Source organism: Humulus lupulus, chromosome 8 (assembly GCF_963169125.1).
Source record: "Humulus lupulus chromosome 8, drHumLupu1.1, whole genome shotgun sequence".
NCBI lineage: Eukaryota > Viridiplantae > Streptophyta > Magnoliopsida > Rosales > Cannabaceae > Humulus > Humulus lupulus.
The window spans coordinates 68,369,180-68,441,268 of record NC_084800.1 but is presented as its reverse complement, the minus strand read 5'-3'; the positions used below and the strand labels follow the sequence as shown (position 1 = coordinate 68,441,268).

Below are 72,089 nucleotides of genomic sequence, written 5' to 3'. Positions count from 1 at the left end.
TTTGCACTCGGCATGGCATCACCAAAAGTTTCTCCTCGGTTGCCCATCCTCAAGCCAATGGGCAGGTTGAAGCGGTGAACAAAACGCTGAAGGACACTTTAAAGAAGCGCCTGGAGCAAGCTAAAGGTGCTTGGGCAGAAGAGTTACCAGAGGTCCTTTGGTCATATAGGACTACCACTCGGACGGCAACTGGTCATACCCCATTCTCTTTGGCATATGGGTATGAAGCCATGTTACCTGTGGAGATAGACCCACCATCCCATAGAAGGACCGTGTATAACCAAGAGGAGAACCATCAGTTGTTGGCAGAATCATTGGACTTCCTCGAAGAGAGAAGAGAGGAGGCAAGCCTCAGAGTAGCAGCTCATCAGCAAAAAGTGGCACGCTACTTCAATTCCAGAGTGCGAGATCGAAAGTTCCAGGTCAGAGATTTGGTCCTCAGGAAGGTGTTTGTTAGAGACCCAGCAGCTGGTGTGCTAGGACCAAACTGGGAAGGACCGTATCAAATTGAGCAAGTCTTACCACCCGGAACCTACAAGCTTGCTCGGTTGAATGGGGAGCTGATCAGGAACTACTGGAATGGCGAGCACTTGAGAAAATATTATCAATAAATACTGCTTGCAGAGTAGTAACTTTGTATCAAGTGCTTAACTTGTTATTTAAGTTTTTGTTTGTGAACTGGTTATTTGCTACCCAGTCACACTATTTTGAACAATGTTATTTTTTTTGGAACTCGTTGTTAGACACGTTTTGTCATTTTTTATTACGAGTAATAAAAGGGACCACGCGCAGCGTGGTTGCATCTTGCTACTATTTTGCATATGTGTTGATTATTTTTGCTTGGCAGTGTTCAACTGGTCGGTATCATGGTATGAAGGACCAACGTTTAAATAATATTTTTTGTAGTGATCAACTACTGAGATATTTTCGTATATTTTATGTGTTTCACGAGTAGTAACTACTCGAACAAATTCGATCAAGTTGCAAGTGATCAAGAATTTATCAACCCTCAATCACTTGGGGGGCACATAGGGTATACTGATATGTATTTCAACACAAGCAATAAGAACACGAGCAAATATATTTGTTTGGGCTGACTTGTAAGCTTAGAAGTCTAAAAAAGCCATTAAGCTAACTTGTTTTACAAAGCTTAAGTAAGTAACTTAGAATTTTTCAAATTTTAAGTTAGAAAAAATATTCGTGTAATATAAAATTTATGCTCATGAAATGTTAGAGCAATAAGAGCATGAGGAAGTATATTTAGTATGGACTTATGAAATGGTAAAAAATTTCTAAGTTAAAAAACTATATACTCATGTGAAACTAAAGGCATCTAAGAACTTTGCTATGTACAATAAAAACTTAAAAGTTTAAAGTTGTAAACAAAGAAAGAGTAAAGTGCTTGAGTGTCAAAATAGCTCACTAGTTCGAGCAGCAAAATACAAAGTAAAGTAAACTATGATGAACTACGAAAAGGGAGTCACTGGTGTGCTCCTCTAGTGGGTTGATCGACTCCCTCCTCGGCATCGGCTGCCCCTCTCGCTCGGAATGATAAAGCAGAGGAGGCGGGGGTGAGTGCAGGAGGATTGGCAGCTTCTTCAGCGACCCTTGCTTCACATCTGGCAAGCTCCTCTGCCTGAGCCTCCTTGGAGAAACAATCAAGATTAAGAGGCTTGTTCAGCTTCCAGACCTTATAAAAGCAGTCGAAACTGGCCTCCTCAAAGCGAATCAAGTCAAGCTCCTTTTCTTGTTTCAGCTCTTCGTTCTCGCTGATTAACCTCTCATTGTCTCGAACTAACTCATTAATCTCGAGGGATTGTTTCTCCAATTGAGTTGTCAAGGAAGCGTTGTTTTGAGCCTGTTTCTGGTTCTCGTCAGAAAGCTTCTTGAGAGACTCGTCCCGTTCAGCTACAGTTCTCTCTGCTTGCTCCAGCTTGGATCTGGCCTCCACCAGTTGATCGTTCTGCACCTTGATCAACTCCTTGTAGTCTACGGCTCGGAGCTGAGCGTGACCAATGGTGACAAGTGACTGCATGGAAGACAAAAGGTTATTACAAGTAAAAATACTAATAACAAATTGTCTCAAGAAAAAATGCTTACCTTCATCAATTGAGCGAGTTCTCTCTTCAAGACAACTTCGACACTAAGTCGAGGGTAGGAGTCTAGGATTTGAAGCGTCAATGCATCATGGCCAATATCCTCAAGAAGTCCCTTGCCCAGGTCGCTAACAGCACGAAAAAGCTCGCTCGAACTACCCTGGTGAGTAGGAGTTAGGCTCGCAGAATGAGGAAGGGAAGAGGGAGTCAATGGCGGAAGTGTAGTCGGTCCCTCAATTTGCCTCCCTTGACTGGACGGTGCTATCTTCTGAATCTTCTGTGGAGGCATAGAGCCACTCCCGTCAGCAGTTTTCCTCTTTGAAGCAACGCACTCTCTGAACATGTCTGAATCTGCAAAGGGTGAAAAAACAAGGTTGTTAGAGAAATAAACATAATGAGACGTGTACAAGTGTATGCTACAATTTTGTTACTCTCTAATTACCGAGTTATCAAAAATATTCCTGTTTTCACTAGACATGTGTTACCTGCGTTGAGGATCTGATCAAGGAACTCATCCTCGTCGTCCGAGGATGAGCTAAGTTCCCCATCAACCTGGATAGCTTTTCCTTTCCCAGGCTGAGCGGGAACAGTAGATCTGCGCTGAGGATCGGGTTCTCTAATGACTAAGTCGCCAGGTCTACGAGAAAGCGGAGAAGGTCCAGGAGAAAGCTGATCAGTCACTGGCTCCGTCCCCGCGTTGGACTGATCGGTATTGTCGTCCTCCCCGGTGGTACTTTCCACCGCCAAATCTTGCTCGTACGGCACCAGGCCCACCATCTGAAGGAAGTCCAAGGTGACCAGTCTTTTACATCCTTCTCTTTAAGACTCATGTCAGCCAACTTTTGGGCCCGCTTGAACATCCCTTTAGTAGGCGAAGGTCGCTCGAATGGACCCGAGCGTGTAAAGACCAAATTGTTGGCCTCAATGTCCAGTGTAAGGAAGTATTCTTTATGATACTTCCCGGGATTCGATTTATGAGAAATACCGTTGAGATATGTAGTCCCCCTCTGCCTATGATAAAAATGGAAGAAGCCTGAGTTGTTGTGGGAAGGATCAGTCCTAAGATCAAACATGTAATGCACCTCGTGAGCGGTGGGCTCGTCCCAACCATTCAGGAAGTAAAGGATGTACAACGCCGAGAGTGCCTGGATCCCATTCGGTGCGATCTGGAATGGGGAGACGTTGAAGTAATCTGCTACAGATCGGAAATAGATGTGTAGCGGGAGTGTTGCTCCAGCATGCACATGATGCATGGACCAGGCGCAGTATCTTTTACCGGGCCTATTAGCTCTTTGATGCGGGCCCGGGCATATCACGTTTGCCCCGCTCAAGCCTAAAGCTTCAATGTGTTTTTGAAACAGCGCGGGATTAAGTTTTGAAGCATCAGCGATGAACCAGGAGGGTTCTTCTTCCCCCCTCATTACGTGGCTTCTGGACAGCCAAATCCTGGATCGCCGTAGCAAATTCCTGAGAAGGTTTTCCTGAAGCTGTGGTAGTGCGGGTTTGGTTGCGCTTTACCACCTTCTGCACCGCTCTGCGAGCAACCTGTGGATCACGTTCCTGAGGTAGTCTGTTGGATTGCTTCACCCTCATCGTCGACTGAGAAGTTTGTCGAAGGAACTGTTCCTCGTGAAGAAGATATAAGGCTGAGCGGGGGAGGATCTGCTTGAAACGGCGAAGACGGTCTTCTGGAGTGCAACCAGTAGACGAGTCTGGTGAGGAATCGCTATTTAAGGGAGTCTCGATTGTTTGCGGGGCGGATGATTCGGAGTCCGTATGATTGTCACCTCCCCTATAGTCAGAGCGATTCATCTACAAAAATGAATAAAAAATGGGGAGGTGAGAAACCATACAGAAAAAATTCATCAAAAATAAGAATTATTTTTATACTTGGAAAATTTTGTCTAAGTTACAAAAATATAACGCATATGGAAAAAATAATTTTAATGCTCAAAAGTGCCTAAAATGTACTTAAAGTGTTGAACTTATTAAAGTTTATAGAAGGAGGCATTTTTGGGGTTTTCCTATAAGGCTAAGTTCCTTATGTGTGTAAGTAACACAAGAGGTTGGTTATGCATTTGGAAGGAAAGAGGCCAAGGCCTAAGGAATTAGGTGTGGGCCGATCGGACCACATTTTAGGCTCAAAGGAATGGTTTTATACCTCCGATCGGATGCATAGACCCACTAAGTGAGCATGACCACAAAGGTGTATAAACCAAGGAAAATTGAAGACGGTCCGATCGGACCGTGTGCTTACTCTAGGGGATAACTGAGCGTATTGCATTCGATCGAATGCCAAAATGTGTTGGATACTCATGACCAAAGGGGCGTTCAGAGCTAATGGGAGGAACCATGTATCCACGCAAGCCCAGAACAAAATAAAACTGGTCCGATCGGACACAGTCTGGCCAGGAGACGTCCTGCCTCGCCACCGCGCGGGCCTCACGCGAAGTCCCTAGGACGTCCGATCGGACGTCGCACGCCCGAGGAGAAGATGCGCACCCAAGGTCCGAAAGTCCGCCTGATATGCCCCGTGCCTCCAAAGCTCCTAGCCAGCAGCAACCCTCCGTGTCCGATCGGGCATGGGTGTTTAGGGAGGTTCGAACTTGGCTGTCAAGGGAGTTAAGCACTTAATGGCAAAGGGAAGAAAGTGTGGTTCGATCGGACCACACATTTGTCTGAAATTTTTGAATGTCCGATCGGGTATGAAAAGAAAGGCAATCACTTCCAACCTTAGACGAGAGCGCCGATCGGACGTGCGTTTCGATCGAACCTAATGACTTACCCACAACTCAAGAAGGCGTCGTTGGCTAAGGTGCTTAGACGTGAGCTCCGATCGGACCTGATGGATTTTGCACGCCTCAAGAGAAGCACATATGCCCAGAATTTCTGGGCAAAAACCGAGTGAAAAATGGTCCCTAATTGCATACTTTGCCTACCCCAAGTCCAAATTAAGTGGGCAAAGCCCTAAAAACCCCTAGTCTAAACACATTCCATCATTTACACATACAAAAAACAAGATCAAAGCATAAAAATGAAAGGTTTTCCTTCATGCTCTTAGAAACCCATTACACTATCAAAACCCTCAAAACCCATATTCACATTCATGTCAAAATAGCCAAAATGTCTTGAAATTCCTATGAAATTAGGGGAAAATTCGGGTTACCCATGCTACAAACCTCATCAAAACAACAAGCAAACACATTGTACAAAACATTTTCAAGAACTTCAAGAACATTCAAGGCACACATGCATATTCGGCTATGGCATTTTTTTTGAGAATGTCTAAAAAAAAATATATAGCAATCTAAGAGGCATGGAGAAGAAGACTTACCCAAGGTTGGAGAACTTTGGGTTTGCTTGAAGGTTGCTTGAAGATGAAGAGCTCCCCCTTGAAGCTTGTGAAATCGGCAAGAAGAAGGGTCCTTGGGGATTTCGGCCAAGAGAGAAGATGAAGGGTTTTTTTAGAGTAATTTTTGTATGTGTGAAGAAAAGAGTGTAAAGTGTGGATATTTAAAGGGAAAAAAGTGGGTTTTTTATTTACTTTTGAACCTTTGGTATTCTGGGACTATTTTTCTCTCCACGATCATGGGTGGATTTTTGCAGTGATCGTGGGTCTGCTGCATGAAGATGAACAGTTATTATTTTTTATAATGACGTCAGCTGGAGAAAAAGTTTATTACGTGAATAAATCACATAATAAACTTGGGGGGCAAATGTTATCCCAAAAATTTGAAAAGAATGACGTGGCAGTAAAGTTGGCACATGGCATGAGTTAGTGGGGTGATCTGGCTTAGTAATGACCCAATACATCAGTTAAGGAATTGGACAGATAGTCAAACCAGATACATCCGACCGAAGAGAATATTTGGTGTAAGGGTTGCTTGGCTCGGACCTTAGTTTAAGGACCCTAATAATTGATTTGAAGCCAAGACCAAGAAGTTGAAGGGGAGGTTTCGATTTTGGTTCAAAGGATAAAAGCCTTAGGTCCGATCGGACCTAAGCTTAGGAGACCTCTTGTTAAGATTGGCTCGAATGTGTTCAAAGAGAATGACCAAGGCTCAAGTTTTACTCAAAGGGAAAGCCACATGGTGGCCGATCGGGTATGTTGTGGGCTTGAACGAAGTGAGGAGGAAAGTATACCTCGGACCACCTTGGTCCGAGGAGAAGGTTTTGAGGTCCGATCGGACTGAGGTTGAAAAGGAGAGGCTCGGACCACCTTGGTCCGAGGAGAAGGGAACTATGTCCGATCGGACATAACCATAGGAGAGGTACCTTGGATCATTTGGGTCCAAGGTGATGGTATGTAAAAGAAGGCTCGGACCCTTCTGGTCCGAGGAGAAGAGTCCAAGGTCCGATCGGATCTTGGTTGAACGAAGAAAGGCTCGGACCATGTTGGTCCGAGGAGAAGAAAGTTGTGTCCGATCGGACATGATGCTTATGGGATGCTTTGGACCATTTTGGTCCGAGGAGATGCTAAGAAGAGATGGCTCGGACCACCTTGGTCCGAGGAAGAGAGTGCAAGGTCCGATCAGACCTTGACTGAAGGAGCCAAAAAGGGTGGTTTGAACCACCTTAAGCCAAAGAAGACAACCATTGTGTCCGATCGGACACAATGAAGGGGTATACCTCAAATTTGCCCTAGGTAAGAAGCAAAGTAAGTATCCTCGGACCACCTTGGTCCGAGGAGAGCCAAATGTACGTGACCTTTGATCCGAGGAGAGCCATGCACATACCACCTTTGACCCACGAAAAGCTTGAAGAGTAATCAGCATGCATGAGAGACTACGTCAAACTACCCGAAACTACTTCAGTGAGAATTGGTCTAAGCATCCGGGAATCTCTCACTCTTCACTCGAATTTAGGGATCAATTGTATTTTAAACATTTATTTTGTAATATAAATATAAGGTAAATAATGAAATATCCTTATCGAAAGAGGATATCAGTTGAGAATCCCAGGTCTATAAATAGAGGGTTGGGAGGATCATAAAAGGACTTTTTGGCAAAATTAAGAGTGAGCCTATGTTCTAGAGAGAGAAAGTGTTTTTCCCTGAGAGAACCCTTTTTTGTATTCTAGAATATTTTGCACTGAAGAAACTCAGTTGACACAGTTCATCTGATCTTGAGTGTGAATACAGTAATAAAATCTCTAAGTGGATTAGGTTATTACCGATTATCGGGGCTGAACCACTATAAAATCTCGTGTTATTTACTTTCATTGATAAAAACTGTCTGTTGTCGTTTATTATTCTCTTGAAGGCTTGTCGTAGTTGACGTTCTTACGTCGTTGGCTAAATTCACAGTCAACAATTATCATAATAGATGATCATTTGTAGATCAGTCTAAATCTTTAGTTTGCATGAACTCCTATTTGTGCTTATTGGATCTTTTGATTCATTCATAAATGTCTCTTGATATAATGAGGCTAGTAACTTTTGCTTTGGAGATTCAATATCATGAATGGCTGGAAACATGATTTTACAGTAATAGAATTCATGTTTTCCTAATGGATAATATATTGATTCCCCTTAAGGGTTAATTATGGAAATAAATAGTTATTAAACTCAAATCTATAATTTTATTATAGTTTTATTATTAGCTAGCAGTGAATTAATGGTACTTAAGAAACAAGAGAAAATTAAAAGGGCAAAACAATAATTTTGACCAACTCTAATTAACGAACCAATAAATGGAGAACATAACTACATTTATTGATTATATCATTGGACTACAAGATAAAAATCTATAAATATAATTCTATAAATACTTAGAGTGCAATTTCATATTTATAGTGGAGTAATCATGAAATTAATAAATAAGATCATTGAATTAAAGAGTTTAATTGATAATCTGGTTTATTAGAGTTTCGTATTATAGGTCTATGGTCCCCAACTCACATTTGTCCTACATCGTCAAGGGTAAGGATGTCATAAGAAAGATTTATAGGGAGAATGACTAAATTGCAAAGGAATTAATTTTTTAGGGCAAGGAAATAATTATGTGATAATTATGGGGAATTGATTAATTATGAATTAATTAATTATATAGTTTTTTATTTTGAAAAACTTTATGTTAAAATAAATATTAATCATGTTTGGATTAATATTTGGGAGAATTTAATTGTTATCTTATTATAAGATAATTTATTTAAAACTGATAATTTTTTAAGATAAAATTAATTTGAATTAACTGATATTTATTTTGGAATAAATATCTTGTCTTAAATTTAATTAAATAAACAAATGAGAAAATCAAGGATAGATATACAGTGGCACATGCCACTCACTGTATTCTACAGTGAGTGGCGCCACATGTTTATATTCCCTTCCATGGAATTTGAATTTTGAATTTTAAATTAATTTGTTTATTTAATTATTCATTTTTAAATATGATTTAAATTAAAAAGGTTGTATTTGATCAGTTTTTATTTTAATTAAATAAAAATTAATTAAATTAGTTAATTATATTTACAAACCTGAAAAGAAGCGATCATTTTCTAGGTCAATTGTTTCTAGGTTATCAAACTCTCTTAAAAGAAAAAAAACGATAGAATTTTCTATACCTGAAATTCTAGAAATTTCTATAGTCTCTCTCTTCACAAACCTCTCTAAATCTCATGTGATGAGTACATCTAGAGAGCCTAAAATCAACATGTGAATCCTACGTGCCCACACACGTCATTGTGTGTTAGAATATATCGACTTGGAGGCTAAGGTGTGAGCTTTGATAATGGTAGGAAGATCGTTGATTTTACTAAAAGACTCAAGGGTTCTTGGTAGGCTACGAGAGGTAATCTATATTCCTTGTATGTGCTATTTAATATATTTATATATGTATGATCCTGGATGGAATTAATGATTTTTTGAAAACCACTTTCATACACATTTTGCTGTGTATTTTGATATTTTTCTAATTTAATAACAACACTCTTCTGGTAAGTCCACAATAAAATCAGGAGTCATAGTGCCTATCTGCATCAACAAAGCATTGATCAAGGTCTCATAATGTCGCTGATGACTCTCAAGTCTCTGATTATGCTTGAGTATTGCGTCCATGTGAGGTGACACTTACTCAAACATTTGTGAAGATGAGGATGAAGGTCCTGCCCTCTTCTCGCCAATTGCCTTCAGCCTAGGCAACGTCCCAAAACCATTCTTGTAGCGTGAGCGAGGCCCAAGGACATCAGTGACAGTGCCCATATCAAGCGGGAAATCATTGTCAACATGATCATTGACACAGGAAGCATCAGATAATGCAACACGCGTACTCTGCGATGCTCAACGCTCAATCATCTAAGTCTGCACAATAAAAAAAAATGTTATATTCCAATATAACATTAAAATAAAACCTAACTTAGGAAGAAAATAACTAAACAAAAATTAACATTTCTAAAGCAAAGTTATTGAAGCACTGATTTCAAAGTAGAACTTTATTATCTATCTACTAACATCCCAGCATTAATGACTGCAGACCAGTAATTGGAAAAACATGTAAGTAATTTTGTTCTCGTATATGGGAGCAAATGGGCAATGTGAATTTGGTCGTGGAAATCCATATCTAAATAAAAAAAAATATGCAGATATTGCTTACATATATGCTAAGAGCAGTTAATTCATGGGAAATTTATGTCTCTTAACATATATATCAACAATATCTTCATACTTTTGATTAAGATATGGATTTCCACGACCAAATTAGCTTAGCCCATAAGCTCCCATAAACAAGGATAACATTAGTTACGGTTCTTTTTCTATATTGGTCCACAATCATTAATCATAAAGATATTGACATATAGATCATAAAGTTTTAATTGTTATTAATTTCATTAATAATTAATGAGTAATTACTAATTGACACCAACCAATTTGTAATTACTATTTAATAATTATTTACTAAACCTTTAGTTTTTTTTTACTAAGCTTTAAGTTAAATGATAATAAAATTTTAAATTAATACACACTTCAAATTAGTTAAGCTTAGGCAAATTACATATTTTGTCGCCACTTTGTCGTTAATCCACTTATCCTTCTTCCTGTGGAGCTGCTCGAATGTTTCGATCATGCTTGGAAACTGGCCAGTAGACGGGTCGATCAAAGAAAAACAAATTATTAGAACACTATAATCCCTATAATATTTTCGTTACTGTAAAGATGTTAGGTATTATAACTTACATGATCATAAACATGTGCAACGATGGATTTAGAATCACGTTCTCCTAGTATGGTCATTTTTGCCCGACATTCTTTATTTCTCTTCAATATACGCTTCAAACAGAAAATGTTACTTATTAATTTAAATTGTAAAATTATAATGAAACATTAATTTAAAAACTAAACTATACCCACACATTTTTCGTAATGTATTCACTAACGACCCTGCAATCATCCTCATTTTTTACGTCCCGAAGATAACACACCAACTTCGCATTCGATGCGAAAACGAAAGGGTCAAACTTATAACATTCTTCATTCACGTACACGCTCGTAAAATTGGATTCCACCATGATTACACTTGTGTTGAACCATCTACACTTGAAAAGGAAAACATTGTAACCTTTCAAGTAGGACAATTGAATTACTTCTTCCAAAAGTCCATAGTAATTCACACTTTCCTCACTAGGCACTATTACACCGCTATTTTGAGTTTTAAGTTTCACATCACGACCGTGGACAAAAAATTTGACGCCATTCACTATCATCCCTGGATAAGAAAACACGGTGCCACTTTATTTGTTTGCAAGAGTATAAAATTCATCATTAACTTCAGTAGGTGTGTAATGACCCAACTACTCTAGACTTTGGACCATTAACGACAACTATACATAGACACTAATTTTTAATAACACTTACAAGTGAAATAATCATTACTTCATTAAAACTTGTAAAACAAATGTTACACTACATAAAATTTAAAGTAGGATATGAGATCCCATTGTTTTTAAAAGAAAAACATAACATAATTTTAAATAACATGGATTACATAATAAAGTGCGGAAAAATACATATAAAATTTAAAGATACTTCATCCTCGAATCGAACTCTCGGTCCATCGATTCCATCCCGCCTCAATACACATTCCCAAGCTTCCAAGAACCTTTCTCGCCCCCAAAGTTATTTTCCTGCACATATAAACATAAAGGAGTGAGCCTAATGCCCAGCAAGGAAAACCTAACACGTAACCCATATACATAAAATTCATAATGAAACATAAAACATATCATAAACATATGTCACACATACTATAATGGCCATTATTACTTGGGGTCCCATAAACAAAACAAGTCATATGCCCATTAGATTTGTGGGGCTTGCTAGCTAAGCAAGTCATATGCCCATAAATTTATTGGGGCTTGTTAGTTGTATAGGTCATATGCCCAAGTCTACAAACATACATAACACACAAATCATAAGTTAATATAACACATAAATCATAAGATAACATATGGCATAACACATAATATCCTATCCTATTTTCCTTACCAAAAGTACCGGGATATAAGAACAGGTTTGGGACCTTGGGACACTTCTAAAAACCATAAATGAAAGGGTGAGTATACTAAAGCAAAAGGAATGAAAAGAATGGACGAACTACACCATCAAGAATATACTTACCAAAAACCTTATGTTCAAGATCTTAGATTTCCTATCCAAAAAATAAAGAATAAAGTTAGGGTACTAAGTAGAAAACTATAAGAACTTAAGGAAAACAATACCAAAAATAAACTAGAGTTTGGAATACCTTGAATGCTTCTATGACCGATCTAAACCTTGAACCGAAATGTGCTATAAACCTTCCTTCCCAAGTGTTTGATAAGATTATAATAATTAAGCTTATAATCCCTAACCCAAGTGTTTACACTTTCAAAAATAACCTAGCAGCTTGCAGCCTCTGAACTTAGCTTGATGAATGAATAAATGGCTGGGTACTAGGTCCTATTTATAGAGTTCAAGAATGAAAAGATATTTATTTAACTTGAATAAAATAATGGCTTTTTAAGTGAAAAATATTTGAATTATCGTTCAGCAGAGGCTGAAGACTCGGTCAGAAAGATGCTGGACTTATCAAGAGGTTAAAGATTAAGAATGAGAACGTTTTCAAAAACATTAAAAAATATACTAAGGGAGCCGATATATTGCCTGGGCCAGCATGCCCAAGGTGATCGGGCGAAGTTTCGTGTTTTTCGTATCCCCGTACTGCGATATATCACCCCCTATAGCTGCGATATATCGGCATACACTGAATATTTAAATACAAAATGACACATTTTCAGCTTAGTTTGAATTGAGTAAACAGCCTTGACTAAGTCCTCTAACGTTTTCAAAGCTGCTGACAGACCTTAGGATATTCAAATATTGATCTTAATAAACTTATTCCTAAAAAATACTTAATTATCATTAAACATACACATGACAAGTGCTACTATCTTATTGGGTCTATCTAAACCTTATAATATAATAAATATTACCATCAATATCAGTCATATTAATCAGACCTTAGGTTAAAATTAATATTCTTAAACTATAGGTTAAACTTAGAAAATCTACAAGTGTTACTACGAGTGTCCAATTAAACCCGGTCTGAACCAAAATCCACAGTCATAAAAATACTACTACTATTACTATTATTACTACTATCTAACTAGCTAAGTAAAGTTCTTGGACTCTACAAGGTGTTAGCTCACGCAAACCGTTCACCTATCAATATTAGCTTTGAAGGTTAGTTGACAATAGATTAAGTGTGGTTTCAAATAAGAATAGAGTAACATACTTACTCGATTTTTGAACCACTGAGGAAACTCAGCTTCTTGTCGAATTTCAAGATTCGTGTCCCCCCGTCTTCTTTACCCATCCATATGCTCACAATAAACAAATAGAAAAATTATGATTTCATAAAGTACCCCGTAAATAAACCAAACAAATTTAAAGAATTTTTTTGGAAAGCACACCTAAGGTACTCCTTAATTTCGGTATAGCTGTTCAAGATATACCACTTGGCTTTTTGCTTTAACTATGGATTGAGGAGCATACTTGATTTCTTACTAAAGGCATGACCAACAACCTTAAAGATAGAATATTCGTAATTTGGTTGGGATTCAACACAACCATCGTTCATTTCAGGTCGATTGAATCGAGTCTCAACACCTCGGAGGTACATTGAGCAAAAGGTTAAGGTTTTGTTGACCACGTAAGCTTTTGCAATTGAACCATCCGAACGTGTACGATTTCTGACATACTGTTTGTAAACTGCCATTGAACATTCAATGGGATACATCCACCTAAAGTACAATAACCAGTTTGCATTTCAAACCCCCAAATTCTTTGTGTTTCCCCAGTTGTCGAATCTGCAAATTCTCTAATTGCTTCAACATATCATCCCCCAAGTACTATTTCGGTGGTGGCCTGAGTTCATCATTACCATTGAATAATGCTCACTTATTCCTCCATTCATGACTCATATCAAGAAACCTTCTATGCCCAATGTAGGAAATTTTACTACTAATCCTTAGAGAGGGAGTTTCTTCATTACAAGTGGGGCACGCCTTGTACCCTTTTGTGCTCCACCTGAGCATCACAACATAAGTTGGGTAATCATTAATAGTCCACAAGATTATTGCATACATAGTGAATAATGTACTATTCTATACATCTTGTGCTTCGCCACCATTCACCCACAATAAGAGTTGTTTATGTTCCCAAAAGGATTGAAAACATTTGTTTCCAACCCAAGTCTAACATTTCTAGGTTTGGCTGCGAAAGATGGGTACGACTCATCAAGGTGATTCCACGCCTTACTGTCGGCGAGGTGTCTCATCACACCCTCTTCCTTTGGCCTTTTAGAGTAGTGCCACCTCATATCCTCTGCAGTATATCTCGAACTATACATCCTTTTCAATCTCGGTGTCAATGGAAGGTATCGTATTACCTTATGAGCCACTTTCTTCCCGTTCCCATGATTATTTTGCTAGTGATACTCACCACAAACCAGACAGAATTCAAAATTTGTGTTTTCCTTCCAAAACAGTGCGCAGTTATGCTTGCAAGCATCTATGGACTTATATCATAATCCAAGACTGCGCAACATTTTCTTCGCCTCGTAGTGAGACTTAGGTAAGATCGTTCTGTCAAGCATCACATCGACTAACAGTTCGAGCAAACCATCAAAGTAATGGTTGTTGCACTTGTTATAAAAACTTTCAGATGCATCAGCTCACCAAGAAGTTCAATGCAAAATACTTTATGCTACCCTAGGTCACTTGACATCTTCTTGAAAAAAATTTCGTACTTGTCACGTTGGTTAACATCATCTTGGGGAGGTTCATTAAAGCTTCTAGTGGGAGTGTTATTTTCTGCATAAACATCCTCAAGGATATTCGCCTTCTCATCTCCATCCTCATCTCGAACTACATCTAGTGGCGGCGACAGCTACCCTCCATGATAATGTCAAACTTTGTAGGACTGTATGATGCCAATGTTGAATAAATGGATCAAGTTGCATTTAGGGACTAGAACTTAACATTCCATCATTTCTTGCATAGATAACGAGTCAAACCCTGATTGTTCACCACATTTTCAGAACCTTTGATGAACTCCTAAACACTATTTCTATACTTCGGTGACCAACGATTCCTAGCACTCATCCAGCTTCTGCCTCTCGACATATTTACCCAAAATAATTAAGAAAATATTAATAATTGTCTTAAATTGAGGGAAATGATAGTCATAATTTCATGACTCTCTGTCTCCCTAATTTTCACTATTTGATATTAATATCAAATCTTTGGCAAAAATAAATATTCATAATTACCAAAGAAAATGTAGTTAATTATGATCTCTTATTTTCAAAACAACAAATTATGATGTATTATGGAAGAATAAATTATTATGTCTTATACATTTTTTTTTTGCTTATGAGTAAATTAGTAATATTATATTTATTAATTAATTACAATATATTTTAAAATCATTTATTTATTTATTACTTTTATTTTTTAGTTATAATTAAAGTTTTACTTATTTATATAGTTAAATTATATTATTTTTAATTATACTTAATTAACCAGTTAATTAGTAATTAATAACAATTTCATTTTTAAATTATTTATTTACTAATTAAATTATTTATCATTTTTACTATTTTTAATTCTAATTAAACTTTTAGTTATTTATTTAATTAAATAATAATAATTATTTTCTATTAAAATTAATTTAGCAAGGTTTTCTATTTGTTTAAGTAATTATTTTAACAACTTTACTTAAAGAAGATAATTAATATTAATTTTCCTAAGTCTAATAAAATTTGGGCAGCATAACGCGACTATATTTTTAACTACCCAAAATTTTAAAATCTGCAAATTATACACAGAGAAAAATCTAGAATATTACTACTAGAACATGCAAAACATAAAAACATAACACATAACAATTTCACACAACCAAATATAAACTTTCTCATTTACATATATACACATATTTATCTAAAAAAACATATACAATATTAGTTTTTTTTAACAACACCAAAACATCCTACACTAATAATCTGATTTTTTTTAAAAAAAAAAAAAGCATATTCAACTTTTTAATACAAACTTCCCAAAATAATACAGTTCCACAAATAAAAGATTATAATATTAAAAACATAATTATCTAAATACCAAATAACAAACATACATAAAAATAAAATATAATTATTAAAAACTAAAACATTGATTTTATTATATAAATTTAAAATATATATATATATATATATAAAAGGAAACAAGCTCACTGAGAAGGCTTGGCGGGTACAGTCAGCTGGTGGCTAAAAAAAATTAAAGTCAACCAACATTTAGAAATAAAACTAAATTCAAAATATTTAATTTAAAAAATACCATCTAGGTGGTGCGGCTGGTGTGTACGGTCGGCGTAGTGGTGCGGCTGGTGTGGTGGTGGTGCAACTCGGAGGCACTTCGGAGGAGAGAGAGTCAACAGTGATAGAGAAAGGGGGGAAAGAGAAAAAGAGAAGGGAGAGAGTTGACGGCGTGGTGGTTAGGGTGGTGGTGGCATGGTGGTTGGGGTAGCGTGGTGGGAGAGAGAGAGAACTGATGAAGAGAGGGAGAGAAACTAAAGGAAATGAAGGGGAAATGCTTGGGCGACGTTGATACTATCAAACTACTTTTGTCGGCGCGTTTCGTTGCGCCAAAAAAAGTCTATTTATGCGCCGACAAAAGATTTCAGAAACCCTAGCTCAAAACGATAGAGTTTTGTTTACTAATAATTTTACCAATGCAATTATAAACTTTTGCCGACGCAACTAAACGCGCTAGTAAAAGCCTCCCACCTTCCTCATTTATCACGAGGACCTTTGCTGGCGCAATCTACCTAACACGCTGGCAAAAGTCCCAACATTAATAAAAACGTAAGACTTCTGTCGGCATGTTAGGTGAATTCCACCGAGAAAGGTATTTACACATGAGTCTCGTTTGGACTTTTACCAACGCGTTAGACATATGCGCTAGAATAAATATCTTTTGCTAGCATATAATTGCTTTGGCAAAAGTCTTATTGCGCTGACAAAAGTGAGATTTAAATTTTATTTTGTTTTTCTGTGAATATAAAAAAAAATACAATGATTAGGGTACAATAATTGAAACATTTATTGTTTCTAAACAACCAAATAATACTTAAAATGCTTAACGTATTAGTACTTTCGGGATATCGACCGATAAAGATACAGACACTATCAACTAACTAGGTTAACTTTCAATACTGCTTAACATTTCAGATATATTAATACTTTGGGTTTAATCGAACTATTTATAATATCCATAATTACTAATAAAATTGGTGAAATTGGACGACATACAACAATATTTATGAATCACAAGAGTTTATCTACTTACACAATCAATACGATCATTATTAATTCTTGTTAATTATAATAGAACACCAGTGGTATGATCGATCATTTATTTATTTGTTATAGCATGAATAATTATTTAACGTTCCAACAAACTGTTAATACAATTTTATATATAAACATTGAAACATACATATATATCATAATAACAATACCCATGATGAGTAATACTAATAATGCTCACTAAGAGCAAGATTGTAGATATTTATAAAATTTGTGTGTAATCAAACCGTATATTAGACCTATGATAACAATTTTTTAAAATAAATAATAACTGTATGGTTAGAAAAGCATAATCGACAATGATCACAACACTTTAACCCTAATAGTTGATAATTATAAAGTTCATTACTATTCTCGTTAATCTTAGAACAATCTAACGGCATTATACCGTTCGTTAGATGTTAAATATACTTATTAATTTAAGAATAATACTGTATAAAATTTAAATCACTTCCAAAAATCTAAAAAAAAAAAAGTGTTTTTCTATTATATAATACTTTTATCGGCGCAATTGCAACATTTGTTGTGCGTTAATAACTTCTGCGAACGCATTTGAATGTCTTTGTCAGCGCAATTGTGTAATGCGTCGGTAAAAAAATCACTGTCAAAAGTCATTTTGGAAAAAAAATTCATTTTTAGCGGCGCAATTACACCTAATACATCGGCAAAAATTTAACCATAAAAAATATACGACCTTTTGCCGACACTTGTCGTAATTGCACCGACAAAAACCACCTACGCTAACGCAAAATTGCACCGGTAAAAAAACATCTTTTGCCGACAACTTTTGGAAAAGCGCCGCCCAAACCTCCATTTTTTGTAGTGATACGCTTTTAGTATAGAACAAACATTTTTTGTTAGCCTTAGATATTGGTCTTATATATGTTTGATCCGCAAAGCATGATTCAAAATATGATTTTTTAAATATATCACATCACATACATATGCATGCTTATTAGACGACATCATTATTATCTTTCTTTGTATAAAAAGAAATCGTCTACTTAGAAGAAAAATAATAATGTATATTAGCTAGTGAGCTTAAATTTGTCTATAAGAACCCTAAAATAAAATTTATTTTGTTATCACTTAATTAAAAAATAATTGAAGGAAAATTTCTATAAAATAAAAAACCTCTACTCAGAACTTTATATATAGGAACATTATTTGTAATGGTGACTTGTGTGTCATTATCGGTCCATTTATATAACATTTGTTTCTTGTGTGATTTCAATTAGAGATCACGAGTGAAATTTCTAGGAGGGTATCTAGTGCATTTGTTGCTAATCACGATGAGGTTTTAATTATTTATATATGTTATAGCATAAATTTTCATTATGTTTTTTTTTATTTAATTAATCTCTAATATAAAGTAAAATAAAATATTCTTGTTACTTTTCTCGAAGTGCATGGTGCTTTCCCCAAACCATGTTATACCCAGTACTTGTACTTTAAAATCAATTATATTTGTAGCGCTTCAATATATTATTTGATCTCGCTATCATATAATTATAAAACCACTTCAACATATTGATCTATACTAAGCATTTATATATATCATGATATGGATTATTCTCATAGCTTTATTGGTTTGAAACGTACGTACATATAACATATGATCATATAATGGTGGTGATGATGATAATGTTCATATATAAATATATATATATAGCTTAATTTTATTATATCTTCTGATTTTGTTGTGATGATCATTATCTCTTGTGATCAGTTGTTGTTGTTGTTGTTGTGAGACATGGGTTCATGAATGGCTTCACCATAATAATCGCAACACTTTTCACAGGCTAACCCATCGTAGCTGACCATGCAGCACCCAAAGTAACAACTACTAAACCCAACTACGCCGCCGTGATAATAACCACCGCCTGGAAATCCGCCGACTGGAAATCCTCCGGGATATCCCCTGCCGGGAACTCCTCCTGGATATCCCCCGCCGGGAATTCCTCCTGGATATCCCCCGCCGGGAACTCCTCCTGGAAATCCGCCCGGAAATCCATAGGCACCGTTGGGGCCGTTGCCCGGCCCAAAGATGGGAACAGCAACCGTGAATAAGAGAGTGAGGAGAATGAAAACCTTAGGAGCCATTTTTTTTTCTTTTTAAATCTTAATTAGGAAATCAAGATCAATTAATATATAGTGAGTACTCGAAGGAGAGTATTGTTTAAGAAATGTGTGTGTGGAAAATGTAAGAACCATTTGATCCCTATATATAGGGTACGTAACATATACTATATAGTAGGTTGAGTGTACAATTTTCCAATATATTCCAACGATCTTCATATTGTGTTTTCGTCGTGTAAAATATAATTATAGAAGAATAGATATCATTAGTTGTGTTGGGTAAAAATTTTATTTTTGAATTTTTTAAAAACAAAAATAAAAATATTTCTTTATTTTTAAAAAATAAAAATATGTTTGGTAATTAGTTTTATCTTTTGTTTTTAAAAATAAAAAATAATAAATATGTTTGATAATTTTTATTTTTATTTTTATTTTTTGTTTAACGACACAAAATAAAGTGTTGATTTGAAGAAGAGAAGAGAAAAAAAATGAAAAAGTCGAAAACGGTTTTAAAAAATTTTGAAAGTAAAAAATTTTTATTTTCAAAATTTAAAGAATTTTAATTATAATTTTAAAAAATAATAAATAAAAACAAAGTTACCAAATACTATTTTATGTTTAATTGTCAAAATTTTAATTAATTAAATAAAAAGTTAATTTTTTAAATGTTACCAAACATTACCATTGTTATTTACCACAGTTTTACAATTTGGACATTAGTCCTTATGTTTACTTTTTGGTATTTATTATGCATCTAACACAGCAGACTCCAGACTACAAATAATATTATTTGTAGTCTACTTAAATTTTACAACCAAGTGATATTGATGATCTGTCGGGTGGCCAAAATGGTTTTTATAAATTAATATATAACAAATTCAAGCCAAAATAATGACACTGTTTCTTGCATACATTTTTAAAAAATCATAAATAATCATAATCAGGATAAGACCGAACAATTAAATGTAGGGAAATATTTGAACTTTTTTAGCATGTATATAACAAACATGGCTGCGTATAGTGTTTTAATAGGTAAGTACGTAGACACAACATATAAATGTCATGTACCTAAGCGCGCACTACTGTTAGAACGAACAAGCTAGTCATGCAATCAACATGATGTCTTCCCAACCCATTGAGTTCTGTGGTACTACTCAACTTCCAACTTCCAACTTCCAATATATATGACATGTTTACAAGCAACAGAGTTCTAAAATATTACACTAGTATTTATATTAGTTTTTTTTTAAGTCTTTCTTACATTTTTACCTAATTAAAGATGTTTTTCGAGGGTGGCTTTTTGGAAAATCACCTTATAATTGGAATTAAGTACAAATATGGCATGCTTGTTTAACAAAATAATTACACCGTAATCATATTATTTAAGGTAACTAAAGTGTTCACGAGAAATGGATGTAATTACTCTAAATTCTATCAAATTTAAATATTAATTATTACACAATAGTATTGTAATGACTTAAATTTCCTAATAAGGCATATGACTTTGATTAGGAGGCCAGGAGGGTCATAATTGATTTATTATGCAATTAAATTATTATATGCATGTTTAAGTGTATTAAATATGCATGTGAATCCATTTTTGATTAATTTGGTGATTTTAAATTTTTTGGTCATTTCGGGTATATTTGGTGTAATGCTCCGAATTCTCCAATGTGGTTTAATGGCGGGATTAGTAGGCCGGGAGGGTCATACTTGTTTAATTATGCCATTAAATGATAATATGCATGTTTATGATAATTATATTATAATATGATGTTAAATGCATACATGTGGGTCCACATTTTAATTACAGGGGTGTGAAGGTAATTTGGCCCGTTGAGGGTATAATTGAATAATCGTATATTTGTATGCATGTCGGTGATATATTGTTGAGACCACATTATAATGTGGGTTTGTTCGAGCTTTTCGGCATGAGACGATCTTGGATTATTGATTAGCAGTCTAATCATAACAGGTTTAAGTTCGGGGCTCGGGATGAGTCTCAGGGTGATTTTAATGATTAGAGCGTTACTGGGAATTAAAGAGTAACGGGATATGAATTATTGGTATTTGAGATTATCGAGAATAGCGGGAATTGGAGAGCGTTAATTATGATTAACGAGATAGGTGGGGAATACCATATTTGCCCTTGGGAGCCTTTAGAAACTTTTAATTGACCTAGGGGTATAATGGCCATTTCACCCCTAGGATAGATATAACCATATTTTTTTGAGCTAAGAAAGAGGTAGAAAACAGAGTCTACTTGAAGCTTCTCCGGTACCTATCTTACCTTCAGTTTTCTTTGAGATTTTTGAACCATTCTTGAGGATTCAAGCCTGGGAAGTAAGCCTTGGGAGTTTGGGAGAGTGTTCCTCCATTGAAGAGCATCACAAGTTGAGCTTTGGGTAAGTTTCTAGCCATTGACTTCTCTGGTTTGCCCTGTTTTAGTTCTGGTTTGCAGCTGTGATTTCTAGGTTGAATACTTGGTTTTGTTGGGAATTTTGGCTAGGGTTCTTATGGTTGTGATGTTTGGGGTATGTTAGGATGGTTTTTGGGTTCATTTGGCACCAAAAATGGGATTTGGAAGCATTGGAATCTGGTTAGAATCGAAGGAGATGAAGAAGGAGGTTTCAGGGGGCATCAAGTCTGGAGGTAGCGCTATAGCGCCCACCCTAGGGCGCTACAGCGCTACATAGGGGTCTTTTGGGTGTGTTGGGGGCTCTGAGTTTAGCGCTAGGGCGCTAGGGATCAGCGCTGTAGCGCTACTCTGTTCCTTCAAAGTCCCGCTTTGAGTGTTTTTAAGGGTTTTTGACTTGGGGTTTCAATCCTTAAGGCCCGAGATCGAATCTACTCACCGTGTGGGCATGTTTCGAGGTCCCAAGAGTGGTGCTTAGGCTAAGACCCTTTCAATGTTGATTTTCATTAATGGAGGTTATAATTGGTTGTGATTAGGTAACTGCTAAGGAACCAAAAGGTTGATCGTTCTCAGGAGTCGTTCTTATATAATTCTCGCTCGAACCTAAGGTAAGAGAACTGCACCCCATATGTGACATGCAGGGTTGTTCTTGAGGCATGTTGACTGTTTAAATGTGGACATGAATTGATTATTGAATGCTTAGCAAATCTTGATCACTTGTGCATGGGACTGGCTAATTAGTCAGATTTAGCAAAGGTTTCAGTATCGATTGTGAAGTTGTGACTCATTAGTCAAGTTCAGCAGTGGTACTAGGCACTGGTCACACAGGGCTGACTCATAAGTCAGGAACGACCTTAGTGTGTTCAACGCAAGCCAATAAAGATTAGATCTAATCAATATCTGCATTGAATGACTCAAAGAGCATTAATGTCGGACCGACCTCAAGTTCGATGAATACTATAAGCGCTTGTGTGACTTACCCATCAGTCACTCATCTGTTAAGTTAGAGACTTACCCATCAGTCTCTCATTTGTTTAAGGCTAGTGGCTTACCCAGCAGCCACTCTTCTGGTTTAGTTAGTGACTTGCTTGTCAGTCACTCAGTATGGTTTTCTAGAACCTCAAGTGATATTCATTCATCTGTTTAAGAGCTATAAGCTCTGCGTGATTATAATTATAATCAGTTGACAATGTTTATATGCAATACTGTGTTTTCTTGCTAGGCCTTGGCTCATGGGTGCTATGTGGTTCAGGTAAAGGGAAAGAAAAGCTCACCCAGCCTTGAGTGGAGAGCTTAGGTGGTGATGTGTACATATGCGGCCACTTGACCACCACGGCCAAGGAGTTCTCAAAGGAACTAGGGGGTTTACCCTATTTTTGCCGCTTAGGTCGGCGGGTTTGTAATTTTGAAACAGTAATGACCTTCTTGAGTTGTAAGTAACTTGTAAAAGATCTTGTGGGCCCATGAACAGTTTTATGTATTTAATAAAATATATTCTTTCCTTTTTATTGATTTTTCACCTTAGTCTGTTAATAACACTTAGATGCACGTTTTTAACCAAAGGACCCGGGTAGCGGGTCAAATTTTTAGTTCATCGTTCACTGTAACTGTTCTGGGGTAACCAGGGCGTTACATTTGGCATGTATGTGGTATGTGTGTGGTGTTTCATTATTATTTGGTTATGCCAGGGTTACTCAGCATGAGACGATCCTAGGAGGTAAACTGGTGGGAAAGTCACAACGGGATTTATACTTGACTCGGAGTGAGTCAAGTGATATTTAGCACATTACCGGGATATTGGGTAATGAGAATAAATATTTGATGATAAATTGGGAGTAAGTAAGATCAGGGAGAAATTATGGGAATTTTGACTATTTTACCCCTGGGGGCATTTTCGGGGCCCCGAGCATTAAGATTTCCTTGAGGTTACTTAAGCTTGAAGTAACCTGTTAGAATTATAAAAGAACGTTAAGAACGTTCTCTCTTCCTCCCGTTCCCTTTTCGACACTCGATCACATTTTCAAAGGAAACTTGAGTTCTAGGACTCGGATTCAAGCGAGGATCGAGGCATAGCGATTATAGGGAAGATTAGAAGCTTATTAGTCGGAGGATTTAGTTGGGAAATGACATAATCGGAAGTAATCCAAGTTTTAAGATCTTAATTTTTAAAGTTTTAAGCTTTGATTGAATTTGATGTTTTGATGAGTTTTTGGATGAATGAAGCTTGGGTTTTATTGGTTTCGGGAGATTAGGATGTGTGGAAACTTTTATTTTTAGATTTGGATAGGTTGGGGTCGGATTTGGAGCTTTGAAACTCGAAGAACACGAAGTTAGAACCCAGAAATCTGGTTTGGGCGCTGTAGCGCTAGGTGCTCTGTTTTGGGGGAGTTGGGTCTTGCTTGTAGCGTTGTAGCGCCCAAAGGTAGCGCTGTAGCGCTACACAGTCTTCAGAGATTGGTATTTTGGTAATTTTCTGGTTTTGACCCGAGGGCTCGGGGGATGATTCCACCACCTTGTTTGGTGGAATTGGAGGTCCCGAGAGCGTGGTATTGGTCTCGGGATTTGGATTTTGGAACTTGAACTCATTGAAACACCGTTTATGGTTGTGACTAGGTTATCGCTAGGGGCTTGGAATCAGGATTGTGCTTGTGACTCGTTTATTGGTAACCTGTGCTTGGATCAAAGGTAAGAAAACTGCACCTAGTATGTGATGCATGTGATGCTTGAGATACATGTGATTAGGGCATGACATGAATTTTGAATATGAGATTGATCAGAGCTTGAGTCTCTGTAAATGTGCGTAATCATAATTAAGCTAGTGAATGTTGAGTAAGCATGCTGAACGCTCTGTATTTGGATATCTGACATATGATATATGCCTGAGTCCATTGCTTACTTGTGAGTGGAACTGACTCCATAGTCAGAATCGGCAATGGTGTCAATATTGACTATGAAGCTGAGACTTATTAGTATAGTTCAACAGTAGTACTGAGCACTGATCGTATAGAATTGACCTATGAGTCAAGTTAACGCAAGGCGAAAAGATTAGATCTAATCGACATAAGCATTATCATCATAAGCATGAAATGCTTGATCGACATTAAGTTCGATGAAAACAAAAGCGCTTGTCTAGTCTAAAGGCTAGATACTTAGAGCCAGGGCCAAAAGGCTCAGGTGACTATAACGTCACATGGCTTAAGTTCATGACTCCATAGTCACTTATCTGATTTAGTCACTTATATAATTTAAGTTCGTGACTCCATAGTCATTTATCTGATTTAAGTTCGTGACTTACTCATGAGTCACTTATCTGATTAGGGCTACAAGCCACAACATGATTACCAAAATCTTAAAGTGATATTCAATTATGATTGACTTGATAGTCATCAATACAAGATGACATGATCCACAATCATTTATTTGGACTTATTGCATGCATGAATAGGGTTATTATTGCTAGACCTGCCTATTATGATTTGGTAACATGTTATTACCTGTTCATGAGCATATTGAGTTTTCTTGTTGAGCTTCGGCTCACGGGTGCTATGTGGTGCAGGTAAAGGCAAAAGAAAGTTGGACCATCCTTGAGTTTGAGAGCTTAGGTGACAATGTGTACATATGCGGCTGCTCGATCGCCACGGCCGAGGGTTTAAAAGGGAACTAGGGTTAAACCCTATTTTGCCGCTTAGGTCGGCTGGTTGTAAATCTTTTATTGTAATTATCCTTTAAATTATATTTTGGGATACCAATGTATACAGTAAACGTTTTAGTGAAACATTGTATCTTAACCAAAAAATTTAACCATAAACCGTTAATCATACTTAGTTACACAATTATGGCCAAATGGCTCGGTGAGCAAGTTTAGCACTGTTTAAAATGGACAATGTAACGATCCCTAGGTAGTAGGGCGTTACAAGTATTTTACTACTATGTAATTAATTAGTATTTGTCAAATGTGACAACAAGAAAAATTGATAAGTAAATACCATTTGACATCCAATGTACATCTTATATTTTAAAATAAAATACAATTACTAAACCTAGTAATTACAAACAATTTTCTATCTAGACGTGTGTATATTTATCTATAATATATATACTATGTATATATATATATAAAAAGTTTCATCTCATGTTAATTAGCGTCTTCATTTCATTAGCCTGGTGAATCATTGACGGCCATCCATCAAGTTACTCTAAATTACTAATAATAATTGATAACGTTTAATTAGTTTCAATAAGTGGTTACTTTTACTCACCCAACAGGTTATTGGAGGATTTTATGGTAGGGGCTTCAAAAAGAGTCCCTGACTCGTGAACAATTTTCGGCGTGATCTTTTTTTATGATCATGTATATTATAGTTATTTAGAGTATTTTGCAAATTTGTAAATTTCCATAACATTCCGAATAATTTATAGTGCTGCAAACTAGATTCAAACATGTTATTTTCCACGCGCATAAAAGTTGAGCACAAAAGGAAAAAGGATCGTATACTTACGAATTTTTCTGAATGAATAATACTTAGAGGGAGTCAGGCCGTCTGTCTAAAAGAATGTCTGCTTGAAGTTAGGAGGATGGTTGGGCATGTCCTTGAAGATCTTCTTCACCCTGGGATAGCTCGAAAGGTAGTAGAAGTCATCTCCTCTCCGAGCTCGGGAGGGGTTTCTTTTTAAGCAAAAGAGATACATAATCTCTCTTGGCGACGACCCTTCCCACTTCAGCTTGTGGTATAGCGACCTCAGGGCTGACAGGACCCTGTATGAGTTGGTCTGGAGTTGGAAGGGCGCGAGCCCAACAAAATCCAGAAAGTCTTTAAAAAATGACTTCAAGGGCAATAAGGCCCCTGCCTTCATATGATCGCGGCTCTAAGCCACAAGCTTCAGCTTATTGTCGGGATTGTAATGCCCTAAACTCCAGGGACCGTTACGGTGTGCCTTGTAAACAGTGCTAAACTCGCTAATCGAGTCATTTGGCCAAAATCGTGTAACTAAGTATGATTAGCGGTTTAGGGATTAAATTTTTTTGTTATGATATAACGTTTCATTAGAACGTTTATTATATACATTGGAATCCCAAAAATATAATTTAAAGGTCTATTACAAGAAAATATTTACAACCAGCCGATCTAGGCGGCAAAACAGGGTTTAACCCTAGTTTCTCTTCAAACCTCGGCCGTGGTGGTCGAGCAGCTGCATATGTACACATCATCACCTAAGCTCTCCAGCTCAAGGATGGTCCAGCTTTCTTTTGCCTTTACCTGCACCACATAGCACCCGTGAGCCGAAGCCCAGCAAGAAAACTTAATATGCTCATGAACAGTAATAACATGTCATCAAATCATAAGGCACACGCCTAGCAAATATAGCCCTATTCCAGCAGGCAAGCAAATCCACGTAACGTTGAGTATAACACATCAACCAATGACCATAATAGTCATCCAGGACTTTTAGCCCAAAATAGAAGACTAACAGTGGTGCAGTGACGATGTGACGATAGGGTCACCTGGGCTTATAGATAAGTGATCCTTTCACTAGCTTAAATAAGATAGGTATCTGGTGAAATAGTCACCAGCATAACCTATCGAATAGATAAGTGATCATTTCACTAGCTTAAACAGGATAGGTGCATGATGACTAGTCACCAACATAACCTTCCTCATGACCATAGAGTCATAACCATGGAACTCTGTTCCCTAGCCATGTGACAAGAAATCACCTAAGCCTTAGGCCCTGGCTCTAGTAACTAGTCTTAGACTAGGCAAGCGCTTATAAGATTCATCGACCTTAGGTTCGGTCCAGTATTAATGCCTTAGAGTCATTCAATGATGATATCAATTAGATCTAATCTTCATTCGGCCCTGCGTTCATGAAGCTATGCCGTTTTTTCCTCTTAGGTCAGTATCCCTGACTAGTCAGTGCCATAAACAAGTAAGCAATGCCACCAAACATATATCACATATTCAATATCAGAATACAGGGCATTCAACATGCTTACTCAAAAAATACTAGCACAATAAGGATCATGCATAAACACAGAGGCTCAAGCTCTGAACATTCTCATATTCAATAATCATAGCATGCCCTAATCACATATTTCTCGTGCATCACATGCATCATATTTAACCACTTGACATGCCTCAACAATAACCATGCATGTCACATTTAATCATCCAACATGCATCAAGAATAACCATGCATGTCATACATACACAAGGTGCAGTTTTCTTACCTTTGGTCCAAGCACAGGTTACCAATAAATGAGCTACAAGTACGATCCCGATTCCAAGCCCCTAGTGATAACCTAGTCGCAACCATGATATAAAACCTCATCAAAATGAGTAAATAAATACTTCCAAACCCAACCTAAGCCTCCGGGACATCGAATCCCACTCAACTAGGTAGTAGAATCGATCCCAGGCCCTTAGAGTTAAGTTCCCATCGCAAAAACTCATTTCTAGAAATTTTTCCCTTAAGGGCTGCGGCCCTTCATGGACCATGCCGCGGCCTACCCCCCTGGCAGAGCCTCCTCCACCTTCATCAAGCTAGGGTCGCGGCGCCCTAGAACAAGGTCGCGGCTCAACCTCGCACCAGCCCCTTTTCCTCGTTTTTCCACTTTTAAAACCTTCCAAACATCTCCAAATCCAAAAATCAAAGTTCTCAAACATCCCCATGATCCAAAACCCATAAAACCCAAGTCTCACATCAATTAAAAACTCACCAAAACACAAAATCCAATTCAAGCTTAAAAACTTTTAAAAACTTAAAACTTGAATTACCTCCAATTGAGTTATTTCCAACTAAATCCTTCGGCTAATAAGCTTCGAATCTTTCCTAGGATCGCTATGCCTTAATCCTCGCTTGAATCCGAGTCCTAGAACTCAAGTTACCTTCGAAAATGCGATCGGGAGACGAAAATGGAACTTTAAGGGAGAGAGAACGTATAGAACGTTCTTTTATTCTTTTAAAATGTTACTTCAAGCTTAAGTAGCCTCAACCAAATCCTAACGCTCGGGGTCACGAAAACACCCCCACGGACAAAATAGCCAAAAACTCAAGAACTTCCCCCTGATCTTACTAACTCCCAATTTATCACCAAATATTAATTCCCATTACTCCGAGTCAAGAATAAATCATGTTTTGAATTTCCCACTAGCTTACCTCCTAGGATCGTCTCGTGCTGGGTAACCCTGGCATAACTAAATAATAATAAAGCACCACACACATATCACATATATGCCAAATATGCCCGAAATGGCCAAAATATGAAAATCATTCAATTACTCAGAAATGGGTTCACATGCATATTTAATACACCTAAACATGCATATTATCATTTAATAACATAATAAATCAATTATGACCCTCCCAGCCTCCTAACCAAGGTCTTAACCCTTATTAGGAAATTCGGGGCATTACAGGGACGACCATCTCTAGGGGCGTAGCAGCTTCGTTCATTGGAGGTCGGAGCTCGACACCTTAACGAGCCAGAAAATCCTAGGCCATGGCGAGCTAGGATGTTGGAGATTTGTCCCAATGAAGAAACCGAGCTCCAATAATGCTCGGTCTCAAAAAACTCCCCACTCGAGGTGGGAATAGCAGTGGGCTGTGAGGTAGATGGATAATTTGATGATTCTTCCATCAGTGAGAATTTAAGATTGCCCGGTTTGAAAGCGACCATTACTTTGAGCTTCGAGTCAAGAGGGAGTGGTCTGGGCTCGGGGTCCGGGTCTGGATAGATCGCGACCCGAAGTTTTTTCCTCTTTTTCTCTTTGACCTCGTTGATTTGGCATCGGAAGTGAGCTCAAATGTCCTCTTGCTCACACCTCACTTCGTACTCACGAATCAGCTGCTGATTCCGAGTAAAGGGCGATTCTGGGCTCAAAATAGTCGGCGAATAGGGAATTGCGAATGCTGACCCCCACCGTCTTTCCAAATTATGCGACATCTAGCAAGAAAGAAAAGGGCGAGGGCCAGGCACACAAGAAATTAAGAAGTAAAGGATAGAGATCAAGATGGTTCGAGCTCGAATGCTCGAAACCATGGAATAAGCTCGATCAAAAGAACGAGATCAGGCTCGGAGGAAACCTGACCTATTGAAGGAGTCAGGCTCCAAGCGTGTATTTGACGCGAAGGAGGGAAAGTGGATTTATTTTTTAGAATCCCGGATTTTCAGGGAAAAAAGGTTGCAGTTACTCAAAAAGGTGATAATTTTGGGAACCGTGCAATTTAAACACCCTAATTCCATACCCCATTTCTCGGTCTACACGATATGATATCTGAAACTTAAATAACACAGTAAAAGAGCCATATTTGCATCTTTTATGCAAAATCTGGGTTTGGAACCCATAATTTCAAAAGAATCTAAGAGCTACATGATATTGGCTAAAACATTCTAGTGTTAAACTAGTGAATGTGCCTACGGTGCAACAGCAATACAAACGCGCACATAGAAAGGTAAAAGTAGAATATATATAAACGTGTGGGGTCAAGAACAGAGACTTACACAATGAAGCTTGCAGATACAAAGAGATCGCTGACTGAAATGTTGGTAACAAGGAGGACCTCACCGAGTCGAATATATTGGAGGTAGGCTGTTTCTGTGGTTTGGAAAACATGCAAGAACATAGCAGACTTCAAGTTCTTCTCTTCTTTTTTCTCTGAAAACTCAAGACGCGAAAATGAGATGAAGAAGGTGATACGGGCATATTTTTAGGCCCCAGGGAATGTCAAAGGTCGGGCTAATCTGAGCCATTAACCAGATTTCGTATCTGATCCGACGGTGAGGTACAAATGAAGTGATGGTGGCATAAAGTTGGCAGGCGAATGGACGTGGGCATGGTACCAAAGCACTCGAGTACTCTAGTTGAGCACTCCCTAGCTGACGTGTGTCCACACTTGAGTACAATTAATGGTACAGATTCCAAGAAGGATAGTTAAAAATTTTCATTCTCATAGGGGAAAAATGTTACAACTCGATTTCAAACATGAGTTGTGATCCTGAAATCTAGGTTCGTTAGGTGTAAGCTCAAAACATACACAGTCGTCATATGATCCTTCAGTCGAACCATGTTCTAACAACGAATTCGAAGGCTCGAGGGTGTGTGTAGCCTCGAATATGTTCTAAGTTCGCAAAATAGCATGATTTGACACTTGAATATATCCCAGAACCATCCCTTGCCTTCCGAAATGGTTCGAACTCGGAATGTGCGAGTTCGAATGTGGCAACATCGTCAATGGATACTTGTTCCAAGCATAGACGAAGTTAGGCGACGAGCTCGTGATCAACTGATAGCCTCGAATATGTAATGAATCTCGTATCTGAATTAATCAGTTACATGTGAACATATTTATTGTTGTACAATCCCAATATTTAAGGGATATTATCTAATTTGTTATCTGATCCCACATTTTATGGGACATTACCTTGTATGTAGGAAATAATGCATTATATAGCATTATATTAATTGATTTACAGAATATCTTCCCGAGATATGTGAGAATGAATTCTGTAACCTTCTCTATAAATAGAGGAGGAAACTCCATTTGTAAGGGGACCGATATATTGATTTCTTGAGAGAAAATTCTGGGCAACTATTCTCTGAAAAGTTTCCAGAAAACTCCCAAGTGCTAATAACACCGACTCATGGACTAGGCAGATTTAACTGCTGAACCACGTAAAAATCTCCTGTATTCATCTTCTTTTATTTCCTCTGATATTTTCTTGTTTAATTGTTCTCCTCTTTAAGTTGACGAAAAACGGCGTCAACAGGAACAAATCATGAAACATGTTAATTTATACAAGTGTTAAGCCCTTACTTGACATTTTCGAGCTTGCACTTTACGAGTCTACATTTCGAGGCTCATTTATGAAGATTTTCGAAATTTGGGTATAACAATACATTCCAATAATGTTACTTTACACAGTTTATACAATTTTGAGTTTCTCTATTTTTTTTATTACTAGTTTAGACACCAGTTATAAATAACTACAACCGTGACATTTTGTTTTATAAATTAATAAAAAAAATAGTACATTTAGCTCAATAGTTTGGACTATTTCTTCTCACACGAATTAATATGCTACATGAGACCAACAACAAAAATCCATACTATTTTTAATTTATTATTGACTAAAATTAAGTTGAATGTATTACTTTTTACCAATTTACAAAACAAAAGGTCCCATTTGTACTTATTTGAAACCAAAGATTGAAACTAATATTAAAAAATACCCCAAATTATAAATACTCTTTTTTTTATATAAACCATAATTTATATATACAAATTATGTTACTTCATAAATTTTTATTGCTAATTTATACTTGAGTTTCTCTATATTACTTGGTTTAATTATTGAGTTACTCTATTTTAGTATCCTTATTGAGTTACTTCATATGCAAGGAGATACCCAACTCATACCCAAGGAGACATATGCCCCACTACTACAAAATAAATTTTACGGGTCACTTTTTTTAGGACATGTGCTTAGATGAGTGTCCTTAAAATGGTCATTTGATGTGTTTAGAGCGCACAATGAGTGTCCTTAAAAAAGACATTTAAAGGTATAAAATGCGTGCCCTAATTAATTATAAAGAACCTAACAAAAACCCAGGAAAAATATGGACTTAAAATGGGCGAAAGCCCAATGGACAAATTAAGGGCGCCCTTGAATGGTATTAAGCACTTAATATTACTACTTATATGAGGGTTTTAAGTGAAACCTCATTTCAACCACTCTAACAAAAAAGCAGTGGCACACCAATGATTTAAAAGCCTACAATAAACCAATAGAAAATTATTGGTGTAGTTGAAATAATTTAGCTTATGATAAATAATATAGTGATCAATCATGAAAACATGATTTTCTATTCAAGAAAATTATTAGTATGCAAAACGGTTCTTGTCAATATAGTTTAGTTTAATGAGTATCCTACTTAGTTGACAATAAGATTAAAAAAAATCAATTTCAAATGATGAAAACTTGTTGTGGTATCTTGTTAATAGAATCAAAATTTAATAAAAAGATTATTTTGAATGTTGTGGTGATTTTGACTCGAATTCTAATTATCCTAGTCTGAGAAGCTTGTGGTGTAACATTTTGTAGTGAAACAAATACTTGAAAATCGGGACTATGTAGTGGTAGTGGAGAGCTCGAATCGATAGGTTCGATCTTATTTAGTATGTACGGCCGCATATTATAATACTCCCATTTTTGTACAGTTCATTTTGACATAAACAAATTTTCTCTTCTCTACTTGCACATTTTTTCTTTCTCAAAAAGATTTCCACATCAAATTTGTTTTCTATTTTCATGCTCATCTCCTATTCATTTTTTTCTACATCTATGATGTTAGTGTTATTGAAGAAAAAAAACTCTGCCATGGCTCCTTAAATAAAAATTCTGGCTAAGCCCGTACTTATATGTACTACAACAAAAATCGATTTTAGGGGCGACACATAAAAGTCACCCCTGATATGTCGTCCCTAATAAAATGTGCCTAATAGAATGCATTAGGGACGACTAATAGGTCGCCCCTAAAAGTTGGAATGTCGCCCCAAATTTTTGCGTATTTGACATAACTTTAGTCGATGTGTTGCCCCTGATATGCCAATAGTCGCTCATGATACTTGATTATTAGGGGCAACATGTCGCCCCTAATACCATGAGATTTCACCCCAAATATTTTCACATGTGGCGTAAATGTTAGTCGATGTGTCGCCCCTAATATGTCACTAGTCACCCCTGATACTTGATTATTAGGGGAGACAGTGTTGCCCCTAATACCATTTTATTTATAAAAAAGAATTAATTAAAATTTAAATTTAAATCATTACAAACAAATATATTAAAAATAAAAATATTATATTAATTATTCGAATTAGTTCATTAAGATAACAATTATCCATATTGTTAATACATTAAGATAACAAATATTCATATTGTTCATATAATATAACAATAACTAATAATAAAATAAACATAGTCTCCTAAATCAGATGCCTCATCCTCCCTATTGTCTTCTTGTTACGGTTGTGGTTGCTGTGGTGGTTGTGGTGACTGCGGCGGCGACATCGGCCAGGGATATTGGGGAGGTGTGTGGACGATCCTGCTGCATACATGTAGGGATACGGAGGCTGCGACGACGGTGGAATTGCCACGGATAAAGTGATGGTGTTGTTCTGTACATGTATGGAGGTACCATAGGTTGAGACAGTGCTGCCCCATACATGGAAGGGTGGGATGGAGCTGGAGGTTGAGAAGACGAAGCTCTAGAAATATTGTCGCTATCAGGCATATGCGACATCTGCACGTTTGGTGGAAAAAATTGAGACAAGAAACTAACTTGGTCAGTCAATTTTTGTAGATTATTCTTCAATTTTTCTATATGTTCTGATGAATGTTGAGGAGGAGCTTGAGGCTCGCTGAAGTGAGAGTGTTGGGTAGATGATGACCCTGACCCCTTGAATTTGCAATCCACTCCTCGCTCGTTTCCACGCCTTCGGCCCAATACTTTTTTGTAGTACCTCCACATGATCAACTGTTGTTGAACCATTATTATTGGAAGCGGCAGTGGATGTTTGTTGAGTTTGTAACTCAAAATCAGCCTTTAGTTTTTCCTGTTTTCAGAAAACGTCAGACACTAACAATAAATATAATTCTGTGAATATTAAAAAATATAATTCAAAATTACATAATCTTGGCGAGTCTCGTTGTTCACGAAATCATTTGTTGTTTTCTTCTAATGGTATTCCTTCCATGACTCAATAAGGTCCAGGTTCGCCTAAAAAATATGACTCAGATGTTAGAGAACATATAATTTAAAAGAAAATAATTTTGATAACATTTTAACTTTCACTAACTCTTTCGTGACGGATGGCCGCTAGCGATTTTGTACCCTGCATTGTATAATACTTCTATTTCTTCTGATTTTCCCTGTTCTTGACAGAGCACGCAATAAATTTTGGACTTGTAAATATCTGACAGATCTGCTTCCACTCCTCCTTGTTAACATCCTTGGTTGGGTTATTTAGAACCTTGTCTCAATCTTCTGGTCCATTGTAGTGTTTCTCAAAGTGTTCGTGTCTTATTGTTTTCCTATGACGGTATCGGTCTTTCATCTCTTGATCGATATCATCTATACACTTTAAAAAATCTTCCCACCCCTCTATTTGATAATAACACTAAATTAAAAAATAAACATATTAATAATATATACTATATTAAAGACACATTTTAAAAAAATAATTTAATATTTTTTACTTGGATCATGCCAAGGACCTGGTCCTTGTATTGTTTAGGCACTGATTCCCATGAATTGAAATATCCAAAAACTTTCATTTTAATTTGGGTGCCCACGAGGCGGACAAAAGTAGCGTGCTCACCCCTAACAACCTTGTACGTTCGCGGGAAAAATGTTACTTCCAGGGTTTTCCATTTTTACACCGTCTCTCATCTAGATCTTTTCCAATAGTTGTGCCATGAACCTTTCTCTTAGTTGGGATTTCTGTATTTTTTTATTAACAATACATAGAATATTAGTATATATAGGATAAACATATTTGAGTGAATAAAAGAAAAAAAATTACCTGACTCACATGTAGTCGGGTACCTAGTAGGATCCGGTGGAGGATCACCGCCAGCGTCTCCATTGTGGGCTCTAGCCACATCTGCTAACATGACAATAATTTAACCTATCTATTTTAATCTTTAATTCTTATTTATAATTAATTTTATTGAGTATAATTTTAATTGATTAGGTAATTTGAAACATGCTATTAGGAAACGAACTTTTTATTTCTCAATATATATAATACATTTAACACTAGAAACAAAACTAAGTAGAATAGTCAATATCATCACTAATTACATCAACATCAATCGGACACACATCATCAGTATTATCATCACTAAGGTCGACAAGAAATTCATCCTCATCTTCTGCTTCTTCTACGTTGTCTGCCATATCATCTTCACCGTCATTAATAAATCACTCATCATCCTGGACAATTAAAGAAGGTCAATGGGTCGTGTTGACTTGAGTCGCTGGTGCATCAGATTGCTGAACAACCAACTCTCCAATATCCACAATCAAAACAAAATTCGATGAGTTGGTGTCATGTACAACATCAACATCAACAATCATATCTGAAGCATTTGGAAAGTCCCAAACCTGTCGATGATTCACTTCTTGGACAACTTTCCAATCTCGTCCTCTAATGGGATTATCGGTGTAGAATACTTGTTTTGCTTGGCTAGCTAGTATGAATGAGTCATCTTTATACCATTCACCGCTGATGTTGATACTAGTGATATTATTTTCAGTGATGGTTTTCTTCTTTTTCGGATTTATATTGAACCATTTACATCGAAATAATACCACCGAATAAGAACCACTAAAAGACAGCTGGAGTATTTCTTCAAGTTGCCTACAATAGTTAAAACCTTCTGTTCCAGCAACACACACTCCACTATTTTGTGTAGTTCGATTTTGATCTCGATTATATGAAACAAATCGAACTCCGTTCATTATACATGCTTGATAAGAGTAGGCCAATAGATCTGACCCAGATGCTAAAGCTAGTAATTCATCGGGATGTTCTAATGACCCAAGCTGGTGCAAGTCATATATCTAATAATAAAAATATATATTAGAATGAGAATTTAATTTTTAGTATAAAATTAATTTGCTAAGTACAAGTTACCTTCTTATGAAACCATGAACGAAACTCTTTCTTTTGTATCAATTTATGATTAGCAGCCAGATCTCTTTGTTGCACCTTAGTTAGGTGTTCCCTGTTAATTAATAAACAGTGTCGAGATTGTTGGAGGATTAGATTGAGCAAAGAAGAATATGAAAATTAATGTTGTACTTACTCTAAATACACTTTAGTTTATGGAGAATTATCCAATATGAACCACTCAACTTTATTCTGAGTATTTTCGTCGAGGGGCACGGGAATTCTCTTACTAAGTGGACGACATTGAGATTCAAACACTGTGAGGTGTCGATTCACATACGGTGCATCTTCATTACGATCCGCTTGATTAAATTTTGTTTCCACACCTTTGAAATACATTGAACAAAATGTCAAAGCCTCATCTACAACGTGTCCTTCTGCTGTAGATTCTTCATAACGAGCTTTATTCCTGACATAGTTTTTTTAATTTTTTCATGTACCTTTCAAAATGATACATCCACCTCATAAATACGGGTCCTCCCAATATAGATTCATCAGGAAAGTGAAAAACCAGATGGATCATTATGTCAAAGAATGCTAGATGGAAAATCAACTCCATCTTGCATAAAATAATAATTAAGTCATCATTAACTTTCTCCATATCATAAACCTTCAGTGTCCTAGAGCACAATTGTTTGAAGAAATTACACACTTCTGTAATGGTAGTGGATATAGATTCTGGTAAAAACTTTTGAACACCTACTGCAAGTAATCATTGCATTATCACATGGAAATCATGGGACTTCAACCCAACAATGTTTGAGTCATTGTCTGTGACTTTTTTCTCCATATTAGAACAAAAACCATCGAACAACTTTACTCCTTTCAAAAATTGACAAAAATCTCACCTCTGTTCAGGAGTGAACACATATGGAGCATGCGGTTTCATTAACCTTTTATTGGCATCCTCGTAAATCCACAACGATTTCCTAACCCCCGTATTCTTTAAATCGTGCTACGTAGCGTTCCCAAAACTCCTAATAAGAGTTAATATGTTGATTAGTGAGTCGGGAGGGCATAAGTGGAATTATTGTGGAATTTTGTGATTTTAATTAGATATATATATATATATGTGTGTGTGTGTGTGTGTGTGTGTGTGTGTGAATATGTGGATTATATGAGTTATATCATGATATGATTGTTTATACATATTTATGTGTATTAAATGTGCTTAAAGACCTGCTTTTGTTAAAAATAATCGATTTTGCATCGAAAAAACATCGTTTTTGCAAAAAAAAAATCAAGTTTTCACGATTGCATATCGATGGTGTTTCGATGCTCTTGCGATGCAATCATGAAAACTTGATTTTTGGCCAAAATGATGCTTTTTCGATGCTCTTGTGATACAATCATGAAACTTGATTTTTGGCAACAACGATGTTTTTTTTATGCAAAATCAATGCAATTTCGATGCAAAATCGATGATATTTTGATGCTCTTGCATGTAATTATGAAACTTGATTTATTGGCCAAAACGATGTTTTTTCGATGCAAAATCGATGATGTTTCGATGTTTTTGCGATGCAATCATGAAAACTTGATTTTGGGTCTAAACGATGCTTTTGCGATGTAATTTCAATGCTCTGCACTGAAATTTGAAGAAAACTTTTAATGTTCATATTTTTAAACTCAAATGTCTATTTCAAATTATTTTTTTTAATTTTGGTATTTTTTCAAGATCTACAAGATTAGAGAGAGAGAGAGAGTGAGAGTGAGAGAATGAGAAACGTTAGAGAGAGATAGTTGGGACTGAGAGAAAAAATAAGTATTTGAATGTTAGAAGTATTTTTATAAAAACAAAAATTGAAGTTATCATGTATATTTGGGACAGTGATATATGTTAACATATTAAAAAAAATTAATTATGCAGAGATCATAAAATTTCCTTTTCTAAATTTATTTTTCAGCATTATTATTTTTATTTAATTCTTTTAAAATTATATAACAATCATTCATTGATTAGACAACACCGAAATTGGAAGATCTTCAATTCATTGAATGTACGAAATCATCTTTATAGAGAAATGCTAAATTAGAAGTCAAATTTTCATTTAAACCACAGTCAAGAATGCATTGAATGCTAAGGACGGACGATCTCATACTAGAAAAAGGAAATTCATAAGTGGCATTTAATATATACAGTAGGTAATAATAATAATAATCAATAAACACTCCTAAATATTTATTAGGTATTTTTTTTGAGTGATACCAAAAAATAAATTATACGTTTTGTTTATTTAAGTAGGATTATGTGAATTTTGATGAATGATTAATAATTTGTTTGCATCATTGTTTGTATCCAATTGTTATGGATTGAATGCAGTGGTGGAATAAGGATTTAATTTAAGGGACGTAATTTTTTTTTAAAATAATAATAATATATGATAAAAATTAATACTAATAAATTAAGATTGATTCTTTGTTAATTACAACATGTAAATATTAAATATCGAACAATTCAAATCAAATATACAATACAATAAAATTTTAACAAAAAAAATCAATAAATTCTACAAGAAAAAACAGTATTCATAACAATTAAAATCTGCTAACCGGAAGTATTCATCACTTCTCAAAACGTTAATATAGCTCCTGTTATTAAAAGTCTTGTCTTTTTTATAAGAGTTTTCGAATGTTATGTTCGATGTTATCTTAAAATATTCAATAACACATTTTTAGTTGCTATCATATTAAAATAATAATGTTTAGTTAGAGTAATTAGTTATAAATTTAAAGCTTAATCTTAAACTTTTTGCAAAACACTTTTCAACGGTTATAATTGATTATTTTAATAGCGTTTTTAGTTTGTTATATTATATAAATCATAACGTTTTGTTACACTTATAATATGTATCCAAAACATCCATAAATACCATATTAGAGGTCCAGTAATAAAATTTTGTTATTTTAGTCTAGATAATAGATTTTAATTGTGTTGTGTAAGGATAATTACAAGTTTTTTAAAAAAATTAAAAGGATTTTATTATCGTATTTGGATGAAAAAAATATCAAAATTAATCACAAAATGCAATATTAAATAGATTAATAAACCATAAGTATTACATTAAACAATAACTAATTCTAACGTAAGTTTGAAAGCATAGATAATAGAGTTCTATAATCATGAATATCTTTTACTTCAAAAATGAAAAACAAAAACATAGCAAGATACACAAAAAGTAAACCATGAACATTGCTCCATATTATTAGTCTATTCCTTTATCAAAGCCAATCACAATCATAGATGCCTTCCGTGAACATTGGGTCATTTGTGATTCCTCATTTTATTCTGTATCCTTGTTCCCCTTGAAAATACAGATTCCGTGATCCAATATCTACAAGACAAATTCACAAATCAAATCCTAGTCAAACTCCAAATCTATAGAAAAATCCCCCATCAATGACATTATAAATGCAGTCCCGTTCTCTTTTCTTGTTCCTCTTATAGTTACTCATACACAAACCAAAAGTCATATACCCAATCGAAGACATTGAAACTGGCTATGACTTTAGATAATATTGGGAGCATATAACCAGTAAATACCAATCACCATAAATTAAATTTATGTCAAAGTTCAACTATTCTAGTCACTAAATTTAAAGATAAGCCCTCTGAAAAGAATGATGATGACAATATTGCTCAATGCAAGAATCAAAGTAAGAACCAAAGTAAAAAAACATTCAGGTCACTCGAATCCTAGACAGAACAATTAAAAATTAAATAATAGAAGATAAATCGTGCATCCAAATCATTTATACTATATATACTTCAAATCAAATATAATATCACATTCATCTACAATTCCATGTCTCCAAACTTGCGTTATGCATTCAAATCTTTATTGTTAAATGAAATATTATCTTATTTAGATACAAATGTTCTTATGCATTAAAAAAACATCCTATTTATTCATATGACATTAGTGGTACCTTATTTTGATCAGCCCTATATTGAATTGGCAAATAACATAAAATTTGTGAAACTTGAAATTTCTAAGTAAACAGAACAATAAAAATGATCTAGATGCACTTTTGAGTTTGTGCTAACATATAACCATGGACGATTGTGGATGAGTGCATGCATATTAGCTCATGAACACATGTTACAGAAAAGAGAAGAAGCATTCTACAATAAGAATAAAAAACTAAGCATTTCTGATATGGTATTTTCCACAAATAACTACTAAATAATAGTATACTACGAATAATACAAAGGTATACAATTTTTAAAGCCATTAAAATTAAATATATTTTTTCTTTCCCCTCTCATTTATGAGCAAAGTGCAACTAAAAGTTATTCTCCATGATACTCAAATTAACCATTATGTAACCTGAATGGTTAAGGAACTAGCACAATAAGGTAGCTTGGAACCTTTCAAAAAGAAAAATGCGGGTTGGGAAAATCCATAGAAAAAAAATCAGATTTTAAAAATGTTTAGAATGTCACTTCTCTCTACTTTTTCAACATTTACCTTAAAATTATAGTGCAAGACAAAAGATCATAATTATAAGACAATTGAGATACCTAAATCTAATTGAGCTTGAGCCTTAACAATCTGAAATATCAACCAAGCCTACAAAGAAATTGAGATAATTCAATAAGGCAGAAGATATACAAAATAGTGTCATTGCTAAATATAATCGAGCTTAAGCCATTCTAAACAGATCCATAAAAAAAAATCATTAACACAATTTTTTCTCAAACTGAGATGTTTCAAAATAAAAAAGAAAAGGAGAGAGAGAGAGAGAACATAAATATAAAAAAAATCAAAACTAACTCATATTAGATAGTTCTAGTTGCCAAACAATATAACTCTACAACTGCTATTTGTTAGTCAGAAGAATCTGCCACATTTAAATTAATCACAATAAAAAAAAATAGTGAAACGAGCATAGATATATAGAATCCTAATAAATCTATAAATAGTCTAAAAAAAGTATTTGCTTCTCATCTTTAGTTTTATGTAACTTGGACCGGGGAAGTAATTAAACATGATGAATTAATACCTCCAAGACATACAAAAATATATGCTTTGAACAACAACCACGAGTGTCAAATCCTAAACATGGGAACACATATCCATAGTCCAAAATCTTCCCTACCATTTACAAATGTCTAGTATCACAAACCAAGGAAAACAGCTAGCATGCATTATAATTTAAGCTTCAAATGAACAACTCATATTAACATGAAAATATTACTACAAGAGATCAATTTAGTCCAATTTTTATTCTATGAACCATAATAATTTAGATTCAAAGAATCAAAGGTCCATGATAAATAGTTTGTCAGTTCAAAAAATAGTTCGTAAGGAACAATTATTTTCTATCAAGTCATCTGGAAAACATAAGAGCAGTTGGTCCACATACAAAAAGAGCAAACACAAACACTACTTTTTTTTTTTTTTTTTTAGAAATAACATAATATAACTTTAATAGAACAGTTATAAAAACACAAGTATTACCTTAATAGGACAACCACAAACACTACTTCTCTGTTCTTCCTTTTCCTTGGATATACACACTTCATCACATAAGTATATAAATGACTTGGTCTAAAGCTCAACAAAAAGATCAATATCCTTGTTCAAATAAGGAGTGCCAACTTAAACATATATGGCGAAATTCAAACTTCAACATTATACAAGCAATAAAAAGAATCCATAGATTTGAAAAATTCATTGTTTTCATAATTCATACTATGTTCGCGTGAAATAGAAGAGAATTTTCCCTACAATTTTTTATTCACGTGGTAAACTCAAAAACACCTTTAAACAAATTCATTCTCAATTCCTTCTAACATATGAGATAAACGAAAAAAAATGACTTACCAAACGACCCATTTTAGGTTTTCAAATAACATCAAAGAAAGCCTTTTCATGGCTTTGATTCTTCTTAGTTCCTGCTTTTGGTTCGTAAATGGCAACAAGAACACAATCAATATAAAAATAACAATGAATAAATTCTGCACTAATTAACAATGAATAAAAAGTTCAAATAGAAAAGAAAATAATTCACAAACAAATACGATTTTTACTGCTCCAAAATATTATATAGAAATATATATAGGTGTACCCATTCACTAAAGATTAAGTACATGGAAAAAAAAATTCAAACCAAAAACAAGAGTTACAAGATACCCTTCCAATTTTGAAAGAGATCTAAGAAGAAGATGATAAATATGAAAGTTGATTTACATGATTACGGAATTTACAACAAGGCAATCAATTTGAGAAATGAAAAAATAAAAGTAAGAATTTCAAAATCTTAATTACATGGTAGTTTTCATGTAAAGTTAAAATGGCTAGTATACAGTAAGAATCACCAAATTAGTCCATCAACATAAATGAAAATTAATTACTCAAACTCCAAACAATTTCAAATAAAGTTTCTTTCCATTTTGAAATTTAATTGAGCCACTAAAATGAAAGTAGAATTACATTCATAATTTTTCTTATGTGTCTATGAAAAATTAAAACAAAAATCAAAATAAATAAACATACAAGTGTATACTTTTAACAATCTAATTAATCTACCAATAACCAAACCAATCAACCAAACACAAGTTAATTATAAGATAATAATAGATAGTTCTACATAAAATCAGAAAATATTCCTCTCATATTATTAACCAACCATCTACCATTATCAATTCAAAATATTCAAACAACACACAAGTTGTCTTCCTTATCTCTGCAGCACACAAATTTCTCAGATCTTACTTCACTAAGACACACAAGTTCTCAACCTTCCGTTATCACCGCAACACACAATAATAATCTCAGGATTTACTTCACTATGGATGAATATCTAAGATATTCAAACTCTTCTAACATTTGCATAATATTATAACAAAAACAAAAGTAAGAGAACATACCTCTTGCAAACTGTTGCAAATAAAGTTTCCTTCCAATTTAAAATCCAATGAAGCCACTAAAATGAAAGCAAAATTACATACAAATTAATAAACTATCAACATCGATGGCCTTTAATTAGGAGTCCTAATTAAAAAAAAAAGGAAATACAACTCTTGCAACCAGGAAACTATCTCAAATAAAATTAGTCTAAAAAAAGAGAAACTAAAATGGCTCAAAGTTTGATGTTCAATTGTACTTTGTAGTCTAGATATGTTTTTTTTTGTATGAACCGATCAGCCTCCAAGAAGAAAGCATTAGCACTTCATTAATAAAAAAAACATAGCCAACACAACAAACCCAAAATTATGAGCAAAGTTGCAGAACAAATCCATTAACTTAAGCCAAAATAAATAACAAAATGAAAATGCAAAAAAGCTTAGGTACGGCAGCAAGATCAAAACTAAAATAAATATATAGATAAATAATATAACAAGTGAATACAAAGCCAATCACATAACTAGCAAGGAAGGCAACTACAACTTACTAAAGCTGCAAATAAGAAGAGAGAATACAGAGAAAATAAAATCAAGAAATAATTAAATTGTCGTAAGTGTGAGTGTAATTATTATTAAGTATTCCATGTAATATGTATAGATATGCTATATGCTTAGACATAGGAATATTATGGCCAGACAAATTCGAACTTGAAAGAAATGATATGAATATTCACATAAATAATTTTAGAAACTCAAGAACTGGAAAGATGGTCTCGACATTCTGAATGAACCACCCTAAACAAGTCTATGCTACTAAATTAATGAAGAATTGCATGGTTAAATTCTCATAAAGAGCATAAACAATCAATGAATGAGCACAAGTCCACTGAGAATAGATATATCTTGATACTTTTCCTTTTATCTGGGGTTTGAGAGCACTAAGTTTTCCCAAAAATTTAAGTATGTTTAACCCAAATCACATCAACCTGAAGTGATTCTTACATTATCAAGTACCATAACTCATGTTGCTTAAAGTAGATTATCATCATTATAAACCACATATTCAGATACAAAATCAAAGGCACTGTTGAAACTAGTAGAACAAAAATGATCAAAGGCCCAAATTCAAAACAGGTTTTAATGATCAGAAATGGAATTTTCGAAATGTACATCATTATCAAAAATTAAATGCAACAAAGGAAATAACATCATATCAAAAAAGGAAATAACATTATACAAGCAACAAAGGTCTTACGGCCAAAAAAAAATAAGAAACTTCATACATTGATTATTGGTTGAGAAAAGATTATCAATATACATATATAGACCATTAACTTGGAACTAACTTGGTACAAGACCGTCGTAGACCCATGAGTCGAGCCACGCCATAGACCCACCGCCGCAAGCACCGTCGCACCCACGAGTGAGTCACGTCGTAGACCCACAAGTCGAGCCTCCCTGTCACACGACCCAAGTCGCGAGCCCCCATTTCCTTGTTACACACCTGCAACAAACAGAGAGAAAGAAAGAAAGATTGAATGAGAGAGTAGCTTAGAGAGAAAGATAGAGCAAGAGAGAGTTACCATTGAAGAATGATGTCGCCGCACTGTCCCTCTCCAAAGCTAGTTTCCGAGAGAATCCCCTGCACCCTTCCATTCACCCGTCGACCATGTGAAAGAAATAGAGGGAGAAGGACAGAGAGAAAAGCGATCGAGAGAGAGAGACCGAATGTAGGAGAAAGGCGGAACGGTTAGGGTAGAGGGAACCCATTTCAGAAAGAGCGCTTTTTGTTTTTCTTTTGTATTCTGATTTTATAGGATCAGAATGTGAATTAAGAGGAGGGAGGGCGAAATAAAGGCGCGATATTACTAATTCATTTGGCACCCTAATTTCATTTGTTTTTTTTCTTCGTGTTTTTATTTACTTATTCAACAATAGCGTTTTAAAAATTATGTAATATTTTCCCATAATATTTAGTCATATTTCTTGTAGTGAAATAAATTTTCAATCCATTATATTTTGCATTTTATATTGTCTGATGTTGAATATGACTTTTTTTTCTTATAAAATAATTAATATAATGAGTTTTTGAGACAAAAATATTCAATGTTTACATATTGTAGTATTTAAATACCTATTTTTTTTATAAAAACAAATACTTAAAGTTGTTAAAATGTAGCATCTAAATATTCAAACCTCTATTTTTGTAGGAAAAATAGCTAAAATTACTAAAATATTATACCTTTACTATCCAAACAATTAAACAAAATAATACAAATGTATTTTAAATTATAAAAAGTAATTGTGAAATGATGAAGATATGACTGGTTATTTTGTCTATATTATTACAAAAGTTTTGGGTTTTGAATTCATTATATTGTCCCTAGTTTAAGTTTTGATTGCTTTCACTTTGAAATTGAAGATTTTTATGATTGTTATACACTATTTTTGGATTGTATGGTGCATTTTGGCTTGCTTTGTACCATTACACTTAATTGAATGGAGAATGATAGTGGTTGCTCCCCTTAGTTGGGTCTAACCCGATTAAAATATTAGATGGGTAAACATGTCATGCAACCCGACCAACACACCAATAAACAACCCTAATATATACGACTAATATTTTTTTTAATTGTTAATCAAAATTTATATTTTTAACTATTGGATAATGATTAAAACTTAGAATTGTTTGGGCTGTAGACAATTATGGTTATTTATTAGTTTTGGAATTAGTTTGTAATTAAATGATCTTAAAGTGATTCTGTGATAATTGTAAAAGTTTTTAGCATGATAGTTCCTAAATTATACATTGATTAGCAAACTAATTTATGAACAACAAAATGTAGTGATTAAGTTGTTAATCTCATTTAATTATGTATATGTGATTCTTCGTATAATTGTTTACGAAAAAAGATGATACAATATAAAAGGGTAAAAATATGAAATTTATTGTCCTAATTAATTAACATCTCAAACTATTTTATTTTTGTTTATTAGAGAGATTGAAATATTACCTAACTGGGGTAATATATTTTTTTTGTCATTTCTGCAATGCCACAATAACTTTTCTGTCAATAATTAGATAAAAGATCACATACTTAATTCCTACCTTTTAACAAAATTATGGACTTAAAACTTAATTGTTACTCTTTGTAGTTTAAAGACCAATTCGCTAAATCAGCATAATTCAATAAGTTGTGATACTAAAAATCCTAATTTTAACATGCTGAGATTTTTTTTTTCTGGAATAATTTAACATGTTAATGTAGGTCATTTCTATTCCATATCAGTGATTCTTTTGTATAATAAAGTCTTTCTTTTATTTTAATCTAATGAATATGATGCAAGTATATTGCCAAAGCTTTGCTAAGCGCATACTACAAGAGACTATATTTCACTCTTAATTTCTTATCAATTGTGTGTAAATGTGTAATGCTCTAATATACTCAAAGTAATAATAATAATAATAATTGCAAACTTCTACCTATGATACTTTAGATTTTTAATTAATTTTATATATAAATTGTTTTCACATAAGAGCATCATTAATGGGCGTGGCCAAAAAAAATGCTTATGTTAAAGTGGATCCCAAAGTCAACAAAATAATGCATATTCAACTTTAATTTTTTAATTTTTGATAACGTAGCCAATTGTTGGCAACGTTGCTTTGTTTTTCTTTTGTTATTTTTAATTAAAAGTTATATTAATTAAATAAAATATTAGATTTTGTATTTTTTTTCAAGATTGGCATCGTAGTCAGTCATAACAGCACCGGAGATGTTTTAACTAGTTAACACTGCAACAAAATATACTATTTAGATACTATTGTGCTAAATATTTTTATACAAATAGTTAACTGTAATAAATTGTAATAAATGATACTACCTTTAGCTATAATAATAATAAATTAAGTACATTGTATCCGTATCAATGGCCAATGGTATTGGATTGCGCATAAAAACTTTCAAAACATTTGCATCCATATAAAAAACTTCAATCCAAGAAGAAGTACGGACTCGTGCCTCTAGCACTAGGATAACCACCCAAATTCTATGAACCCCAAATAAAAATAAACTTATTGATTATTATCTCTAACAGAAAATTAAGCAATCTTAGACCAGAAAATAATTACAATGATACATTGAGTATAAAGATATGATTGGAGAATTAAGTGAAATTCTACCGTTTAAGGCTAACTTCAACCCAAATATTTATAATAAGTATAATTTTTACACTAAAATAGTACAAACTTCTCGTTATATATTTTTTTCTCCACTCCAATCCATTACATTAAAATATCACATTAAAAAAATGGATTTTGTTATTATTATTTTATTAATTAAGTCATATTAAAAGAAATATAAACTATTATTTTTTTTTTAATTTTTAAAAAATTAAAAGAAAATTGTGCGGGAAATTCATGCATTATAATTGACACAATAAAGCTCTTGGAGTTGCTCTAACTATGCCATGATCAGATTTTAATAATTAACCTTTATCAATATAAACACTTTAATGAACTAAATGAAAGTATAATTGTTAAGGGTAAGATTTAAAACAAAGGAGATGTTTGTGTAGTTATTTATTTATTACTATGGTATTCAACATTTTTTTTAAAAAAGAAAGAGGCATATCTGTCCCTTACATTTGATTTAAATCAGCAAAAAAAGCCCTTGAAATAAATAAAGACATCATATCATACAAATGAACTCAATGCAAAGATACCCCTCAAAAAATCAAAGAAAAAAAAACTCAATGGGAAGATCACTTGGCCAATGCCCAATAACTGCTGTTGAAATTATACCACAACCCTTTTGCTCAATTTCGAGATGTAACTATGGTGTCAGCATACTCTGTCCTAATTATAATTGACAGGCATCATTTACAAGTACAATCATTATAAACCTGTCTTCTTTTGACCACTTCCTAACAAAACACCACATCAAGATAAGGAGAAATATGACAAGAGCAGCTTGACCTGACCTTGTCCACTAAAAGAGGCCTTGACTACCTCTGTAGCATTAAAGGGCTAACAATGAGGACAAACGATGATGGCTTTAATGACATTTCTTGGACATATTTTGCCTTAAAATTTTCACAAACATAGCACCAAAAGCCATAATATACACAGGTGTAGTGTATAACAAATTAAGTAATCACCAAAAACTTGGCACAATACTTAACTTAGTCACTTCATGAATTGACAATCAATGTGTACCACTAATAGATTGCTGTATCATCATTCTCTATAGTTTTGAACAGTAATTAACAATGGAAAATAAAAAAGTTTCCCATTAAAATATATATGTATGTAATTTAGAAAGAGAGCATCATTACAAATCACCAGCCTAACATAATACAGTTTTGTTTTATTTCTCTTTTTGATTGAATGAAGACTGGGAGCTGCCAAGTAGCAGAATGCACGTTACTAATAACTGGAAAAGATGAGAGCTTTGACCGAATGCCAGTTTCAACTTTACATTTACAAAATCACTGGCAATGATGTACAGTGCTTTTATAGCAACGATAGGGCATTATCTGAATCATCTGAGTGCTTTCATTTTCATATAACAAGAGTAAAATCATTCCCTTTTCTTTTCTCTCTCTTTTTCTTTTTTTCCTTTCTTTTTTTTTTAGGATGGCAGCCATCTTAAACTAATTTACATTAAATGATTTATGAAAATTACAACAAAGTTAAATACAAGCCTAGTATTGGGGACTCTATCCTTCGGATAGCAATATAATGAAATTTTGGCAGCCAGGAGGGGAACTCAAGAGCAGCCCAAAGAATAAAGCACTATAGGAAAGAGAAGAAAAAAGAAAACAGGGAATTGATTAAGGGGAAAAAATTGCAAAATCACCTTGTCATCTCTGTTGATGATCCAATATTGGATCCATTTCTTTTTGTACACCTCCTAAATCTCTTGGATTGCCATACTTCTCAGCTTCCCTGGCAATCTGAACGTCACATGGACAGTAGTATTGGTAAATAAATTTTACAACAAAGCGAGGAAGAAGAGCGACCACAACAATCCCAAGCAAACATAACCAAAACAATCCGGTCCTTGCAATGTGAAAGATCGCCCTGTCAAATAAAATTGGAGTTGTACCATTAATATATAGAAACAAGGATTATATATGCACTTTTATTGTTATCTTTATAAGTGGGACTGATATGAATAAGCACAATAACAATACGCATAAGCATATAGCATTAACAGCCCATATGAAGTGGGAACAACTTGTGGGATTGAGCCACGGAAATCTATCAGCAAACCAGATACAGCACTCACTGATTTGATGAATAACAAGGAAAATAAAAATTAACTTGCGGTGATTAATATTGAAATCCTGAGATTCTTGAGATTTTTAGAGGCTTGAGTCACCATGTTTTGGAATTAGCATTAGTAATGTTGTTCTTATAAGAAACTCCTTTTATCTATCTTTGTTGACACTATAATTCAGTATGAACTTCCACAATTATCAAGATATAGTACATACTCTGTCATGCCTATGTGCTTAACATGAAGTTTACTACTAGAATTAACTGAAAAATTGAAGGGGAGAGATACACTACATTATGAGACAATTCTTTCATCATAATGAAAGTCTTGGGATTTTCAAAGGCTTGAACCATTGTATTATGATGTTAGCATAGGTAAAGATCCTTTCATTTTTTCATTAAAAAAATAAAATAAAAAAGCCCCCTTAGTAAAAAACTCTGTGCTGAGACCATAAATCTAGCACAAACTTACATCAAGACTTTGCATGTAATCTTTACTACCACGCGCTTAATAACAATTTACCATTTGACTGAGGTAAAAAAAAATTGGAGAGGAGATAAAATGAAATGATATAATTTCATCTTTCCTGAGGTTAACTATAGACAGTTCACAAGACAGATTATTTCATGCAGAAAGAAAGAAGTAATATTTTACACTATTGGATGGGAGGACATACCAGTAACCAACTAGTGAAGGAAAAGCATCAATGACAGTAACACAGATCCAGGTTGCAACAATAGATCCCCAAATGGCTGCATGAGTAATCCAAGTCCACCGAACAACATCCATGGCCAAGTGTAAATTAACCAAAATAACCACTGCAATTGTCCAGAGATCTCCTATACTGGATGCATCAAGGGTGCTTCCCCAGTATGCAAAAAGAGGTATAAAGAAGGTTACTAAACTTTGCCACAATGTGTCCATCATTGTTAGCCAAAACAATTTTGAATTGTAGCATTCTTGTCTGTGACCAGCTCCATAAAGCTGAGGATACTTTAGAAGTGTTTTTCTGCTAAGGTCCTTGTCAAGAATTCCAACAACAATAGTTGGTAGAGAAGTATAGAGTACAGAATACAACACGCTGCTCCACTCAGTGATTGCAGTCGTCAAAGTGAAAGATGTAAAAAGTACATACCTACAACAAATTCATCGGGCATAAAATAATAAGAACACGCTTCTAATAACTAGAATGCAAATCCTTCATAACAATAACATGCAAGTTAATTTAAACAAGCTCATCCACAAAAGGAATTAAATCCAACTAATTTAATTATCAAATGCAGTACTAGGTTACTTTTATAGCATGATAACAATAAAGAAATACTCACCAAAATAAAACAAAAACAAACACTGCATTCCTGTAAAAATTGTATAAAATTGTGTATCCCATTCGTTGGTAATTCCAATGTCCATGGACCAATAAAAGGGGAACCAAGAATCTGAATTGCCCCATCGCAAAATCTGATGCCATTACAGCTTGCCGGCCCTCTTGGCCACTGATGCCAACTCCAACATCAGCCATTTGGATCATTGACACATCATTAGCACCTGTTAAAAAATCAGAAATTTCCAACAGTTTTAAATTTCAATAAGAGAATAGGCCAATACATGCTTCTAATGTTTTGGAAGCATAACATATTGATTCATTGTATTACAGTACATAAGTTACCATCTCCAATTGCCAGTGTCATGTCTGCAGTCCTACTCTTTACAAGATCAACAATTCCAGCTTTTTGCAGTGGAGCTACTCGGCAACATAACACCACTGAACATTTAGTTGCCAACCAAAAGAGCTGAAATTATAAAATGAAAAAAAATGTTAGATTTGAGTTTAAGGCAGCATCCAAAACTTACCTAAAAACTAGGTCTATAAGAAATTACCTGTTCTTTAAGATCAGTGTCCTCAAAAATATGAACAAGGCTAGTTCCATCAACAATCAAGGCCGCTGAAGTCAAAGCATTTTCTGAGGTTCCTTCTGTGGCTTCTTGTAAACGCATTCTACAAGATTCTTTGGAGTTACAATTAATTACAAGTTGAGTCATCATGGGAGTGAGGAGCTTTGAAGAGTATCCAATTGATATGGCAGTTTCTTGCTTGTCACCCGTCAAAACCCACACTTTAATCCCAGCTGTTCTGAGAGACTCTATAGCTTCAGGCACCCCACTTTGCAGTTTATCTTCAATTCCAGAGGCACCCAATATGCAGAGATTGGTTTCTATGTTACCAGCAACCATGCGTAGCGAAGCAGCCCGACCATTCAAAGTTGTGCTTGCTGCCTCAAACGAAGAGTGCCACTGCTCAAATTCTGAAGTAGTCAGTTCTCGCATTCCAACAACAAGTGTTCTTAAACCCACTGAAGAGTAAGCAAGGAGATGAGCTTCTGTTGCATGTATAATGTTTGTGTTGACAGATTCATCAATTACACTTAGCATTGTTGTATCAGCACCTTTTACAAAAACTTTCACAGTCTTGTCAGGGCACCCAAGTATGACCGACATTCTCTTACGATCACTATCAAACTCATGTAAACCCAAAACATTGAACCTGCACTGCCCATGATCAAGAAGATTATTAAAAAGAAGTAACAAGATCCATATTTTTTGAAATAAAGATTCAAAATTCTTATAAGTAACACTTGCTTAAAAAAAAAAGGCAATCACCCATAAGAATCCCTTAATGTAAATTTTGTGAGCAATTACGCAAAACAACAGAAATATGTGAGGAAAAGCATGAGAAGATCACTCACTTTCTTTATAAAAGAAACTTGGTTTTAATTATCATTTGTATACCCAAGAAACAGCAAGAGATTATTCAAAAAAAAAAAAAAGAAACAGCAAGAGACTTTCAAAAGTTACAGAACAACAGATGGGACTTATTTACCATTCTTCTGTTAGTACAATTGTTATAGTTATAAAACCAACGAACTGTTAATAATCACACATCCTATCTCTAAGAATTATTCTTTAAATATTTTTTTCTAAACAAGACCAAGAACTTATCCTTGAAAAAAAACTCATAAAAGCAAAGATTGTATTCTTACGACATCAATGGCTTGCAACCACCAATTAGTGGTTGAATAAGTTACCTTCTCTTACATGAATAGAGAAGCCAAATTTTAAAGTGGTGTAGCATAGGAAAGAATAGTACAGTACAGAGTCAAATAACCAGGTACAGCATTTAAGATTAAAAATAATAGAAACATCCAGAATGAAAATCGCCAGAAGAATAACATTTTGAATTACCTTTGCCTTTGTCCTTGGATATCAATAACTATATGGCCTGAGGTTCTTTCAACAAGCATAAACCCGTAGGTTGCAGCAGCATAAACCAATGCTTGTTCATCAGGAGACTCTCCTTGGTAGTCTATCAGCTTAACTTTAGGATCAGGTGTATCTGTAACAAGAGGAACAATCGCATTGCAAGCTGCCAATGCAAGAAAAAAATCATGGACTTGTTTTCCTTTGTTTGTATTCCTTCCGCTCTTTAGTAGTTGAAGAAGCTCCGGGTCAGCACTGACCTTCATCTTTGGCCTCAAAATATTCCCATCAACTGATACCAGACATTAAGGAAAAAAAATGATAACGAGTAAATATAATTACAAATAATTTTAAAAAATAGATGAGTTACAATGATGACGACAACCTGGAAAACACTATCATCACTATAAGCTATAACGGAAAGAATTTTTCAAAAGCACAAATGTTTTACCTTGCACTGAGTAACCCTGCTCCCTTTCTGAAAAAGAATTTCCACCACTGTAATCTAGCCCCCCAATGCTAGCACATTTAAACTCCATCTTGTTCTCTGTAAGGGTACCCGTTTTATCTGAAAATATATACTTAATTTGTCCCAAATCTTCATTTATGTTCAAAGCTCTGCATTGAAATCTTGAATTTGAGGCCTCGTCATACAGCTGTGTATCTCCAATCATAAAATAAGCCTGTCCAACCCGGACAAGCTCCATGGAAATGTAAAGAGAAATGGGGATCATAATCTGGAACACAATAACAGACATGAGGAAAGTGAAAATTATCTCCAAACCCCATCCATAATAGTTATAGTCTCTCACTTTCCCGGATGAAAAATCTTTTTTCCTGTAAAACGGTAAGTAATTCAACACATCCTTTTCGTGCTTCAACCAAACAGCGGCACATACAGAGACAGCTGTACACAAAGCAATAAGAACAAAAGAAAGGATGATGATCTCAAAATTCATACGGCTCTCAAGCCGGCTCCTCTTACATGAGGCTCCAGAGCTATTAAGCATAGCTTTTGTCTCTCGACCAGCATACACTGCAACCCCAACAGCCCAACCAGTATTCTTGAGCTCACAACCTCGAAGAAGAACATTGGAGGGTCCTAAAGAAAGTTTTCTCCCATCAATTTCCAAATTTGCCTGGAACTGATATATATTCCTTTCGGGCTTCTCACATCTAATCACCCCACCAACCTTCTCCTTCTCAGGATACTTTGAGAGCGTTTCTTGTTTCGCATACCGAGTCTTCAAATTAGACTCTCCATCCAAATTGGTTGTCTGTACGTATGCGACTCCAGTTGGATCACTAGTTGAAAGCAGAACCATATCACAAGGGATAGTTTCGTTTGCCTGAATTTTGATGATTTCTCCAACTTGAATATCCTTCCATTTCTTTGGTTCGAACTGATTACGAATCAAAACTAAAGCTAACCGATTGTTCTCAATTCGATCAGACCGATGCCGCCTATAATCTTCATATGCATCCTTAACTGTAGTAACTAGCAGAACAAAAGCTAAAGGCAATATAGAAGCTCCCCGGCCAAAAACGGCCAACTGGGGTAGCTGATTGAGCACAGCTATCACAAGGAAGTATATGTATGCGACTCTATGAAACTGTTCAAACAAATTTCTGGGTAAAAATGTGAGGATTGAATACTTTCCTGTCCTAATCGAATTCGTGGAAAACTCAAACCTTTCATTGGTCTTCCCAGGATCATTTAAATAGATTAACCTCGAATATGCATCATTGATCTCTCTCTGTGAACTGCTAAAAATTTCTGAATCAGCGGCTCTCGACCCATACCTGACGTGCCTCGTGCCCCGATCAGCTAGACTCGCTTCTTGAATAGAATTTGCTGCATTCCCCGTTCGCGAAGCAGAAGAGTTAAAAGTAGATTCAATGTGTAGAGAAGAATTCACAGCTGATCTATGAACGTCCATCCCCGGAAAAAACGATCCGGATCGACTCGAATTAGGTTTTTTTTTATATTTCTTTTCGCCTTCGTCTTTTTACACAGCTTAGAAGAAACAACGAACATGGAGGATAGCTTTCAGGTATGAAAGATCCACAAAGATTCGATCCAAAGATACCGCTTTAAGGCCATGATCTGACGAACAGAGGCCTTAAAACCAAATGCATGTCATCCCCATACCATCAATTGAATCAAAATGGCATAAAAATCCCTTTACCCCCAAAACCACTCCGAATCACTGATGAGCAACAAATGTAGAAACCTCACCCAAAATAAATAAATAAAAACCAAATCTTCTGCACATCAACCAATCGGATAAATCCCAAATCTTTCCCTCCTACCCTTGTTGTGTTTAAGCTGAATTTCCTAGAACTTTCTAGCTTTCCAAACGCGGCATTATAGAGAGCGAGAGCTTTGAGAAAATGGGTATGGTGGGTGATGATGGCAAAAGCTTTGGTTGGGTTGATGGGTTTACGGAACGACGAAGCTAGTGATGGATGGCGAATTCGACGGTGAAATTTTAGACGGGAAAACGAGGCTTTAACCTTTACATAACATAATATTATCAAAACCTCTCCAAATTTAATTTAGAAAAAAATAAATAAATAGAAATCTAATCTACATCTATCTACACAGACCCTTTAGTAATTTGTATATTCTTCGATGCAAATTATAATAATAATCATTAGCGAAGGGATTAAACTGCAAAATCAAAATACTTTTTTTAACTTCAATTTTTTCATTTACTTCTTTTTTTACACGTCTCCAGAAGATGAACAATACTTTGACAGGCCAAAAAGGACAATCACACGTGAGTATGAACTGAATCTGAATGTATGCCTATTGAATATTATATTTGAAATAATATGACACTGTGAATTTTGATGATATATTATTATTCATTATTTTATACAGGGGTAATATTGCGACATGTTCTGAATTTTGGGGAAAAGTGTAATTTCCAATTTTATTTTTTTAATGGGCACCGAATACATAATTGGAACATTTGTCTCTAATGTGACAAGTCATTAGATGAGTTGGATCTGACTCTAATCTAATGGCTGTGATTCACATTTTGGGCTTCATTTAAGAGGTGATGTCTTTAATTGGTGGTCCCAAAATTAAATAAATGAAATTATAAAATTTTCAACTTTGAAAACAATAATTGTATTAATTACCTTTAGGCTTTTTCCTGAAAGAAAAAAGAAACTGCAAAATCTGTCCACAAAATGGATAGACTATTCTCATAATTTCAATGCTTTAAGAAAAAAAATATAGGATAATTTATTGCTTTTGATATTTTATGGCAGATTGTGTAGTCATTACGTTTCCATATTAATTAGTAAACAAAAATTTCAAAGAAGTGCTTATAATTATTTTTTTTGACAATTAGGACCCTGAAATAAAAATATTTTGCTATTACACCCGGGAACTGAGACAAAGGGTTATGTCCAAAAGAAAATCAAACCTGTTTTTCTATAAAGGAAAAACAAAATTGGTGAGCAAAAGAACAAAACAGAAGAAGAAAAACAAAAGAAAACAAAGTCCTAGAAAGGAAATAACAAAGCAACAAACAAAATGATATCAAAGACAAAATGACAAGCATAGCGGAGAGGACGCTGACCTCTGCCCAGAAAAAGGCAGTGTTTTACTTTACATCATCTGAAGATATGAAAAAAGACACTGACAATATGGTGAAATGGGTTGGCTATATCTATCTATGGTGGTCTTTTCACATATCAGTTTTCGTGCTCTGGTAGTATTGCATGTGATGAAACTGAATCCATAGTTATAGTATCTACTATCATTGGTATAAAACAAGCAAAACATACCCTTGTGTTAATAGTCAAGATCAGAACTGCCACCCTTGTGTTTAGCACCAATGATGTAATGGGTTATGGTAGCCATTTGAGAAAAGAAAGCTTAGTTTTTCTTCTTCTTTTTCTTGTCTTTTTTCTATTTTCTATTGCAAGAAATTAATGGGGTTAACATGGCCTTGTATTGCTGTGTGTGCAATGTGAAAATCATGGAGTTAGAGTTACCACTCAGCTAGTCAACTAACACAGAAACACATCACTTCACTCTACAAGAAAGGTGACACCAAATCTTTCGTAAAGATTAGAAGGGTCAAGGGTAAAAGGGAAAAAAAATACAAGGAAGAAAAAAGAAGGGAAAAAAATCTTGTTTTAACTCTTTCATGGTAAATTTAATTTTACAATTGACTAATTGGAACTCATTTACATTGTACACACCGCTGATTTACATTACATTATGTATGCAAACTACAAGAGAAGTGGAATATAAATAAACCTACTGCTATCGGATACTCTATCCTTCGGATAGCACCAAATGAAAATCGGGCAACCAAGAGAAAGAAAAAGAGACTCTAAAGCAGCCTAAAGAATAAATAAAGGTATATAAATGAAATAGAAGGTATACACGAAAGAACAAAAATCACCTTGTCATCTCTGTGGATGGTCCAAGATTGGATTCATTTCTATTTGTGCAGCACCTAACTCTCTTGGATTGCCAAACTTCTCAGCTTCACTGGCAATCTGAACATCACAAGGGCTATAATACTGATAAAGAAACTTTACAACAAAACGAGGCAGAAGTGCTGCTACGATGATTCCAAGCAAACAGAACCAAAACAACTTGTCCTTTGCAATCACAAAGATCGCCCTGTCAAAAAAATATTATAGTTGCAAACATCAGTCTCTACACACAAGGAGTGCATAATATGTTACTATTTTGCGACTAAGTGTTTGCGATGATTATTATTGAATTAATGGCAATCTTAGGAGAGATTGTCAAAGGCTTGAAATAGTCTATGTTGAATTCGACCTTGGTAATATGAGTTTGTTTCTTAGCAGACTGCAATCTAGCATGAACTTGCACATATATCATGTTTGAATGTTTTCTATCTTGTAATATGAGCTGAAGGATTTTGGAGAAGATACATCATATCATAAGACAATTGCACGAATGCTATGAATTGAACTATAATAAATATTCTTGTCAGTAGTGTGTAGCAAGTAAATAAGGGCATATGACAAACATGAAAATTGGTTGTGAGAAGAAACAAAGATGTAAAACTTGATACTATTAGATAAGAGGACGTACCAATAACCAACTAGCCACGGTAGAGCATCAATGACCATGACACAAATCCAGGTTGCAATGATTGATCCCCAAACAGCAGCATGAGTAACCCAAGTCCAACGAATAACATCCATGGCCAGGTGCAAATTAACCAAAATAGCCACTGCAATAGTCCAAAGATCCCCCATACTGGATCCATCAATGTTGCTTCCCCAGTATGCAAAAAGAGGGATAAAGAAGACAACTATACTTTGCCACAATGTGTCAATTATTGTTAGCCAAAACAATTTTGAGTTGTAGCTCTCTTGTCTGTGACCAGCACCATAGAGTTGAGGATACTGTAAAAGAGTTCTTCTACTTAAATCTTTGTCAAGAATTCCAACAACAATAGTAGGCACTGAAGTATAGAGCACAGAATACAACACGCTGCTCCATTCATTGATTGCAGTCGACAAAGTGAAACATGTGAAGAGCACATACCTGCAAGAAATTGCAAGATGTATAAGATAATAAGCAAGAAACTCTCGAAAATTATATTAAACTCTCAATCTTCAAGTTTAAAACCCTTTGTTGAACTAGATTTGCATTAAAGAAAATATGTAACCCATTCGCTGGTTCCAATGTCAAAAGAGAGAGAGAGAGATGGAATAATTACTCACCAAAATAAAACAAGAACAAATACTGCATTCCTATAAAAATTGTACAAAATCATGTAACCCATTCGCTGGTAATTCCAATGTCCATGGACCAACAAAAGGGGAACCAAGAATCTGAATTGCCCCATTGCAAAATCTGATGCCATCACAGCTTGTCGGCCCTCTTGGCCACTGATACCAACTCCAACATCAGCCATTTGAATCATTGAAACGTCATTAGCACCTGGATATAATCCCACAGAAATTTCTAACATCAGCTTCGAATGCAAAATAAGTGAATTAGCGAACAAATATTTTGGGAGCATAAGATAGTTTGGAAATTACCATCTCCAATGGCCAGTGTCATGTCAGAAGACCTATTCTTTACAAGGGCAACAATTCCAGCTTTTTGCAATGGAGCCACTCGGCAACATAGCACCACAGAACATTTACTTGCCAACTCAAAGAGCTGAAAGTTTAAAGCACATAAGTTAGCTTTAAATTTAAGATATCATCAAGGCTTGCTTAAGAAAGCTTGGTCAAGAATCAATTACCTCTTCCTCAAGTTCACTGTCAAGAATATATACAAGGCTAGTACCATCAATGATCAAGGCTACTTGAGTTAGAGCATCTCCAGAGGTTCCTTCAGAATTGTGTGTGACCCCAGACACTGTCACAAGCTTCTTAGCCATGAGTATTGCATCTTGTAAACTTCTTCTACAAGAATCCTTAGAGTTGCTGTTAATTATAATTTGGGTCATCCTGGAAGTCAGGAGCCTAGAAGAGTAGCCAATTGATATGGCTGTTTCTTGCTTGTCCCCTGTCAAAACCCAAACCTTAATTCCAGCTGTTCTTAGAGATTCTATGGCTTCAGGCACCCCTTGTTGCAGTTTATCTTCAATTCCTGAGGCACCAAGTATCCTAAGATTTTTTTCTATGTTGCTAGCTACCTTGCGAAGCAGAGCAGCCCGACCAATCAAAGCCGTGCTTGCTGTCTCAAATGAAGAGTGCCACTGATCGAATTCTGAAGAACTTAGTTCCCTCATCCCAACAACAAGTGTTCTTAAACCAATTGAGGAGTAAGCATGAAGATGACCTTCTGTTGCACGTACTATTTTTAAGTTTACAGATTTATCAATTACACTAAACATTGTCGTATCAGCACCTTTTACAAAAACTTTCACAGTATTGTCCGGGCACCCTAGTATGACTGACATTCTCTTACGATCACTATCAAACTCATGCAAACCCAAAACATTGAACCTGCATGGCCCAAGATAAAGAAGTAAGTTTGTCAAAATGAAGTGATATTGAAATTTTAAAAATAAGGTTCACAATTTTAATAGTTCTTAATGGCAAAGTAAAAAACTACAAGCATTGCAATATCAATGAGGCTTTAACAATATTAAGACAAAAAACAACCAGGTAAGTATGGAAGGATGACACCAATTAAAATTACCTTTGCCTTTGTCCATGGATATCAATAACTATATGCCCTGAGGTTCTTTCTACAAGCATAAATCCATAGGCTGCAGCAGCATAAACCAATGCCTGTTCATCGGGAGACTCCCCTTGGTAATCCATCAACTTCACAGCAGGATCAGATGTATCTGTCACAAGAGGAACAATTGTATTGCAAGCTGCCAAGGCAAGTAAGAAATCATGCACTTGTGCGCCTCTGCTAGTATTACGTCCACTCTTTGCAAGTTGTAGAAGCTCTGGGTCAACATTCACCTTCATCTTTGGCCTCAAAATATCTCCATCAACTGAATACAGAAGGATTTTAAGAATTCAAAATTCAACTAGTAAATTTAGCAGTAAAATACTGCATAGACCAAACAAAGGTAGCAATGACAATGATGCTGATAATGCAATGAGACCAAACAATGATAATAAGTTCTAACCAAAGAAAATAATTTCAAATGCATAAATTGTTCACCTTGAACTGAGAAACCTGCGAGCTCACCTTCTGAACTCTCTTTGCTGCCATTGTAATCCTCCCCCCAAATGCTAGCACACTTAAACTCCATCTTATTCTCTGTAAGAGTTCCAGTTTTGTCTGAAAATACATACTTTATTTGTCCTAAATCTTCATTTATATTTAGAGCTCTGCACTGAAATCTCGAATTTGAGGCTTCATCATACATTTGTGCATCTCGGATCATAAAATAAGCCTGACCAACTCGGACAAGCTCCATTGAAATGTACAGAGAAATAGGGATCATAATCTGGAACACAATAACAGACATGAGGAAAGTGAAAAATATCTCCATTCCCCACCCATAGTAGTTATAGTTCTCCTCATCCCCCTTAGAGTAGTCCTTTCTTCGGTAAAATGGGAGGTAATCCAAGTCATCCCTGTGGCGCCTCAACCAAACACCGGCACATACAGAGACAACCGTACACAAAATAAAAAGAAACACAGAAAGTATGATGATCTCTAAGTTCATTCTGGTCTCAAGCCGGCTCCTCTTAGAAGGGGCACCAGAGCTGTTGAGCATAGCTTTTGTCTCCCGGCCAGCATACACTGCAACCCCAATGGCCCATTCGGTATTCTTGAGCTCACAACCCCGAATAATAATATTGGAGGGTCCCAGAGACAGTTTCTTCCCATCAATATCAAGATTTGCCTGGAATCCATAAATATTCCTATTGGGTTTCTCACACCTAATCAAGCCACTAATCTTCTCTTTCTCAGGCAACTTTGACAGTGTTTCTTGTTTGGCATACCGAGTCTTCAAATTCGACTCTCCATCCAAATTGATAGTCTGAACATACGCAACCCCAGTTGGATCACTGGTCGAGAGCAGCACCATATCACAAGGAATAGTGTCATTTGCATGGATTTTGATGATTTCACCAACTTGAATATCCTTCCATCTTTTTGGCTGGAACTCATTGTTGACCAGAATCGAGGCAAATCTGTTGTTCTCAATTCGATCAGACCGATGCCGCCTGTAGTCTTCATATGCATCCTTAACTGCAGTAACTAAAAGGACAAAGGCCAAAGGCATAATGGAAGCTGCCCGGCCAAAAACCGCCAGCTGAGGTAGCTGATTGAGCACAGCTATCACAAGAAAATATATGTATGCGACCCTATGAAATTGCTCAAACAAATTTCTTGGCAAGAATGTAAAGATGGAATATTTTCCCGTCCTAATCGTGTTCTTAGCGAATTCAAATCTCTCGTTGGTCTTCCCAGGATCATCAATGTATACCAACCTCGCGTCCTCATCATTAATCTCCTTCACTGACATGCTAAACGCCTCGGAATCTGCTGCTCTGGATCCATACCTCACCGGCTTCGGACCCAGATCAGCGAAATTCACTTCCCTGGTGGAATTTGCAGCTGAGGTCCTGGACTGATACGAAGAAATGCTTCTTCTGGATGAACTGTTGACAGTTGACTCCATATGAATGGAGTCCTCAGCTGGGAATTTGTAGTCCATCCCAACTTGAATTGGGTTTTTGAAAGTACGGTTATGGCAAGCAGGTTTTTCTGGGAACTGATGGGGATCAAAAGGGACCGCTCTAAAACCTTGATTTGATGATCAGTGGCCTTGTTGTGAGACACACCAAGTCAATAATCGTCGAATTCATGAAATACCATGATGAAGCAACCGATCATAACGAATGAAATTTACAACGACAGCGCCTAAAAATCTAAAGAAACTTGTGAAGAAAAGAAAAAACAACTGAGTTCGCTACTTAATTATAGATGAATAAGCTGTACAAAAAAGGAAAATCAAATATATGAGAAGTAAACGAAGAACTCTGTTTCGTTTATTGAAAGCTGGGTTTTTTTATGTTTCTGGTTTTGAATTCACTCGCTTGCTGACCACGGCATCATTTTAGAGAGAGAAAGAGCTTATAGCCAGGAAGAAGAAGAAGAGATAGAGTTAGAGAATAGTGGTGCGGTGACTAAGCTTGGTTCTCTTCCGCTACAAATCAGCTGGTCGTTCAACAAACGTGTTGTAAACAAGCGATAAACGCAAAAGGTCAAAGCCATTGTTGGAAGCTACAAAGAGAGATATAGAGAGAGAATCTAGAGAGAGAAAATATAGGAACAGGAAAGTGAGGGCGGCTACTACAAGAAAACTAATAAAAGGGAGAAGAAGAAGTCGTGGTGGATGGCGACAACGAAACCCATTCGAGATCGAAACTCAATCAATTTTCCAATAAATAATCAAACAAAAAAGTCTCCTCTCCCCCACGTAGACGAGATAATCGATATATTATACGTATGTATATATATGGAATGGGAATAAGATCGGTCTTCGTCTTCTCATTCAAATTTCTTCTAGAAGGACTGCTCTCTACAATAACTTATAATTTTCATTATTCATATTTTTTTTTTAAAAATAATAAAAAAAGAGAGAGTGTGGTTTGGGGTTGAGGTGGTCTGATGTCTGAATTTGACCAAAATAATGAGTTGTTTTGTTTTGGTTTGCTAATGGCTGTTTTGGTTATCTCGGAACCTCAGAAAAGACGCAGACAGCTTCCTCTCTTGTCTAGTTCGACTGAGTTTTCATGTGTTTTTCGTGTCCAAATATACATTTATCAATTTATTTATTAATTAATTTCCTACATTTAATTCCGACATTTATGGTAGTCTACAGCGGTTTTTATAATACTTGAAAGTATATACTTTTTTAAAAATAAAAAAATTTGAAATATTATTAATATGTACTTAAAAAAATTCTAAAAAAAATTTATAAGAAATTATGTAATACAAATTAACTTTTGTTTCTCTTCCTAACGTGTACGTTAGAATTCTTGATAAAAAAATCTTTTAATTAATAATGCTACATAATTTATTTAAAAGATTTATATAAATTTTACTTACACTAATGTCAAATAAGTTAAATTCACATATTTAGAGTAAAAGTAAAAAGTAACATAGATATTTTACATTTTTAAATATTAAATAGTGAAATTTAGATAAAATAATTATTTACAATTATTTAATAATTGTAAATGTTATCATCACAATAAACGAGTTATAATCTTGCTTGTACAAATTTAAATTAATATTTCTCCCAACTTTCTCAACAAAATAATATTTAATGTGACTAATTATACATAAAATTTAAAAAAAAGTGAATAATGTAATAATAAAGAGAAAAATAAAATATAATATAATATATTTAAAAAAAAACTTACCTACAATAACAAACATATTTATGTATATATATAATATTGCTTTTATTAATTATCTTTCTTGCTAATTTGTTGGGTTTTAATGATTTTTTTTTCCAATCACCTCAACCAATTTCTACATCACACACCACATAAACATTTCAATGCACAAAACAAATGTCACAAAAGGTCTTATGTGTACTGCAACAACACTATAATAATATTATTTTAAATTTAAATAAAATATTAATTTTTTATTTATAATAATATTTTTTTAATCATAAAATAAAATAAATTATCATAACTATATATATAGAGATATTTTCAATTAATGAATTAATTTAATTTAAATTATATATGAAATTAGATAAATATTTTTTTTAATCATAAATTTTTAAAAGAAGAATAAAAACAGTGCAAAATAAGAAAATAAAAATAATACTTTGGAGCAATTTTAGAATGTCACATCATCTCATTGGTGCTCATCTTTATATAAATACTAGGTATAAGCAATATACAATGAACGTTTTCTTAGTTTTAAAGTTGTAAACATTGTTTATAATTTTAATAAAAAATTTGTTGACTATTTTTTTCTTAATATATATATATAATAGAATGAATTATAGTTCTATAATATATATAAATGTTTTTATCAATAATCTATATATATAAATATATGACATTTAAATACAACATTGACATATATATATATTTACATAGCTACATAATATATATAAATTACAATAATATTTAACAAGAAATTAATAATATAAATAAAATAATAATAGAAAAAGTCATAGTGTAGACAGTGTATACATGCATAAACTATTTTTTAGTTTCTAATGTATCTCGCAACGTCCTTCGGTGAATTTGATGAAGAAAATAAGTTTCAACCATTTGATAAAAAACAAACTATCACACAAATTTATAAGATCAAAAAAATGATATGTATGCATTTATTTATTTTAAATAAATATGGTTTAATTATTAAAATTATCATAAAATGTCTTTAAAATATCATATTTTAATTCATTAATTTATGTTTAAGTTTATGTTTGTTCTAGTTTTTTAATTTAGCGGTGACAACAAGAAATTATATATTATATGTTTAATATAATACGTGGATTTTAAATTTAAGTTTGTCGCTAATTGATAGAATATTATATGTTTAATATAATATTATTTTAATATGTGAAGTTTAAGTTTAATTAAATTTTATTTAAGTTATAAAACGTATGGTTTTATTATTTTTAAATAATTATCATTGTAAAATATCTTATTTTAATTTGTTTAATAATTTATTGATTTAATTTTATCTAAGTTTAAATCATGTTTACAATCTACAATTAAATATAAGAATATTCTATTAAATATAAGAATATTCCGTTAAAGCTAACGATTTTTTTTTAAAAATCATTAAAATTAAGAATTTTCGTTATCTACACACTTTTTATATAGAAGATATATAGATTATACAAATATATATTAGGGACACACTAACTTTAGGTGATGTTTGGTTATGTTGGTTGAGGGTAATGGAATAGAATGTGTACGTCCTAAATATCCATGAAGTTATTAGCGAGCTGGAAAATTGCATAATTCAGTCCGCCACGTGAAAACTGTCTACCTGGAGCTGCTGTTACGAGTCTCTGCCTCTTTAGCCCCAGCTAATCAAAGGGCTAGAAAGTATGCTCGAAGGCATCGGGTCAGCAGTATAGATATCACGAGCTGACGCTACACCAAGCTCGAGGTGCGACATAAATCTGGCACCCCTGACCATTTGTGAAGTCAACCACGCAATGTAAACGTGCGTATATCAGACATCACGTGTCTGCCCCATTCTTGAATTCTTGGACACACAGCATAAACGTGCGTGTTCAGGCACCCCACGACTGGTTTGGGCCATGCGGCCCATTATCCCCCTTACCTATTGATTAGACAACACTTCATTATCAGGTTTTAGGAATTAATCATAAGTGTCACAGAGATGACATGATGGGTAAGAAGGTCACGGGATGACCCCCTCTACCAACACCCAGATGTCCTCTCCCTATAAATATGGAGACCCTGGGCGTTGCAAGGGGTTGGCATTTTTTATTGTAAAGAAACACCCTGTAAGGAATACTCAAGAGATATCTATAATATTAATTTGTGAACTAGAGGGATTTTAACCTTCGAACCACCTAAAAAATGAGTGATAACCTTCCTGCCATACTAATTTCGCCAGTTTGGAATATAATTATTTACACATTACGGTTCACTATTTAGCACTAATCCATCTCATTTACTCGTATAATTACCAGTTGCCGAAGAACCGCGTCATAAGTTTGGTGCTTTTGTTGAGAGGATTGAGATTGGTGCTATTGCAGAAGCCTAACCATGGTGGTTATTCGCTCAAGGCATGGTAAGGAAGCGGATCAACGTAATGGGCAGGAGGCCTACCATGCCGCCATATCCGATGAACAAAACCCTGAGGTTCAGCAGCGACCGGGAAAGCAGCCAATGGACCATGGCGACACCGGAAGTTCGGCTCCCCGGCCGCCAAATCCGAACCCGGATTTCTACATGGCAATAGAGATGGAAAACGTGCAGTTGAGAAGTCAGCTGTCGAAAGCAAACAAGCAAATCGAAGAGGTCTTGGCCCGATTACCCCCTCTTACAACCGACGCTAACGTCGGAAAGAAGCATAGTGGGACTCATAAGTCCCGCCGGGGTAACCGGTCCAGGCCCAGCTGCTCGGTCAGAACCTCGACTCCGAATTCTACTCCCACGTCACACCACTAGGAAACTGTGTTTGAGGAACTTCCTAGGGCCGATCAGCAATTCAGTCGATCGGTCCGGACCTCAACTCCTAGCTCGGTTCCACCCTCGAGTGCACCCAGGAGGGCCCGAGGTAGCTTGCGAAGGAGATCCGGGGAGGGCTCGCAGTGACAGTTTGCCCCGGCCAGCCGTCTTGCACCACAGTCAGACCGTCGTGCGCAGGACGCAGGGAATGGTAGAGCAGAGCAGCCGCGACCTAGCTTAATCCACCCTGACGGGACTAGGATCGCATCACCAGTTAGGCACCCCCCGTCACCAATAAGATACACATCTCTTCCCCATCCAGTCCGAGACATTCCAGCTCATGGGAGTAGTAGGAGAAATCCTCCTTCCGCCGGTCCTTCCCATCGCAGCCGAGCGCACGGGGAAATCCCGGATCCTCACCCTCAGCGGCGGGCTCCGCGTTTTTCAAATGGAAGTTACTGGACCGGGAGTCATCGAAGTGGCATGTCCGGCGAAGACCTGCACCATCGTTTGTGTTCGGCTCAAAGCACTCGGGCCACCCCGAGGGCCGACCTCCGAGATCGCCTCAACTCCCAAAGAGGAGATCCAGCTAGAAATGGTAGTCGTGCTCACCAAGGGGATGGTCTATCCGAAGTACGCGACAGCGGGAATGTCCCGCCTAACCTAGCTTAAGCTTAGAGGGACAATAACCCGCCTAACGCTTACAATGGAACTAGAGTTGTTGAACAGCCCCAGAACAACCAAGGAAATACGGACCAGACCCTAGAGCGTCTAGCTCAGATGGAGGAGCTGATGAGGAAGCTCTTATCGGAAAAGGAAAAAGATGAGTACGACTCGGGGGACGAACTTGAGCTCTTCACCCTAGCATAGCAGCCAAGACATATCCACCTGGTTTCTGTATGCCCCACTTGTCCAAATTCGATGGGGACGGGACCCGTCAGATCATTTGGGTATGTTCAACACCCTGATGATGGCCCACAACATCAGTCCCGAGCTAAGGTGTTTGATATTTCCTTCCACCTTGACTGGGCCAACCAGGCAATGGTTCAAGCAGAATAAAAATCAGTCCATCAGCTCGTGGAAAACCTTTTCTGCCGACTTCAAGAGGGCATTTCGAGCTTCTCAGGATGTCTGCGTCAAAGCCGACACCCTGGCAAACGTAAAGCAACAGCCCGAGGAACCTTTGAAAGCTTACCTGAGCAGATTCGCAAACGTCGCGGCTCGAGCCAGGGACGCAGATGATAGTTCCAAGCTTATGGCCTTGAGGACTGGGATCCTTGTTGGAGGCGGACTCTGGGAAGAGATACAGAGAAAAGGTGTCAACACCGTGAACGAATTCTTAAATAAGGCCCAGGGATGGATAAACCTGGAGGAGGCGCGGGCATCGGCCGCGGGAACCAGCCAAGCCCCTGATCAGCCCGCTGGAGTGGGAATGGATGTCGTGAAAATGACCCAAACCGTTACACAGAATAACCAGTTGGGTGGAGGAAAGAGAAAAGGGAGCAGCGAAGTGGCCAACACGGCCCAAAGAAGAACAAACCCATGGAAAAATTTAAACCAGTCTACACGACTTACACCAAGCTCATAAACACAAGGGAGAACATTTTTCTAGCAAACTCTGCTCGCCTTCTCGTGAAAAAGCCAGAGCCTTTGAAGCACTAGAAGGCCAAGCGGGACCCCTCCAAGTTTTGTCGATTCCACAACGACATTTGCCACAACACTGATGATTGTAGGCATTTGAAGGATGAGATCAAGACTCTCATCAGAGCCGGACCCTTGGCTCAGTATGCACAGAATAGAGTTCCCGCCGGTCAACCGGCTCCAGAAGCTCCGATGGGTCAGCCCGGGCCCCGGATAAACCAGGACACCCCTCCTCATGTGATAGGGGGAGAGATCTCCACGATCTCCGGAGGCCACCATCTGGCCGGCACAAGAAGATGTGCCCAAAAGAGATATGTCAATGAATTGAAGGCTCGTAACAGAGTGGAGTTCGTCCCAGAGCAGCATCTACCCAAACAGCAACGACTGGAGAGGCAACCAATCATATTCACCGAGGAAGATGCCAGTCTCGTCTAGTTTCCCCATAACGACCCTCTGGTCATAGCCGCCTAGCTCGCCAACCGGAGAGTTAGGAGGATACTGGTCAATAATGGGAGCTCGGTGAACCTGCTGTTCTGGTCTACGCTAGAAAAGATGGGTTTATCTATCACCGAGTTGAAAGGCACCTCCATGATGCTATATGGATTTTCCGGAGAAGGGTCGGCAGCAATAGGAACAATCGAGCTGGTGATTACCTTGGGAGAGGGACCCCGGACTGTCTCAAAACTCCTCGAGTTTGTGGTCATCGATTGTCCTGCCGCATACAATGCTATTTTGGGCCAACCTACGTTGATAGCATTTGAAGCCATAACCTTCATCCGCCACCTCGCACTAAAATTCCCCTCTTCCACGGGGATATGCATGGTCTGAGGTGATCAGCTCGCTACCAAGGAATGCTATAGCATTTCTATGAAGGGAAAATCAAGACCCGAGCAGCAGACGATGACCATCCAGGGCGAGAGTGAGGAATCTCAGGAAATTGTACCTATTCCTGAGAAAGAAAAACCTCAGAATACAATAGGGGAGGGCATCATCTTAAATAATGATATCGACCCCAGAATAGGCGAGGATAGATCCGAGCTTCAGGCCATCGAAGAGCTCGAGGAGGTGAATATCGACCCACAAGACCACTCGAAGGTGATAAAAGCTCAGGAAAAACTTATGTAACGAAAAGAAGGTGAAGCTGATTAGGTTTCTACAAGAAAATCTAGATGTGTTTGCCTGGTCTCATGGAGACACGGTAAGGATCAGCCCGAGCGTCATCATGCACACCCTCCACTTGGATAAAAATGTGCCTGCAAAGTCCCAGAAACAAAGGCGCCTAGGAACGACCCGAGCTGAGGCCCTAGAGGAGGAAGTAGCCCGGCTCTTAAAGTGCAGCTTTATCCGCGAGGCAAAATTCCCAATCTGGGTCGCCAATCCTGTGCTGGTCCCGAAGCCCAACGGGAAATGGCAGACCTGCATCGACTTTTCCGATCTGAACAAAGCCTGCCCCAAAGATTGCTTTCCTTTGTCAAGGATTGACTAATTGGTAGATGCCACGGCGGGGCACAAGCTCATGTCTTTTATGGATGCATACTCAGGCTATAACCAGATCGCCATGAATCCGGCAGACCAGGAACACACTAGCTTGATGACCCCAACTAACGTTTACTGTTACAAGGTCATGTCTTTCGGGCTGAAAAACGCAGGAGCTACGTACCAGAGGTTGGTAAATAGGATGTTTACCAACCAGATCGGGAAAAATATGGAAGTGTATGTTGATGACATGTTGGTCAAGTCAAAAACTGCTGATAACCATGTCTCCGATCTGGAGGAATGCTTTAAGATTTTGCGAGAGTACGGCATGAGGCTAAACCCCCAAAAGTGTACTTTCAGGGTTGCGTCAGGAAAATTCCTGGGTTTCATTGTCAATACCAGAGGAATAGAAGCAAACTTCGATAAGATCAGGTCGCTACTCAAGATGCCCTCGCCCCGGTCGCGAAAAGACGTTCAAAGTCTGACAGAAAGGGTGGCGGCCCTTAATTGGTTTATTTCTAAATCTACCGACAAGTGTTTGCCATTCTACAACCTGCTCCGGGGAAATAAAAAATTCGAGTGGACCGAGGAATGCGAACATGCCTTCCTCGACCTGAAAGCACATTTAGCCGAGCCGCCCATATTATCCAAACCAACAGCAAGAGAACCTCTTTTCCTTTACCTAGCTGTCACGGGAGATGCGGCTAGTGCCGTACTAGTCCGGGAAGAAGACCAATCTCAAAAGCCAGTCTATTAAATCAGCAAGAGGCTTCTCGGAGCTAAATCCCGGTATCCATTGATGGGAAAGATGGCCTTCTGCCTTATTATGGCCTCCCGAAAGCTCAAACCGTATTTCCAGTCCCACTCAATACACATCATAACCGATCAGCCTTTAAGGCAGGTTTTGCAGAAACCTGAAGCATCGGGACGTCTGTTGAAGTGGGCTATCGAGCTCAGCCAATTTGAGATATTGTACATGCCGCAAATTGCTATAAAAGGCCAAGCCCTGGCTGATTTTGTGGCTGAATGCATAGGATTTCGAGAAGACCGGTGGAAGAATCAGCTCAAACCTCGTGGAAAGTCTTCGTAGATGGCTCGTCTAACGAGAACGGCTCCGGGGCCGGAATCATATTGATATCCCCAGAGGGACATCGATTCCACTCGGCATTACGATTCGGATTCAAAGCGTCCAACAACGAGGCCGAGTACGAAGCTTTATTGGCTGGGCTAAGGGTGGCCCAGGAGCTGAGGGCCAGCTTCGTTCAGTGGTACAACGATTCCCAGCTCATGGTAAACCAAGTGTTAGGAGAATACCAAGCACGGGGAGCCAAGATGGCTGCTTACCTGGCCAAGGTAAAGAAAGAGCTATTTGCATTTAAGCACGGCTTAATCGAGCAGATACCCTGGGAGCATAATGCCAACACTGACGCCCTGGCAAAGCTCGCCACCTCCGGGGAGACAGAGACTTTGGGGCTAGTGCCGGTAGAGTTCTTGGAAAGACCAAGCATAGAATAAATTGGTGCGGAGGTCGAGATGATCGACACCAAACCGACTTGGATGACTCCCATCCTCGAGTATCTCACAGCAGGGAAGTTACCCAAGGAGCGAAATGACGCAAGGAGGGTACTTTACCAGGCTCCGAGGTATATAGTGATAGACGGAATATTGTACCGGCGTGCTCTCTCTCTACCTATCCTACGGTGTGTTCTGCCAAGCAAGGCGAAGACCATTTTGCAGGAGGTACACAAGGGCTTTTGCGGGGATCACGCTAGGGGGCAAAACCTGGCCTTAAAGATTTTGAGGCAAGGGTATTATTGGCCCACTCTGTCAAAGGACTCGGTTTCCTACGTCCGAAAATGCAACAAGTGCCAGCGATTCGCCACAATTGCCCGGGCTCCTCCGGTCGAATTGAAGATGATCTCTTCCCTATGGCCGTTCGCGGTCTGGGGAATTGACTTAGTTGGTGCCCTCCACACTGGAAAAGGAGGAGTTCGCTACGCGGTGGTGGCTATCGACTATTTCACAAAGTGGGCAGAAGCAGAGCCCCTGGTGACGATCACTTCAAAGAAGGTCCTTAACTTCGTGGTCAAGAATATTGTTTGCCGATTCGGGCTGACAAAGAAGATCGTGTTAGATAATAGAACGTAGTTCAATAGCGATATCTTCACCGAATTCTGCGAAAGGCACGACATTGTTAAAAGCTTCTCCTCCGTGGCCTATCCCCAGGCCAATGGGCAGGTCAAGGTTGTCAACAAAACGCTAAAAGAAAGCCTTAAGAAGAGACTGGATGAGGCCAAGGGAGTTTGGCCCGAATAGCTCCCCCAGGTACTGTGGGCATACCAGACCTCGCACCGAACTTCGACGGGTCACACATCTTTCTCCCCAGCTTTCGGGAGTGAGGCTGTCCTTCCTGTCAAGGTAAAGGTAGCCTCGCACAGAGTCCAGACATTTGATCAAGACCGGAACGACAAATTGCTCTGCGCGTCCCTCGACCTAATTGACGAAAAACGAGAAGCTTCACAGCTGTAGCTCGCGCATTATCAACAAAAGATCACTCGTTATTTCAACTCAAAGGTTAAGAAGCATGTCTTTAGCGTAGGCGACCTGGTGCTTAGAAGAGTCTTCTTAGTCGATAAGGATCCTAAGGACGGAGTGTTGGGACCAATTAGAAATATTATCAATAATACTTTTGTAAGACTTAATTAGAAAAGCCAC

At 36.2% G+C, this 72,089-nt stretch overlaps 3 protein-coding genes across 5 annotated transcripts; all 3 read right to left on the bottom strand.

Moving 5' to 3' along the window:
• Positions 1 to 18,721: 18,721 nt before the first annotated feature.
• LOC133795557 (uncharacterized) lies at positions 18,722 to 19,099 on the bottom strand. The gene has a single exon (XM_062233008.1). The coding sequence runs from the start codon at positions 19,097 to 19,099 to the stop codon at positions 18,722 to 18,724; it is 378 nt and encodes a 125-aa protein (XP_062088992.1).
• Positions 19,100 to 48,348: 29,249 nt separating this feature from the next.
• LOC133797670 (phospholipid-transporting ATPase 1-like) lies at positions 48,349 to 55,142 on the bottom strand. The gene is made up of 7 exons (XM_062235656.1): positions 53,077 to 55,142; positions 52,611 to 52,917; positions 51,249 to 51,912; positions 51,037 to 51,160; positions 50,696 to 50,915; positions 50,044 to 50,502; positions 48,349 to 49,168 (listed from the first exon to the last, which is right to left on the bottom strand). The coding sequence occupies exons 1-7, from the start codon at positions 54,563 to 54,565 to the stop codon at positions 48,949 to 48,951; spliced, it is 3,483 nt and encodes a 1,160-aa protein (XP_062091640.1). The 5' UTR covers positions 54,566 to 55,142; the 3' UTR covers positions 48,349 to 48,948.
• Positions 53,261 to 62,546, bottom strand: LOC133797669 (phospholipid-transporting ATPase 1-like). Of its 3 annotated transcripts, XM_062235654.1 has the most exons (8): positions 60,274 to 62,545; positions 59,794 to 60,100; positions 58,889 to 59,597; positions 58,680 to 58,803; positions 58,359 to 58,578; positions 57,721 to 58,179; positions 57,056 to 57,279; positions 53,261 to 53,362 (listed from the first exon to the last, which is right to left on the bottom strand). In XM_062235654.1, exons 1-7 carry the CDS (start codon positions 61,781 to 61,783, stop codon positions 57,060 to 57,062), a joined length of 3,549 nt encoding a protein of 1,182 aa, XP_062091638.1. In that variant the 5' UTR covers positions 61,784 to 62,545; the 3' UTR covers positions 53,261 to 53,362; positions 57,056 to 57,059. The 3 variants fall into 3 exon arrangements, with proteins under 3 accessions (XP_062091638.1, XP_062091639.1, XP_062091637.1); XM_062235655.1 differs by lacking the exon at positions 53,261 to 53,362 and having other exon boundaries at positions 56,767 to 57,279; positions 60,301 to 62,546; XM_062235653.1 differs by lacking the exon at positions 53,261 to 53,362 and having other exon boundaries at positions 56,767 to 57,279; positions 60,274 to 62,544.
• Between the last annotated feature and the right edge of the window lie 9,543 nt (positions 62,547 to 72,089).

Bases quoted from the DNA above. Each gene is read 5' to 3' on its own strand.
- LOC133795557 (XM_062233008.1), bottom strand. From the start codon at position 19,099: ATGGCTCCTAAGGTTTTCATTCTCCTCACTCTCTTATTCACGGTTGCT.
- LOC133797670 (XM_062235656.1), bottom strand. From the start codon at position 54,565: ATGGACGTTCATAGATCAGCTGTGAATTCTTCTCTACACATTGAATCT. The intron at 52,918-53,076 runs GTAAAACATTTG...GTCTGGTATCAG, and splicing joins GCAGGGTTACTCAGTGCAAG to TTGATGGGAATATTTTGAGG. The intron at 50,503-50,695 runs GTGAGTATTTCT...AATTTGTTGTAG, and splicing joins TTTGTTTTTGTTTTATTTTG to GTATGTACTTTTTACATCTT.
- LOC133797669 (XM_062235654.1), bottom strand. From the start codon at position 61,783: ATGGACTACAAATTCCCAGCTGAGGACTCCATTCATATGGAGTCAACT. The intron at 59,598-59,793 runs GTAATTTTAATT...TGGGCCATGCAG, and splicing joins ATCCATGGACAAAGGCAAAG to GTTCAATGTTTTGGGTTTGC. The intron at 58,579-58,679 runs GTAATTTCCAAA...GATTATATCCAG, and splicing joins GACACTGGCCATTGGAGATG to GTGCTAATGACGTTTCAATG.